This window comes from Notolepis coatsorum (assembly GCF_963971535.1).
Source record: "Notolepis coatsorum genome assembly, chromosome: 20".
Lineage (NCBI taxonomy): Eukaryota > Metazoa > Chordata > Actinopteri > Aulopiformes > Paralepididae > Notolepis > Notolepis coatsorum.
In genome coordinates, this window is record NC_140184.1 from 8,368,288 (window position 1) to 8,424,219 (window position 55,932).

Sequence of the window (55,932 nt, forward strand, 5' to 3'; positions counted from 1 at the left end):
TTGATTGTTCCCACAGTTCAGGGACAAAGAGTTCTTTGTCCTTTGTGAAAATGGATCTTTTGGATTTGTTCATCACAATAAAATGCTGTGGGGAGATTGTAAAAGGGATAGTTCGGATTTAGAAGATTAGTATATTGTCAATGTGCACAAGGCAATTGAAATTTTTCTTTTCACATATCCCTCCTAGTTACACATACACACAGTCCCCCCACACATATGCATTTCATCAGAGAGGGTCGCCCGCAGTGCAACTAGTGCAACTATCTGATGAAAGATATGACACTCATCACTGTGTCCTTTATGAGAATATTGGTTGGTCCTCGCTGATGGAGAGGCGCATCAAACACAGGTATTTTAAGGCCCTTATTGGTAATCTACCTCCTTATACTTATACTACATCATTATTGGACTGGAATTTTGGTACCTATGGAACCCGTTCTAGTGACTGGCTGGTCCTTAACCTATTCCACCTGTGGAATATTTTCTGAAAATCCGCCTAAAATATATACCTAGGTAAATGGAATATTGCTCCACTTCTACAAGGTCCATTTGCATATTCTTGGTATCTAGAGACATCTTTGGACCTCAGGGAATGTATTCACAGTGTCGGAAATATTGTGTCTATTACTAGGCTTGCTTAAATTGTGATGAAACAAAGGAGAATATGAATTATGATTTTTCTTTGCATCTTTGACAGTGAATAACACCATGCTAATAATGACCAAACATTAAAAACTGCCACTGATCTCATTCAGTACCTTCTTGAGATCATGTGTACAAAAAATCTAAGGAAATTAATAAAGGGAGGATGATTAAACAGAAGGTTCTGTAGATACAGTACTGAATTCTCCCATCCGGACCAATGCAATTTGAAATATTATTATAGAATATAGAATAGGAGGCTTATAAATTACCTCATTATAGCCAATTCGCACATTTATGTATATACATATATTATCTTTCAAATGCCTGAGTTCAATTTGGATTTAGTATCACCAGGCGTGCATAATCAACAGATAATGAAATCTACTGTAATCTACTGTACTTTTTTTTCCCCCCACAGTGCAACCGTTTTGAAACTAATTTCAGATCTAATTGTTCCTACATGTTAACAATAGGGAAGAGAAACTTGAAAGCCTTTCAATATTTGTAAAAAACTTTACCTTTTGTGTTATATTATCCCGAATAATAAGAGTTATTAAAGAAATTCATACAGAACTATGAACCTTGAACCCCATAGATCCCTTCAGGAAGTGTAGTTTGGAAAAATTCCAATGCTGATCGACAGCTAGCGATGTCTATTACAAAATGGCCATAAAAAGACTACAATTCCCATGGTTCAAAATTTCCAAAATGGTCGCCCTCTCGGAATAGACTTCACCAAATCGAAAAGTTAAATCTATCGAATGACACTTTTAAGCTATTGCTAAACTAACGTATTTACATTTACATTTACATTTAGTCATTTAGCTGACGCTTTTATCCAAAGCGACTTACAAGTTCTGTACGACAAGTCATCAGGAAGGGCATGCTCTATCAGCTGAGTAACAATGTTCATAAAGTGTTGAGTGCTACAGTGTTAGTTTATTAGGACAAGTGCATGACAGTAAGGTTAGTTAGGGTTAGATTTTTTTTATTATTATTATTATTATTATTATTATTATTATTATTATTATTATTATTATTATTATTATTATTATTATCATTATTATTATTATTATTATTATTATTATTATTATTATTATTATTATTATTATTATTATTATTATTATTATTATTATTATTATTATTATTATTATTGATGATAATATACATTCTACATGCTGTTGTGACATGTTTATGATGTTAATACTTGAATACGTTTGAAAAAATATCGCAACTTTTATACAACACTCTAAATCAAATCAAATCAAATGTATTTATAAGGCCATAAAAAATCATAAAAAATATTGATTTATGACCAGATGTCATTTCGGGACCGGTACTGGATTGTCGGATTGTGTCCGAAATGAACATTCCTCACAAAAGCCAAAAACGTTGCAGGATTCAGAAATAGGTCAAAATAGAGATATTGCATTTTTTTTGTTGTTGAAATGTTCTCTATCTGGGCCCTATTCCCCGTACCAGGTTCAACTAAGTCGATCAAAAGTCCCATTAGCAAAAAAGATTTAAATATCCATTCAATGGGATTGAAGAGATTATATGGGTATGGCCTGGTGAAAGATATGTAGGCATACCTGGCTTAAAGGAATAATTGCACCCAAAAATGTAAATTGAAACTGAGGAAGACAAGAGAGCTGAACTGAGACTGAATAGAGCTGAGAAAGACTGAAGAATGCATTTTATTACTGTTGTTTACTCGTAATGTTGCTGCTTATTTGGTGACATGCTGCAGTAGTTACTTAAAAAAATGCAGGACTTAACTCAGAAGTCTTTATTCGGCATGCAATCACATGCAGTGATGGATGACACACACACATGCACTGTTTTTTTAGGGGGCGATGCGATTGAGCTCTGCGCTTGACCCATCCCGTCGTCCCCAAGCAGGAATCGAACCCTGGACCTTCTTGCTGTGTGTTAACCACTACACCACCGTGCAGCTTTTTTTGTTGTTGTTCTAAGTCTCTAAGATGCTGCTACTGAAATATGCCTCTGTTCAGTGCATTTATTTTTCATTCAGTTCTTGATTACCTGTGCACATTTGTTTATAACATTATTTATTTTGATTTATACAAGTATTTATGATTTTATGTTATATCAGATGATAATGTTACTGTATCCTGATAAATGCTGCTGTTAAGTGCCATACAACTATTTATTTTCCATTCGGTTTATTTAGTTCATTTTTTATTTATAAGTGCAGAGACAGAGTTAAATAAATGTTCATTCAAGTTCATACATTTTGTCTCATTTGTCAAATTAAACTGTTGTATTTTATCAGATGCAAACTGCAAATAAGTAAATATGGCATTATATATCAGAGGTGAGTAAGAAAATGAACTGAATAATGACATCACACAATAGTCTAATGATTAGACTGTTGTGTGATGTCATTACTCATTAGTATTAGACTCTAATCCTAATGAGATATTCCTCTAAATATGACTTCGAAAACGGCCATCATTTCAGAAAAAAAAGAAAATTCCACCGGTGCACGGTTTCGGGGGCCCCCATAGCTCTCAGGTGATAACTCCAACCCTGGCCTACATGGTCTGAACAAACTGGTTAGGTAGGTCATTACTAATCATGGACCAAGTTACTGGAAATGATAACAATGAAATGAAAAACGAAACCACCAAGCAACATTTCGTGCAAAGACATTTGTCTCATGCTCGTCAAAGGTTGAGGCGTCATGGCATGTGTCACAAACAAAGGTCTAATAATAACACAAAATACCTGGACCGGGCTATTGTGAAACCAACCCGTCCAGTGAGTGCTTCTAGCACAGGTCCCGGCAGCAGGGCTGGACTGGGACAAAAAATCTGCCCTGACATTTTTGGCCCAGACCGGCCCACCAAAATCGGTCCCACCAGTACACCATCCGTGCGATCCCCTTAAATATGCGTACCTACTGTACAATCCCCCCAAACTGCTACAAATATGGGTATTAACTAATAAGTGCCATGGACAAGTGTACCAGTGCAAGTGGGCAAGTGTACTCACTCACTCTTGGCTGAATCTTGTTTTGGGTGGTGATGTAAAAACACCTGCATTATAGCAGGCTCAGGACGGGCAAAGTATGTCTCTCTCCTCCACAACCTGACTTGACTAGACATAAGGAGAGAGAGATGGTTACAATTAACTGGTACATTCAGGTCCAGAATTGTTGGAATTCCCTGACAAAGATGTGCAAAAAGCTGTACAATAGTTGTTTATTCAATTAATGCATGTTCCATCATATTTAATTTGATACTAAGTACTCATAGATTTCAAGTATCCAATATCAATGATGAATATTGCATAAGGTTTACACAGTTAATAGATCACCTTTTTGTTATATATTCATGTTGAGAGAGGAGTAATAGTTAGATCTTTGTATGTGATTTATATGGCAATTAAATCAATGGTGTGCTTGTTTGTTTGGGGAGTTTGACTGTTACAGTTAATGTGCCTATCATGTGAAGGTGCATGCTCATTGCTCAATGGACACAGCAGCAGCACGAAAAAGAGTAGGTGGAGAGCTACCACAGATAGTAATAACAGTAAGTAATCCATACCATATATATCATAATAGTTACCACCATACCTGCCTGAAAATAAGTTGAGCAGTTGCAGTTGAGCTACAGGTGTTGTATATTAAACAGCCTTTTCGTTCATCTTTATCAAGGGAACCCTTATCCTAATGATTTTACTCTCATCAGAAGATGTATCTCACCACATGGCAGAATATCATGCATTCAGAGAAGCAGTGAGAAATGGGGAGCTGGGAGAGACTGTACAGTTTTGGATGGAATACATGGACTGCACCTGGCTCGTCCTGTCAATGAATAAGGCAATCAAAATGAATGACTACGAATGATGCAAAGCCATCCTAAACAACATGCCAGACCTCTTCTTCTGCTCAGACCAGCAGAACTATGCTAGATTCCTCACATACTTGCGATACTTTATTGAACCCATTGAGGAAACACATCCAGGATCTGGTAAACTATTGCATGCTGGAGCAATCAGTGTATCCAGATCACATATCCCAGGCAACCGCTGCCACACAGACAAAGCCTTATCAACCCATCATCTGCCGTTCCGTGAAGTCTCTGCCTTGTGTTTGTTGTTTGTTTGTTTATGGCAATCTTACTGGCTGTCACACTGTCTCACCCCGTTGATGCAACCGTAACAGAAGACACGACAGTCTTTCTCAGTAGGATGTTTATTTTCATAAACATAGCATCTTGTACAAAATGAAAAGTCTTTGATGGTCTAATGCAACTCAATCTCAACTGGTCTAGCCTCAGGACCCACATCTTTCCTTAGGCATTAACCCATTCAGTGCCAACCACGAGTATACTCGGGTTAACTCGCCATCACTTCCGTGCCAATCACGAGTATAGTCGGGTTTTAATCGTTATTTCTTTTACTAGCGATATCCATTCATTTTCATCCATCCAACCAGATGTTATCGTTGGGAATGGGTCTGAGCTCGCAAAAGGGCAAATACCGCCGCCTATCGTCTCCCGGATGGTATTGCACATCATTGGATTGGATTGGCTGGGTATGTGCATCAGAAAAAAAATTCCGGTCCGGGTTTCCCTTCTCGGGCATGCAGCTGGATACTATTGCAGCTTGGTCGAGTCAGGGGGGCAGCTTGGATTATGTGTTTTGGACTATAACGTTGGATCAATGGACGCAATCGATATTTGGAATGGCGATCAGGAATTGGATTAATCTTTTTGCATCAGATGTGAGGTAAGGCCTTTATGTTACGAATCTTGGGGTAATCAGATTTTCCTTTTTCCGCCATCGGAGCGTGCATTTATTTTTTATTTTTTATTTTTTATGTTTTATTTTTATTTATTTTTTCCGAGGCCCCCCTTCCCGCCAGGCCCTTTTTCATCACAGACCTAAAATCTAGTTATGCTTACATGCTTATATATTTCACATTAGACACGTTTGTAGAATGTGTCTGACTTGTTCCGGGCTCTGCGGCTCTGCAGATATACTATTGGCGCTCTGCGGCTCTGCAGATACACTATTGGAGCTCTGCGGCTCTGCAGCAGATATACTATTGGTTTCAACGAGGGGAGGGGTTACAGGTAAGGTGAGGCGGCCGGCGTGCGTCTGACTATTTCCACGGGAGCGCGTGCAGCATTGGAGGTTATGCCAAGACGAAGAGGACGGTCGTTTGGCAGATGGACTGAAGATGAAAGTTGTTGCATGTTAGAAAGTTCAGTCAGGCTAGCCATGTCGGCTTAGCTAAAGGCAGGGACAGCTAGTTAGCTTTAGCTACGTTATCGAGTGCTAACGTGTGGTTCAGTCGGGCTAGCCATGTCGGCTAGTAGCTAAAGGCAGGGACAGCTAACTAGCGTTAGCTAACCTAGCTAGCTAGCGTTAGCTACGTTATCGAGTGCTAACTTGTGGCAGATAAACAGGAGAACAGACTCCCAAGTTAATCCCAACGGGGGGGACAATATGGACTGGTGAACTTCGTCAACTCCACGGTTGTCTCCTTCCTCTTGGACGTTTGGTGAGTTTTTAATGCACTCTATTCTATTCCCGCCATGGATCTCTCTCTCTCTCTGTCTCTCTTTCTCTCTCTTGCTCTCTCTCTCTCTGTCTCTCTCTCGCTCTCTCTCTCTCTGTTGCTCTCGCTCTCTCTCTCTCTCTTGCTCTCTCTCTCTCTTGCTCTCTCTCTTGCTCTCTCTCTCTCGCTCTCTCTCTCTCTCTCTCTTGCTCGCTCTCTCTCTCTTGCTCTCTCTCGCTCTCTCTCTCTCTGTTGCTCTCGCTCTCTCTCTCTCTTGCTCTCTCTCTCTCTCGCTCTCTCTCTCTCTCTCTCTCTCTCTCTCTCTCTCTCTCTCTCTCTCTCTCTCTCTCTCTCTCTCTCTCAATTCAATTCAATTCAATTCAATTCAAAAAGCTTTATTGGCATGAAATTTCACAAATGTTGCCAAAGCACAATTATGACATAAACAGCAAACAACATTATACAATACAACAACAATATCAACAGAACAAGATCAAAGAATACAGGAGATGGTGCGGTGAGTAAAACATGGTACATGTATATACAGTATATGTGTCCTACTGGTTGTCCCTTTTCTTGTGACATGAATTGACATATTTTGCAGCTAAAACTGCACATTCTTTCTGTTCCCCCAGGAGGAATGGCAATTTCTGCACTTCTGTCATACTTTGAAATTCTGGGAAAATTATTTCAATTTTTGGAAAGAATTCCTCCCTAATATTTCTATAATTTTCACATTGTGTTAGGAAGTGTAGTTCTGTCTCTATGGCTCCCTCATCACAAAGACAGCACAACCTCTCCTCTCTGGGCAGCCAGGTCTGTCTGTGTCTGCCCTTCTCTATCGCCAAACCATGGTCACTCAGTCTGTACTTTGTCAGAGTCTTTCTTAGATTCTTATCAGTTACTGTGCTGAGGTAGTCTGCCACAGTATACTGTCTGTTTAGGGCCAAATATGTTTCTAATTTGTGTTGTGATTGTGTGAGTTGATTCCAATATGTAATGTATTTATCTTTTTCTTTGGTTATAATTTGGTTAGGTCTAATCTTCTGAGGCTGGCTAGGGTTTGTGATGTCAGAGTGTGAGATGTCAGCCAGTTTCATTATGAGTTGACAAAAGGGACTCCTTTGTAGGTCCAGCTCTTGGCAGGCCAGGGCTTTATGATGATAGCAGGCCGGGTAACTTTTTTTAATATGGCTCCAGAATTTAATTGATCTTTTTTGCATATTTATGAGTAACGGATATTGTCCTAATTCAGCCCTGCATGCAGAGTTTGGGCTTTTCCTTTGTACCCTGAGAATTGTTTTGCAGAACTCTACATGCAGGATCTCAATTGGATTTTTGTCCCATTTTGCCCAATCCGTTACTAATAAAGGGCCCCATACCTCACTGCCGTACAGTGCAATTGATTCTATAACCGCTTTAAATATTTTGAGCCATGTCCTGATTGGAATTTGGATTTGAACTGAACGCTTGATGGCATAGAAAGCCCTTTTTGCCTTCTCCTTGAGTTCCTTTACAGCTGAACAGAAATTTCCAGTGGAGCTGATTTGTAAACCTAGATATGTATAGCTATTTGTTTGTTCTATTTGGGTCGTACCTATTTTGAATTCTGGGTAATTTCTCTGTAACTGGGATCTTTTTTGGAAGGTCATAATTTTGGTTTTCTTCATATTCACAGTCAGGGCCCAGGTCTGACAGTACTGATGAAGAATGTCCAAACTTCGCTGAAGACCTTCTCTAGTAGGAGACAGTATGACCAGGTCATCTGCATAAAAGAAACACTTAATTTCTGTGTCTGTGAGATTGAGACCAGGTGCTGCTGACTGTTCTAATAATAATGCCAGTTCATTTATATAAATATTGAACAGTGTGGGGCTGAGGTTGCAGCCTTGCTTCACCCCTCTGCCTTGTGGGAAGAAGTCTGTGTGTTTATCTCCAATCGCCAATTTGTTATTTTCATATATGGATTTAATAACATCAAAGGACTTCCCCCCTATACCACTTTCTATTAATTTAAAAAGTAAACCCTCATGCCAGACTGAGTCAAACGCTTTCTGGAAATCGACAAAGCATGCATGGATTTTTCCTTTATTTTGATTTACATATTTATCGATTAGTGTGTGTAGGGTGAAAATGTGGTCAGCTGTTCTATAGTTTGGGAGGAATCCAATTTGACTTTTGCTTAAAACATTGTGCTCATTGAGGAAATCTATAATTCTTGAATTTAGGATGCTGCCAAATAATTTCCCCAGATTACTACTAACACAGATGCCTCTATAATTGTTGGGATCATATTTGTCTCTGTTCTTGAAAATGGGTGTGATCATCCCTTCACTCCAGCTTTCAGGGAAATATCCCACACTTAGTACCAAGTTAAATATTTTTAAGATGGCCAATTTGCATTTTCTGTTTGTATGTTTTAACATCTCATTTAATATGCCATCAGTCCCACATGCCTTTTTGTTCTGCAGAGCTTTTAATTTGTCTTCCAATTCTAATTCACTGATTGGGTAGTGGGTTCTGATAATCCTTAATAGCGCTTTCAAGATTTTTTAATTTTTCAGAAATGTGTTATTGGGCTTGATTCTTTGTTGGTTTTCTATAAAGATTTTCGAAGTGGTTTTTCCATGTATCTCCATTTTGAATGGATTGTTCATTTTTATGTTTCTTGGTAAATGAGTTCCATTTTTCCCAGAATTTATTTGACCCCAGAGACTCTTCAATTAATTGTAACTGGTTTTATTGTTCTTTTTTTGTTCTCAGTGTGTTTTTATATTGCTTTAGAGTTTCACAGTAACTAAGACGGAGTTCCTGACTATCTGGATTCCTGTGTTTTTGGCTGGAGATATTTCTTAGTGTCTTCCTAATCGATTTGCAGTCTGAATCAAACCACCTTTCCTTGTTTGTTTTCTTTGGTTGTTCTGTTTTACATTTTAAATTTGATGATGAGGCCAAATTATCAAATATGTGGTTGATGTGTACCAGACACCACTCTACACCTTCATTATTCTGAGGGTAAATCTGGGCCAGGAAGGAGTCTAGAAGAGACTGTGTTGACTCACTGACCATAGCATCCAGTGGTACTGCTCCAGACTGTTTTGAGCCCATCTGTATTTCATCTTTATGTTGTACAGATTACAGGGTTGAGAGCATATATTACCTGTGTCTGCTCTTTTTAGATACAAAGTGATCTGAGAGTGATCTGATAGAGGTGTTTGTTCTTTTACAGTGAAGGCTCTCAAGGAGGTTAGGTCTAAATCTGTTATAGCATAATCAACGGTGCTGCTACCAAGTCTTGAGCAATATGTATACCGTCTCTTGCTCGCTCTCTCTCTCTTGCTCTCTCTCTCTCTCTCTCTCTCGCGCTCTCTCTCTCTTGCTCGCTCTCTCTCTCTTGGAGTCTCTCTCTTGGCCGTCACATTGGTTGTGCGAGGGCATTGCCCTTTGCTACACGTTGGCTGGGTCCCTTCGTTAGGTTTTACCTCATGGACATGACTGGGGGTTCTGTCTCCCAGGCGGTTCTGAGGTCTGGGACCTCCCCTGCGTCCCGCCCTTTGGTGGGTTAGCAGGGGTGTGTGGGTGTGTGCCACGGGGTGATGTCTGGGATTTGGCCTCACACACAGACAGTATATACACACACACACCTAGACACATGCATGCACACACACACACACACACACACACACACACACACACACACACACACACACACACACACACACACACACACACACACACACACACACACACGCACACACACACACACACACACACGCACACACACACACGCACACACACACACACACAGCCTCGGGCAACGCTAATATGTTGACTGTATGCCCAGCCTCGGGCAGTGCTATTATTTAAGAATACGTTGACTGTATGCAAAAAAATAAATAATACACATTTATTAATAAAAAAAAAACGATTAAAAAAAATAATAATATACTTTTTTTTATTTTTTTTTACCTTTAGGGGGGGGGGGGGGGGGGTTCGCGTTTAAATCTTGCACAGGGCCTCGCATTTCTCCCAGACGGCACTGCCGGCAGCAGATGGTCCTGGGCACAGGGAGACAGGGGTTAGAGCAAAGCAGGGAAACAGACAGAGTAGCAAGGTGGGTTACGTCCTCGTACCTAGCAGTGGAGGTTTCTTTATGACAACACGTGAAACACAAATTCACTCATAATTCATAATTATTATTAACCCTTTATCTGCCAGATATTATTCTGATCTTAATCCCCTATCTGCCAGCGCTGTAAATCTATGGGGATGTTCCCCTTCTTTGCAGGGCTATAACTTTTTAAATTGTATTGCTAAATTGACATTACTATGGCCCATTCAACGTCAAGTATCTATCATTTAGGATGTAGCAACGTTCTACTTTTTCATTCACATATTCATACTCAAATACGGTCTAAAGTATAAATACGTTTTTATCGTTTTCTGCAGCATTCTGCAGAACGTGATTTATAACCCTAAATACATATGCTCCCTGTGTAATGTCCCTGCTTATTAGTCCAGTGTGTATTCATATTCATATGTTCGTCTAGTCTTGTATTCCCAGTGTTGTATTATTATTCTTGTGTCCTGTCAGCCCCCAGGTGTTCCTTGTCTATTATAATTAGTACCTGATATTCATGCTGCCCCCTGTCTACGAGTGTCACGCCATTGTTTTGTTGTTCACCCCAGCACCTTTCCGTGCTGTTCTGCCTACCTTGTGTTCCCCTCGTGAAAGCCTTGTATTCCTGTATCATGACAACTGCTAATAACCTTTCACACACATTAAAACGCAGTTTCTAATGATGTCAAATCTCTCCCTCGCTCTGTGCCTGTGCCGTTAGTATCAGCTTGTTGATGTGCTGTGGAATGCAAAACATTCTGCCCGCTGCTCCTGCAGTCTGCTGCTGCAACCCCCCTCTGCCCAGTTTGACTAGAGATAGACACACACATGCAAACCCTGATGCAAACCCTGATGATAATGGTAATGATGATAATGGTATTACTATATATCAGTATATCACTATCTAACAGGGAGACAACAGGTGGTAGAGATAAATACCTAGCCAGAATCTCCCAGTTTATAGATCAGTCCGCGATGAAAATACTTGCTGGAGCACTTATACAGTGTCACTATGACTATGCTTGTGGCTCCTGGTTCAACAGCGCCCCCAAAAGTCAGAAAATAAAACTATACAGACATCACAAAACAAGCTAGTCAGGGTAATACTAAGGCTACCTGCCCGAACCCACCTTGACCCATCACATTTTGAGAGCATGAGATGCTAAAGGTGGAAGACAGAGTCAACCAAATAGGGATGTGCCTAGTTCACTGAATTGTGCACGGGTAGTGCCAGTGTACTTCAATGACTACTTCAACCTTATCAGGGACACCCATGCATATTCAACTAGGTGTAGCTCAACTGACTTCGTGCCAGTCAGATTCAGGAGTTGTATGGAGAAGGAGTCATTTTTATATTCTGCAGCTGTCTTTTTGGAACAGTCTGCCCAGTGACCTGAAAATAGTAAACAGTGCTGTTAGATTCAAGTCCAGCCTAAAGACATGGCTCAAAAGGGACTATAATTAACCTAGATATTCAGCTAAAGGCATCTTTACATGTTTTTATGTGTCTATGTTATGTCTATGTGATGTGTTGTGATGTCATGTGTCTTTATGATGTCTGTATGATGCATGTCTGAACACTTCGTTCCTCTACCCCGCTACAAGGACCACAATGGAAATAAGCTCTGAGCTTTTTTGTGTCTATCCTTGGCAGTATTCCCGACTGTGCTTCTGTCACATGTTATTTTATATATTGTCAAATAAAGTCATTCATTCAAGTCATTCACCAAAGGACAAGTTAAAACATAATATATACAGTATTTAGTAATGAAGAATGAAACACAACGGACACAAAACACTCACAAACCAGCACCTTCATCTTTATTATGCAATCCAGACTAAAACCAAAACTCCAATATGAACAAAAAGTGGAAAAGTGCCTTCAGCTGCTCCGGATTAATGCTAATTAATATCTACTGTAATTGCACTCAATTCAAATGATAGGAATAAAGGTGATATGGATGCTAACAGCATTGTATAGACAGCGTTGTTACAGAAACACATCATTAATCAGATGTTTTAAAGACATTCTGAAGTGACACATCAATCATTAACATTTACTGTGCCTATACAGTAGAATCTTGTTTTGCCAGTTAATAAACATAACATCTGCGATTCCTTTTGTTGATACATACAATTAAAATAGGTTTTACTGTAAATTAGACCAGGTGGAAGATGTATAATTGCAAGTGGCCTGTTTTTATTGAGTCAATAATTGAAAACCTTGTATTTCATGTTCCCAAATAATATCCATTCCAGAGGATTTTGGATAACTAAGGTCCTGTCCATGTATCAATATGCATAGGTTTATCATACACTCATAATCAAGATAAAGGAATACACAGAGAGCACAGTTACCCAACTCACAAAAAATTATCAATTACATGCCTTGAATTCATGAAGATTTGTATTTCTTCTCGCATGTCTCCAGGGTGAACATATAATCCAAAAAACTGTAGAAATACTTGATGAATTGAAGTTAATGGAGATTTGGATTATATTGCACAAATTGTGAGAGTTTCTGAATGGATGTTGTTTTGATATAGATTTGCTGTTGTTAAAGCAAATCTCCATTAACTTCTGTTGAAGTCAGAGGTTCTATGTAGGATTGTTAATAACTGTCTTACTGCATATATAACTGTTTCCACTAGAGGGCGCTCTAGGCGGAGCCACTCAAGACACCACCAGGTGGCGAGTATAAATAGAGATGTCTCCTCCTACTCCACCTCTTTCCCCCCAGCCTCTCAGTGAGAGGAGACCTCATGTACTGCTGCTCATACCATGTAAATGAATAAACCACGCCACTTAAAGGCTAAAGATAGAAACCATGCCTCTTGACCACATTATTGTCGCCCTATAGCCGGATTCTGTCAACAGGTTATGGGCCCAGATCACGCCGGGGCGAAATAATAAGGGTAGCAAGCTTAGCTAAAGTATAGGCTAGGTTAGCGCCGGGAGCACCGCGTGGCTAGACGCTAGGCCAAAAAGAGCTAAAGCTACGCCTACCATCAACCAAGAGGATGGCGACCAAGGGAAGGAGCAAATGGCCCTCATTCAATGGAAAAGCAGAGGACTACGAACTCTGGGAAGAGCGCATGCTATGCTGCATGCACGGTGCGGGACTGAAGGCGACGATCTTGACAGCCCCCACGGGAGACCTGACGGCGGAAGAGCAAGCCCTGGACGACCAGCGTAACGCAGACGTGTACTGTGAGTTAGCGCCACTGCTCGACGACACCAGCTTGGGGCTGATATTCCGCGACACTAAAGACAAAGGCAGAGAAAGCCTGGAGGTGTTGAGAGAGCATTACATCGGGCGAGGAAGACCCCGAGTCGTGGCCCTCTACATAGCACTAACCGCCCTGAAGAAGGGGCACACCGAGACTGTGACCGAATACGTCAACAGAGCGGAGCAGATCACGACGCCATTGAGGAGTGCAGGAGAAGCACCAAGCGATGGGCTAATGATGGCAATGATGATGAGAGGACTACCGGAGCTGTACAAACCGTTCACACTCCTGGTAACACACAGTTCAGCGGACATGACGCTGGGACAGTTCAAGGCCAAGTTAAGAAACTTCGAGGCCTCAGAAGATACCCACCCAGCCGCCGCGGAGGTGGGAGAGAGGGTGCTAAAGGCCCGAGCGACGCCAAGGGAGAGGACCAGGACCACGGCGGAACTGGCGTGTTGTCGATGCGGAGAGAAAGGCCATCGGAGAGGCGACTGCACAAAGACTGTGGGGGGCGCCGGCGTACGGTGACGTTAAAGAACGCTCTCTACGTACCATGGTTCCCACAAGGACTATTCTCTGTAATAGCTGCTACTGCAAGCGGTGCCAAGGTATTCTTCGATAAAGGTAAAAATTTACTGCTACAGGGTAGTCAGTGGGGTACCCCCGACCTTTAAAGAGGTCACATTGTCCCCCGAATCAAGTAAATGGGAGAGAGCAAGGGATGAGGAGATGAGGTCCCTAGAGGACAACCACACCTTTGCTCCTGCCAAGTTACCAGAGGGCAGACAGACAGTGGGAGGGATATGGGTGTATTCAACCAAGTTACCAGAGGCCAGACAGACAGTGGGAGGGAAATGGGTGTATTCAATCCAGGAGGGTTTTGAAGACCACGACATATACAAATGTACGGTTCGTAGCTAATTGCTTAAATACTGAAGGAGGGTGACTAACTGCTTAAATGCTGAAGGAGGGTACTCCATGTTTAAATACTGAAGGAGGGTGACTAATTGTTTAAATACTGAAGGAGAGTGGTTACACTGCTTAAAAGCAGGAGGATGATACTCCAGGTTTAAATATGGGAGGAGTAGAATCCAGGTTTAAATACCTGATTAGAGTCCATGTTTAAATACTGAAATGGATCCTATGTTTAATTCCATGTTTAAGTACAGAGGTGGATGATTTACCATGTTTAAATACAGAAATGGATCCCATGTTTAAATACAAAGGTGGATGATTTACCATGTTCTCAATGATTTAACTATGGGGAAAAGATCCTGAGATGTTTTGACTGAAGTAAGAGATGTATAGAAAAGCTGTGGGTAGCCTCATTAGTCCAACCTGTACTCGCCCTGACCTATGTTTTGTAGTGAGTAAAATTGTCACAGTATTTTGCTGACCCCACAGAGAAGCATTGAACTACGTCCAAAACATGTTTTTCGTTATCCCAGAGGTGCAGCAGACGAACAGCTGTGTTTCAGAAAGGGCAGCAAGGGTTTAGAGCTTAAAGCCCACAGTGATACTATCAGCCTGTGAAGCCGAGTATATGTTTCTAGCTATGACCATGCAAAATGTGTTTATCTAGAACAACTGCTCGAAGTGATGGAGATAAGATTGTGAATATATTGCTTAATATGTAGTAGGTAATTGGAATGTATCCTCTATACCGAATATGGTGTTTTTGAAGATGAGGGGCGTTTTGTCAACATCATTTAAAAATGATGGACACTATGTATATATGAATACTGTTGTTTATGAGGGCAACCAGGGAACCATTGTGATTGCTAGGAATCCAGTGTGCCGACATAGAGGTAAACATGTCGATATAGAAAATATCATCTCATCAGATCTGTCATCAGAGAAGAAAGAATGACACTGATTTATTGTCCAAACGGACGACAGGGTAGCAGACACTATGAGGTAACCTGTTCCAAATTGAAATTGAAGAGATTTGCAAAGGTCATGTTTAATGTGTAAATATTGACTGCCATACTCTATTGATGTTTTGGATTATATTATTTCCTTTGTAAAATGTTTTTCGGAGAAGTTATCCAGTATGCTAATACAACCCTAAGTGGGAGTGTTGAAGTCAGAGGTTCTATGTAGGATTGTTAATAACTGTCTAACTGCATATATAACTGTTTCCACTAGAGGGCGCTCTAGGCGGAGCCACTCAAGACACCACCAGGTGGCGAGTATAAATAGAGATGTCTCCTCCTACTCTACCTCTTTCCCCCCAGCCTCTCAGTGAGAGGAGACCTCATGTACTGCTGCTCATACCATGTGAATGAATAAACCACGCCGCTTAAAGGCTAAAGATAGAAACCATGCCTCTTGACCACATTATTGTCGCCCTATAGCCGGATTCTGTCAACAACTTCAATTCATAGTATTTCTGCAGTTTTCTGGATTCCACGTCAACGATGGAGACATGTGAGAAGAAAATAAAATCTTCATGAATTCAAGGCATCACAGGGTGAATAATTGATTTACAAATTATAATTTGTAAAGTGTTTAATTCCAAAATGAGATATCCACTCCTGGATGGGGGTTATTAGCTACTAGCTAAATTAGCTAAAAAGGATATTTTCTTACAAAATGTAATATTTTTGAATATGCACTGGTGCAAAGATTGCTACAAGCCACCTCCCAATTATGTAATATGAAGGCAAAGATTGCTACAAGCCACCTCCCAATTATGTAATATGAAGGCAATTTCTATTCCTATTTTTCTCTCACGTCTCTCTCTGCCTATATCTCCCTTGTCGTTTTCCGGTGTGCGTCTCTCTCTCTTCTCCGGGGGTACCACCTCACTATCTCTCTCTGCTTTCCCCTCTCTCTCTCTCTCCCTCTCTCTCTCTCTCTCTCTCTCTCTCTCTCTCTCTCTCCTAGCATCATCTGGTGTGTCTCGCCCCTGCTCTTCACTTGGAAAATAAAAAAGGAAAGAGTCTGCCACCTAACATATCTGTATAACCTGTTAGCAAAAAAAAATCATGATGATTTACGTTTAGAAAACCCTTGATAGTAACGATAATAATAATATGTTGTTGAAAAACAAAAGCTTTATTCATTCCAACTCCCGGTCTCCCACCATAACATACACTAAATGTTGTAGAAAACTGTTTGCAAACATGTTTAGTGGGGATAGATGACTTTTCGTCGAGATTTCATCTAACATTGTATTAGTTTGAAGTAGACGGTTAATCCTTTAGTCTTTTAAATGAATGAATGAATGAATTCTTTATTTCGAATGTTTACAAATAAACAAACGAAAAGCATAGGTTTGAAGCCAATTGGCTTATAGTACAACCTACCCCTAATTCAAAAACAAATTCAAAAGCAAAGGCCAAGTCTGCAAAAAAGTTAAAGTTTGCTAAATGAAACAATCAACAAAACCGATCCCGAAAAGAACATTAAGCCAACATAGGAAAATCAATACTTAATCTGCAATACCCGAGTTACATGGTAGAGAAAACAGACAAACAATCATCATTCAATTTGAAACATTCTAATACAACACTATTTAGCAATATCACACTCAAATCACAATTCACAAATGCACTAGGCTGAAACCATCTGATTTATTAGACTGTATAGACGATTCTAGGTTCAATTTGACTATAAGATTCTATTCTTTTTTTACATAGCTAACCCGTAAACCCGTTTGTCTGACGTGGCAGCCTACTTATGTTTTAAATAGCACAGGCGGTACAATTATTCCTTTCGTTTCAGTAATCCATGATGGCTAATCTTGGTTGCAAAACGTGTTTTTATTTTACCCGTACGAATATTACACAATGGCGTGACTAATTATCCTTTCCCGCTCCAGGCTGAAGCTCTTGCTCGCTAAGGTACAACACCAATGCTGGTAAACTGGATAGACAAGCTTTCCTTTTGTGCTGCTATGATGATGCATGCCTGTTTTTCCCCAGTAAAAGTAGCCTGCTTAAGTTGGTAATACGTTAAGTGTGATTGTACGTAAATTAGTGTCTGCATATTCATCACCAAATCATCTGAATGAATGAATAGATTGGGGTGGGGATAGGCGGGCCGTGGTTAGTCCTCACTTCTCCGAGTCCGAAGCCAGGAGAGTGTGGCGGTCATCCGGCTTGTTCTTCCTTGCAAAATAACCAATGACCACGGCCAGCATGATGACCGTCACCATGAACAGGCTGGCTAAGACTATGGTGCTGCTGGTGGTGCCCAGAATGCCCATGGCATTCACAGGCGTCTCGTCTCCGCGTTGCTCAATTTGAGGTCGTTCATTTTCAGGTTGACCATCTCCTCCTGTCTTTGCTGTAGAGGAAGAAAAGGAATTGTATTACAGATGGTTTCAGTGGAATTGTGTTACAATGTTACAATGTTAGAATGGAACAATGGAACAATGGAACAACTTGGACCCAACAGGAAATACAATTGGATCCATTTAGATTGTTTATGGTGTCAAGTTGAAATCATGGGAATTTAATCAATTTAGTAAGCAAGTACGACATCTTGATTAGTGTCAAATATACATTAAGTATCAAGGTTCAACGTAATCCAGCGCACACTGGACGTGTTCAGATCCACTGTCATTTAATTAATGCGGCCAATCCGGGCACTCACAGTTCACTTCTGTAGTGTGGTAGTGAAAGGGTTAACCTTCTGTAGTGTGGGAGTGAAAGGTTAACGTTCTGTAGTGTGGTAGTGAAAGGGTTAACCTTCTGTAGTGTGGTAGCGAAAGGGTTAACCTTCTGTAGTGTGGTAGCGAAAGCGTTACCCATTTGTAGTGTGGTTGTAAATGGTCAATAAAAATGGTTGTGAAAGTGTTAACCCTCTGTAGTGTGGTAGTGAAAGGGTTAACCCTTTGTAGTGACAGTGTGGTAGTGAAAGGTTAACCGTCTGTAGTGTGGTAGTGAAAGGGTTAACCGTCTGTAGTGTGGCAGTGAAAGGGGTTAATCTTGAACGCTGTATTATTTCTGCTTTCGCTCACTATAGCTTGGACGAGTAGCACTGCTGTGCAACAGGGCACTTTTAGAAATGTTTTAGTCCTTTTAGTATTTTCACTGATATAAAAAAAAAAGTCTAGTCTATTTTTTACCAGTGTTCATGAACGAACACAATCAGGGGTGACTGAAAGAGGGGGGAACACTTCTAGTTCTTCTAGTACTCCAGAAGAAAATAACTCCGATTGCACGTCTCACTTCCGTCCGCCTTGCACAGTATATATTACCTGCAACGGCCACGTGGTCTGACCTCTCATCCACTGCCGCTTTGGGATCGCCCCTTTTCACAAAACGCAGCGGACCTTGGGTGATGTAGTGGCTGGCCGTCTCCCTGCCAGTGCCAAGACTTCGCCTGCGTCTGCGGGCTGGAGCGTCCATGCAGCCTTGGGCGCATCTGGAGTTGGGATTGCCAGGCTCACACAGCATCACGGAGCACGTGATGTACACCTGCAGGAGAGGTCGCAGGGGTCAATATCAGACGTGTTGTTTTCAGTTCTCTTGCCTTGGACTGAATCGCCCTCTTCTGCGAGTATGGTGTCAAGGATTTCACACTAGGTCTATTATAATAGGCAGGGCCGGCCCGTGGGTCTGTTGGGCCCTAGGCGATGGAAAGGCCCCACCCCCCCCCCCCCCCCTGCCCCCCCCCAGACCCCCACCCCCCCCCCCCCACCCCCCCCCCCCCCCCCACCCCCCTCGTAGTAAAAAAATTATAATCGCCACATTGATCAACGTCAGAGAGAAACACTGTAACTGGTGAAATTGATCCACCAAACTACATTCAATCCTCTTTGCAGACGCCTCATTTCACTAGTCAGTGTTTCTATCAGACGTTGAGCAAAGAGGGCCCCCACTCGTAGTATTATATATAAAAAAATTATAATAATAATATGTATATATATAAATTATTTTACTATGAGTGCGCCCCCCCCCCCCCCCCCCCTTTCTGGGCCCTAGACCTGTATGGCCTGTAGGAGAGGCCGGCCCTGTCTATAGGTACATAGCTACCTATACGGTACGTAATGTTCTGTTGTTAGTTACTGTAGATACAGTCTGTATTTATCTCACCTGTTCAAAGTTCCCATTGAATTTGAAGGCCTGGACCTCAAACTTGTATGACGTCGGGTCGGATGAATTACTATGAACTACGAGCGTCTCATCCTTCACACACCTTTTAACAAAAGTGAATACATTAGTTACTCACAAGATTACAGTATGTCAAATTAAATCTTGCATAATAGATATAACTGACACTTTGCTGAATACGAGACAGCTTAATTGAGACATGCAATTAAGTGGCAAAAGATTCTTCCATGTCAGCTCGGGGGCATATTGCACGTTAAGCCTAGCGCTCATCCATTTTGGATGAGGTCATAGAAGAGGCTGCTCTGAGGGTTGTCGTTGTTGTAGTTAAGCATAGTGCTTTTTATTTTTATTTAACCTTTATTTAAACCAGGCAGGTCAATTAAGAACAAATTTGTAGGGTAACAGGGAAAGGGGACACATTTTCTTTTAATTAAATCAAATAGAAGGGACAGATGGTACAAGCACACATCAAACAAACAACCAATGAAATGACACACATACATACATGATACATACACATGATACATACACATGATTTCATGATACACATGATACATACATGAAGCAGAACAGTCAAGTTACAGTTAAAAGGCTGGGTGACAGTTGCAGGTGTTATAGAGAGGAGAAGGGGATTCAACATGTGCAACCGTCAGATAGGGACTGTTGCAGTTTCTGCTTAACCCTTTCACTGCCACACAACAGCATGTTAACCCTTTCACTGCCACACTACAGAAGGTTAACCCTTTTCTATCACACTACCGACGGTAACCGACGGTAGTGTGATAGTAAAGGGTTAACCTTCTGTAGTGTGGCAGTGAAAGGGTTAAACACGTGAAATGATGGAAGTGATGAACGTTGAAGGGAGTTTTGGAGTGCTCATCCGTTTTGAATACACACACACACACACACACATGGACACACACAGATGCATGCACACAGATGCATGCACACATGGACACACACATAGACACACACATAGACACATTATACACACATGGACACACACAGATGCATGCACACATGGACACACACATGGACACACACATGGACACACACAGATGCATGCACACAGATGCATGCACACATGGACACACACATAGACACACACATAGACACATTATACACACATGGACACACACAGATGCATGCACACATGGACACACACATGGACACACACATGGACACACACACAGACACAATGCACACACACACGGACACATAAACACATGGACAAACACATGGACACACACATGGACACACACACAGACACAATGCACACACACACGGACACATAAACACATGGACAAACACATGGACACACACATGGACACACACATAGACACAATGCACACATGGACACATACAGACACATACACACACAGACACACACACACATGGACACACACACAGACACATGGACACACACACAGACACATGCACACATGGACACACACACAGACACATGGACACACACACAGACACATGCACACATGGACACACACACAGACACATGGACACACACATGGACACACACAGACACATGGACACACACACACACATGGACACACACATAGACACAGACACATGGACACACACGCAGACACATGGACACACACATGGACACACACATGGACACACACACAGACACATGGACACACACATGGACACAGACACATGGACACACACACAGACACACACATGGACACAGACACATGGACACACACATGGACACACACATGGACACAGACACATGGACACACACACAGACACACACATGGACACACACACATGGACACACACATGGACACACACATGGACAGGGCCGCCTCAGGGGGTGTGCGAGCAGTGCGGTCGCACAGGGCCTCGCGGGAAGGGGGGCCTCGCAAAAAAAAAAAAAAAAAATTTTTTTTTTTTTTTTTTTTTTCCGAGGCCCCCCTTCCCGCGAGGCCCTTTTTCATCACAGACCTAAAATCTAGTTTTGCTTATATGCTTATATATTTCACATTAGACACGTTTGTAGAATGTGTCTGACTTGTTCCTGCCTCTGCGGCTCTGCAGACTGCAGTGTTCCGGTTTCTGCGGCTTTGCTGCTCTACAGATTTTAGGATAGTGTTTCCGGGCTCTTCTCCCGTCCGCCGTAAAACACCAAATAGAAGAAGAAGAAGAAGACACACGAGGTACAGGGATGATCTAATTCAGCGCTATTCAGAGGAGCGAGTGGATGTCTTTTCAAAAGCAGCATGGATCAGAAGAAATTACACCGTGGGCCAAGAAAGTCTCCTTCCAACTTTACCATTGATACTGCGTTATGGTGAGTTCATGCAACCTATTATATTCCCGCCGTGGATCTCTCTCTCTCTCTCTCTCTCTCTCTCTGGAGCCAAACTGGTCGACTAGCTGTAGCCTGTTGTAGTATGGAGTTAGTAGCTAACGGTGTATGGCCTGGTGTCAGCGCCTGTATTGCTTTTCTCATGTTGTAGTTTCAGTGGTAGTGCGTTAGCTAATGGTTAGCGATAGCCGGGTTGAGCTAACTGGCTAACTGATAGCATCAAAGTAACGTGCGCAGCCAGCAGCTAACGTCGTAGCTAGCTGCCGGCTAGCTGCCGGCTGCGCACGTTACTTTGATGCTATCAGTTAGCCTAGGCTAGAGTTAGCTGTTAGCTTGTGCTACGAGTCGACCATTGACATTAGCCGTGAGAATAGCAGGGGGTTCTGGCTTATTTTTGTCCCGCCAGCGAGAGGCCTTTCGTCAACGTGGAGACCTGTGTTGCGGCCTTTCGCCCTGCGTTCCTTGGTGCAGGTAAGATTAATGAAAATGTCATGACATTACCCCACTCTTCCTTCCTTCCCCTCCCGAATGTTTTGTTAATAACGATGTTTTTTTCCAGGCAAAACATATGCTACTTCACAACATTTGGAGATACGACATGTGCTGTGTGTGAATGTCTTGGTCGTTTGTGTAGCTTGGGTAGCGTTGGGCCGTTGGCCAAAGCTGTGTGTGGCCTGGTGTCACAGTACCTGGCTAGCCTATTTAGCTGATGTCGGCCATTGGCTCCTTGCTGCTTTGGTTTCTCTGGTATAGACCCTCTTCTCTTTGGATTTAAGTGTTGATCTTTGTCCTTTTGGATCTCTCATACATGCTCTCTCTCTAACACACATGACAAACACATGTATGCTCTCTCTCTCTCTCTCTCTCTCTCTCTCTCTCTCTCTCTCTCTCTCTCTCTCTCTCTCTCTCTCATACATGCTCTCTCTCTAACACACATGCTCTCTCTCTCTCTCTTTCTAACACACACAGTCTGCCTATGGCGGCCTTTCTCGATGGCTAGGCTGTGCTCGCTGAGTCTGTACATAGTCAAGGATCTTCAGTCACAGTGCTCAGGTATTCTGCCACTGTGTACTCTCTGTTTAGGGCCAAATAGCATTTCAATTTCTTTCCAATGTGTCTCTCTCTCTCTCTCTCTCTCTCTCTCTCTCTCTCTCTCTCTCTCTCTTGGATTTAAGTGTTGATCTTTGTCCTTTTGGATCTCTCATACATGCTCTCTCTCTAACACACATGACAAACACACATGCTCTCTCTCTCTCTCTCTCTCTCTTTCTAACACACACAGTCTGCCTATGGCGGCCTTTCTCGATGGCTAGGCTGTGCTCGCTGAGTCTGTACATAGTCAAGGATCTTCAGTCACAGTGCTCAGGTATTCTGCCACTGTGTACTCTCTGTTTAGGGCCAAATAGCATTTCAATTTATTTCCAATGTGTCTCTCTCTCTCTCTCTGTACACTGTATATTGACTGTAGAACGGGAGCTCTCTCTCTTGCTATATGTTGACTGTATCATGCCCCGCCTCGGGCAGCGCTATTATTTAAGAATATGTTGACTGTATGAAAAAAAAAAAAAAATATTAACCTTTTGGGGGGGGGGGGGGGGGGCTCGCGTTTAAATCTCGCACAGGGCCTCGCATTTCTCCCAGGCGGCCCTGCACATGGACACACACACAGACACATGGCCACACACGCAGACACATGGACACACACATGGACACACACATGGACACATGGACACATGGTTTGGGAGTGTTGGACTTGCTCACCCGTGTTGAATGAGGTCATAGGAGAGGCTGCCCTGGGGGTTGTCGTCGGGCGTGGCTTTGCACGACTCCACGAACAGGGTCACCGCCGGCAGGGCCGTCTCGGCCTGGATGCCCATGTAGATGGTGTCCAGCAGGTGCACCTCCACCGGGTACGCAGCGGGCTCCACCTTCTGGGTGAAGTTGGTGTCCAGGAAGATGTCAAAAGCGTAGCCGAAACTGCCGAAGCTGGACTCCGTGAAGATGTAGTCCGACTTGTGGAGCTGGTAGTGGGTGGAGATGCTGACGGTCTTGGGGAACATGCAGGAGAAGCCGATGCTGACCCTGGACGTGCGGGTGATGACGGAGTGGCCCAGCTCGGAGGAGTGGATCTCGTTCTTGAAGACGATGAAGTCACCGCGGTCCTACACGGAACGAGGGGAGAGAGGCGGCAGGGAACAATTCAGTGAAAAGTAGGGATGTCCGATATTATCAGCCTACCGATATTGGCATTAAAATGGAATATCTGAAATTATCGGTATTGGTTTAAAAAAAATCAATTATTATTATTTTTTTTTATTTTTACATTTATTTAACCTTTATTTACCCAGGCAAGCAAGTAAGAACAAATTCTTATTTTATTTATTGTGAAAAGTATGCATAATGTTGTGTTTTTGGGGGGGTATCGGAAATTAAGAGTTGGACAATATCGGTATATCGGATATCGGTAAAAAAGCCAATATCGAACATCCCTAGTGAAAAGAGGTCTTTCCTTCTTTGCCTTGCTACCCCACACCCAAGTCTAAAAACATTTTACAAACATTAGGTAAGCAGTATTCCTGGCTCTGTTATTTTATTATTCAAAGTTCATTCACCAAGGGCAATAATTCAGAACAGTGAAAGGGTTAACATCCTGTAGTGTGGTAGTGAAAGGTTAACCTTCTGTAGTGTGGTAGTGAAAGGGTTAACAGTCTGTAATGTGGTAGTGAAATGGTTAACCATCTGTAGTGTGGTAGTGAAAGGTTAACCATCTGTAGTGTGGTAGTGAAAGGTTAACCATCTGTAGTGTGGTAGTGAAAGGTTAACCTTCGGTAGTGTGGTAGTGAAAGGGTTAACCATCTGTAGTGTGGTAGTGAAAGATTAACCTTCTTTAGTGTGGTAGTGAAAGGGTTAACCTTCTGTAGTGTGGTAAAGGTTAACCGTCTATAGTGTGGTAGTGAAAGGTTAACCTTCTGTAGTGTGGTAGTGACGGGAGTGCCCCCGCCACTTCACAATCATAATTACATCATCATCATAACATACACAGTACCTCCAGTGTCGTGCCGCAGGTGCTGAGTGACATGACCCCGTAGATGTGTGTGTCGTTTGACTCTAGCGAACAGGATGGGTCTGACAGCTGAAGAAATCTCTTGTCGAGGCCCGGCATGGACGCTTTCTCCAGGAGCACACTCATGCGGCTGGCTGAGCACGTCACAATGACCTTACCTGGACAGAGTGGACCAATCACACTGAATATCGACTAGAGAAAACGTGCTTAACGGCTCAATCAGATTGCAACTCTTGTTTGCTGTGATTTACAGAATGGAAACCCTGCTCGGAGTCAGCATTGCCTGCGGCTTGGGCCGATCGTCATACTAACTCGCTTGGCTGAGTTAGCGGGAGGGAAGTCGAGGGTGGTAATCTGGCGTTGTGGACAGCGACGCCTACAGGTCAGGTCTGGGCGCCTGCTCAGCGAAAGGCAGGAAGTGGTGAAGGCAGCGTGACCTCCCACGCGTTACGCTTCACCAATGAGAGTCCTCGCTGCCAGGTGATAAGAGACATGTGTCGGAGGAAGCATGTGGTAGACTTCAGGGTTCCCTTGTACCGACCAGTAGGAGGAACATGCGCACAACAACCAGGTAGGGGAGGGGGGGAATTGGCATAACGACTAAATTGGGATGGGGAGAAAAATAGAAAATCAGGCAGAGAAAAAGAGGATAAAAAAATGGAAACCCTGCTGACTTTTATTGATCCGTGGTCGAGTAACAACAGTCGCGAAAAAGACTTCTAGGAAAGTATGATGATCATGATAAACCGGAGGCGTTGCAATGAATGTGGTATTACCGTGTTTTGTGTTGTTAAACGGCAATTGGAAATTGGAGGTTTTAAAATGAATATGGTTTTAAGTACAGGTTTGAAAGAGCTTGTTTCGTGAATTATGATTATAGACATTAATTATAAATGAAATAATTTGCCCAAAAGGAAACCCCCTCCCTTTAACGTGACTGTGCTTTTAACATCCCAAATGACAATCTGAAGTATGATTCCCATAGGTCGTCAATAGCAGATTATCATAGTATAAAGTTACATAAAGATGATCAGTGATTTTGTCTAACCTTTAAGTGGAGCCGCATTGGTCACCGCTACGAGGATGCATCTCATCTCTGATTGGCTGAATGGAACAGAAGGAATAGGGCGTCATGAGATGAAAACACACAACATATACTATGTGGACACAACTATATAAATGCAGCCATTACTGCTCCTGCGGCTAACATGCTCCATGTGCCAGCACTGAAAATGTAGCACTACAGTACATTACTCCCATGTCAAGACTATGATTAATGGAGCAAACCCTCCACACACAAACACACACAGACACACACACAGACTCATACAGACATGCACACATGGACACACACACAGATGCAGGCACACACGGACACATGCACACATGCACACATGGACACACTCATGGACACACACACATACACACATGGACACACACACATACACACATGGACACACATGGACACATACATACATGGACACACACACATAAACACATACACACATGGACACATGCACACATGGACACACACACAGATGCAGGCACACACGGACACATACACAGACACATACTGTACACTACACACATGGACACACACGGACACATACACACATGCACACATGGACACACATGGACACACACACATACACACATGGACACACATGGACACATACATACATGGACACACACACATAGACACATACACACATGGACACATACACACATGGACACACACACAGACACATACACACATGGACACACACACAGACACATACTGTACACTACACACATGGACACACACAGACACGTACACACATGGACACAGACACATACTGTACACACATGGACACACACATGGACACGTACACACACATACACTCATGGACACACACAGACACATACACACATGGACACACACACAGAGACACATACTGTACACACATGGACACACACAGACACATACACACATGGACACACACACAGACACATACACACATGGACACACACACAGACACATACACACATGGACACACATATGGACACACACACAGACACATACATGAACACACACACATGGACACACACAGACATGGACAAACACACACACAGACACATACACACATGGACACACACACACATGGACACACACACACAGACACACACACACAGACACACACACATGGACACACACACATAGACACATACACACATGGACACACATGGACACACACACACATGGACACACACGTGGACACACACAGACACACACACACGTGGACACATACACGCATGGACACACGCACACATGAACACACACAGACACATACACACATGGACACACACATAGACACACACATGGACACATACACACATGGACACACACATGCACACACACATACACACATGGACACACACATGGACACATACACACATGGACACACACACACACATGGACACACACACACATGGACACACACATGGACACACATACACACATGGACACACACACACATGGACACACACAGACACATACACACATGGACACACACACACATGGACACACACAGACACATACATACATGGACACATACACACACACACATGAACACACACATGGACACACACATGGACACACACAGACACATACACACATGGACACATACACACACACACACACACACACACACACACACACACACACACACACACATGGACACATACACACATGGACACACACATGGACACATGAACACATACACACATGTGGACACATACACACACACAGACACACACACATGGACACACACATGGACACATACACACATGGACACACACACATGGACACACACACATGGACACACACATGGACACACACACATGGACACACACACATGGACACACACACACATGGACACACACACACACCTCTGATTGGTCTCTGCTGTGAAGCAGATGGGGGTGTGGCGGTGCAGGTCTCTGGCTGGTGGGTAATAGATCAATGTGACTTCAGCTTTTCCAAGTTCCTTGTCCACGAACACTTTGGTCATGTTGCTGGGACCGCTGACCTGGAAGTTATTTATACTTCAAGAAAACAGAAAGACCGGGAAGGAAGAAACATGACCAAAGTAACAATTCAGATTATTTGGATTGCAAGATAACATTCTACAATCGCATTCCTTGTTTTCATGAACCATGAACCTCATGAACAAAACCCAATTTTCTGCCGTCGACTAAAAACACACTTCTTCAATCAATATCTGAAATGAAGAAAAAAACAACGATCATGCACTTTACCCCTAAATAATCTTCCTCACCGATATTACTACCTACTATGCTAATATGTCTCTACTATGCACTCAACACTGTCTGCAGCACCCAAGTTTCAGCACTGTTTGACGAACATTGTTACTCAGTTGAAAGAGTTGTACCCTTCCTGCTGACCTGTTGTACAAAACTTGTAAGTCGCTTTGGTTAAAAGCGTCAACTAAATTATTAAATGTAAAATGTAAATGTGGTACAAGATGCATTTTAGGAAAATGACAAATAAAAAAATAATCAATCAATCAAGTACCTAGCGTGGGCAGCCTGGGCTTCAATCAGAAGGTGGAACGCTTGGCCCACGACAGCGTGCTGTAGCTCCCCATGGGAGGGCGTCCGAGACAGGAACTGGGGCGTCACATGACCGAGCGCACAGCTTGGAACTGGAGGAAGGACTGAAACACACAGACAGGTTACTACTGGGAACCATAGATACTGTATATAAACACTAGATGGCTCAAGGCGGAGTCTCCCACGTAGGCGGAGGTAACCATGCAAGGTGCCTAACCTGCTGATCGGGAGCAGTTAGGGGTTAAGTGTCTTGCTCAAGGACACTTCGACACGCTGTCCAGGAGGAGAGCGGGAATCGAACCAGGAACCTTCCGGTTACCAGACGACCGCTCTAACTCCTGAGCCACTGTCGCCCCTCAGTTCTTCAGGAAGACAGAATTGTTCCAAGATAATCGTGTCGTTCTGAATTAAACGGAGGTGGAATCTGTTATGTCATCAAACAACGACCTCATAGATGACAACATGGTACAGTAGTGCACTTTGTTTACAGTTCTTGTCTGATGTGTGGACTGGATTTCAGCAGGGGTGTAAAGTACTTGAGTAATTGTACTTCGTTATAATACTTAAGTACTGTTTTGGGGGATTTGTACTTTGTACTTTACTTGAGTATTATTAGGTTTGTAGACTTGTACTTTTACTCACAATTACATTTCAGAGGAAGAAAACATACTTTTTACTCCTTACATTTAAAATGCAGACCTACAAAGTACAAATCTCGCAGGTCCAATCATTTTAATTAGTATATTTGTTTCTCTGGCCGAACTAATGTTAACGGTATTAATCCTGCGGCCACACTATATTTAAAAACTAGTGCTGTCAATCGATTAAAATATTGAATCTGATTAATCGCATGATGGTCCATAGTTAACTCGCGATTAATCGCAAATTAATCGCATTTTCTTTTTCTTTTCTAAATCTTAAATCCTTAAACGGATCTTTTTCAAGTTTTAATACTCTCTTATCAACATGAGAGTCAACAAATGCTTGCTTTATGCAGCCATTTAACACAAAAGGATGACCCTCATGTATTGCAAATTTGCATCAAATTCAAAACAGAACACAAAATAACTTAAAAGAAAATAATAATTTAAAACAATGAATAAAGTGTGCATGAAATAATAGGGGAAAGAAAACCTTAGGAACTTGTTACATTCACCCACACAAGGGCTGAGGACTCACACCCCCCCCCCTCTCTCTATCTCACACACATCATGGTCACAGACACACACAGACCCAAATGATTACAATACTCGTTGGCACTTTGTATAGAAACGTCTGTATAGTAACGGTTGTTTGTGTCTCTTACTCTCCAGGGTGAACTTCGTTGAAACGCGGCCGAAAGGGGATGTGTTGTTACCAGTGGACACGTTGTAGGCCTCTAAGACTGAGGACGACCCATCTGCAAAGGTCAGGGTGACGTCTTCCGTGGGGAAGTCCTCCAACAGCAGTTCAAATACATGGACACCAATAGGCAGAAGGCCATCGGCATGCAGCGTGCACGTATTCTAATAGAATGAATAAAGCACGTAATGAAGTATTAAATGAAGATAAGCAACTCTGTAACAATGATTCACTGTTTATTCTAGTAGATTGTCTCATCTAGACCTCTATGTCAAATTGAAAAGTATATGTATTTATTGTGTCTGACTGGTTGTGATCTAATAATTGAATGGGGACATGTTATGCGAAATAGTCTCAGAAAAAAATGACAGATGCTTGGTGCCGTTTGGCAATTAACAAGCCTAAACAAGCTGTTCAGAATTGCTTCCCCTCGATGATGTCACAATGGGAACACAAGCAATGGATTAGCTTGGATGAATCAGTAAGCACTGTTCTTCGGAGTCAGGAACACTGCGTACTTAATGTACAGCCCAGACAGGGACGGGAATGTTTATTTAAAAATACGTATGAGAAAAAATGAACAGTGTAAACAATATCATTAACTCTGAATATAAAAATATGAGAAAAGCAAACAAGACGCGGTCTCGGACTGGTGGGGGCCTCTGATTCGAGGTCTTGGTGAGTCGGAGTGTTAAAGAGGCATGATGCTCTGGCTCGCTGGGGCGCCGGATTTGGGGTCCTCACGGGGTAGGGACCTTGGTTGTCGATACTGGAGATGACTGGTGCTCAAGTAATCTCGCCTTATGGTACATACATGTGGGTATATGCATGTATATATGTATATATATGTATGTGTGTATGTATATGTATATATATATATATTCTTATTAATTTATATATTTAATTTATACATGACTATTTTATTTTTCATTATTCTGATTTAACTGATGGTCTTGTCATTGTCGTTATTATTATTATTATTATTATTATTACTGTTATTGTCCTGTGATGTCTTGTTTATTAGTATTGTTATTGTATTGTCTTGTTTCATGTTGAAAAGGGAAAATAAAGAAACTGTGAAGAAAAAAAAAAAGACAGGGACGGGAATAATTAATAAGAAATTGTGTTTGTTGCTACGCCCACCAGAAAAAGGCATGTTCAATACAAGGGAATAAAGTGATGCTCGAAAATAAATAATTGAAATGATTAGATAAAAAAAATTAAAATTAAACTGTTCCATGGATTCAAGGAAGTCATGTAAATGTGTCATAATATAACCCCTCTATATGCCTACTTGTACACCTGCATATAACCCATAGCCCTGTATGACAGCATGTACAATAATTAAGCATTACATCACACGCAGGAGTGGTTTGTGACCAATAAACCATGCCTAGGGGTGGTTGTTAGGCCCGAGGCGCAGCCGAGGGTCGTTAGACCCCCCTAGGCATGGTTTATTGGTCACAAATCACGACTGCACGTGGTGTAAAGCTTTTATACAACTGCCAGATTCATCCAACCTTATTTCTATACAATAAACACACATTAATCGAAGATTTATTGAAAAAACCATCCGCCAGAAAAAGTAGTTCCCACAACTCCATGTGGAAGCAGCTTGAAGTGCATCCAACCAAACTAACACATCCAACTGTGTATTATTGGAATGATTGAGAGAAGTTGCCTCATGTGGAAGCAGCTTGAAGTGCATCCAACCAACTAACACATCCAACTGTGTATTATTGGAATGATTGATTGAAAATTTTATTACCAGATGCAGAATATAAAGTAGGTAAAACAAATTAAAACGTTTTCTTTGCCCTATAGGAAAAAAACGTTTTCTTCGCCCTATTTTTTTATTTATTTCTTTTAGCCTAAACTTAACCAGTTGGAAACCAGGGGTACAGTAATAAAATTAGCAATCAACCAATCAATCAATTCAATAGACCATGCTCACTTAAAACAGCGCTGCTTCTCTCTCAGTCTGACTCCCCCGCTGTTGCAGACAGGAGTGTGTGTGTGTGTGTGTGTGTGTGTGTGTGTGTGTGTGTGTGTGTGTGTGTGTGTGTGCGTGTGTGTGTGTGTGTGTGTCACAGTGTGTGTGTGTGTGTGTGTGTGTGTGTGTGTGTATGTGTGTGTGTGTGTGTGTGTGTGTATGTGTGTGTGTGTGTTTGTGGGTACGCCAGCGTCGGACAGTGAGAGTGAACGCTGCAGTGCAGTCAGTGGGGAGGAAGTAGAAATTTAAATCTATCAATTAATCAATCAAACAATCCGCGATTTTTCTTTTGTTCTAGATTGACTCAAGACCCATCAATTACATCATCCAACATTGTTTAAAGGGCTAACACATTCCCCTTGACAGAATCGCTTTATATTTAGTCGTTATGACGCTATCAACATATCCATTTGTTAAAGATTATTGTCCGCCATCTTGTTTTTTCCGACGGAGTGATCCGGCGGAGTGATGTGATTCAGTTGTGGGCGGGTCCTGGGACCAGGAGCGTGGATTGTGAAGGATACATACGTGTAAATGGACTGTTTCAGCCAATCAGAATCGAGAAATTTGCATGCCGTTGTATAATGCTGTTTATACAACGGCATGCAAATTTCTCTATTCTGATTGGCTGAAACAGTCCATTTACACATATTTATTGGGAACAATCCACGGTCCTGGGCCCAGGACCCGCCCACAACCGAATCACATATCACTCCGCCGGCTCACTCCGGGAGAAAACAAGATGGCGGACAATAATCTTTAACATATGGATATGTTGATAGCATCATAACGACTAAATATGAAGCGATTCTGTCAAGGCGAATGTCTTAGTCCTTTAAACAATGTTGGATGATGTAATTGATGGGTCATGAGTCATTCTGAACAAAAGAAAAATCGCGGATTGATTGATTGATTATTTGCAATTTTATTTTAAATTTCTACTTCCTTCCCACTGACTGCAGCATTCACTCTCACACTGTCCGACGCTGGCGTACCCACAACACACACACACACACACACACACACACACACACACACACACACACACACACACACACACACACACACACACACACACACACACTCCTGTCTGCAACAGCGGGGGAGTCAGACTGAGAGAGAAGCAGCGCTGTTTTAAGTGAGCATGGTCTATTGAATTGATTGATTGGTTGATTGCTAATTTTATTACTGTACGCCTGGTTTCCAACTGGTTAAGTTTAGGCTAAAAAAAAAAAAAAAAAAAATAGGGCGAAGAAAACTTTTTTTTTCTTATAGGGCAAAGAAAACTTTTTAATTTGTTTTACCTACTTTCTATAGAAGCATCTAAGAATGAAGTTCTATAGAAAGTAGGTCTGCATCCCCTTAACAATTGTGTGTATTGAGCCGTACTGTATTGTACCCATTCTGCATCTGGTAATACAATTTTCAATCAATCAATCATTCCAATAACCACTAACTTCATAATTAAAAACTAAAGAAAAGTTGGATGTGTTAGTTGGTTGGATGTCTTAGTTGAAAGGCAGTTGGATGTGTTAGTTGGTTCGATGTCTTAGTTGAAAGGCAGTTGGATGTGTTAGTTGGTTGGATGCCTTAGTTGAAAGGCAGTTGGATGTGTTAGTTTGCCAATAACACACAGTTGGATGTGTTAGTTGGTTGGATGCACTTCAAGCTGCTTCCACATGGAGGCAACTTCTCTCAATCATTCCAATAATACACAGTTGGATGTGTTAGTTGGTTGGATGCACGTCAAGCTGCTTCCACATGGAGGCAACTTGTCTTTTTTGTAGTTGTGGGAACTACTTTTTCTGGTGGATGGTTTTTTCAATAAATCTTCGATTAATGTGTGTTTATTGTATAGCAATAAGGTTGGATGAATGTGGCAGTTGTATAAAAGCATTACACCACTTGCAGTCGTGATTTGTGAACAATAAACCATGCCTAGGGGGGTCTAACGACCACCCCTAGGCATGGTTTATTGTTCACAAACCACTCCTGCGCGTGATGTAATGCTTAAATATACCATATATACTGTATATACTATATATATACCATATATATATATTTATTCTCACTACATATATACCTATCCACACCTGTCTGTACTTACCTGCAAATAGTCCTTTACTATATCTATATCTGTACACTCTTACTAGTTACACTGCTGGCCAGTATACCATACCATCTTTACACCTGTATCACTGTACATATTAATACTACAACTCTGTACATACATCTGATTAGCACTACACTCAGTTGTACTAACTTGTATATTTTTTTACCCAGTTTAATCACCTGTACATTGTATATTGCTGTTGCACTTGCTACATTTAGCTACATCCAAACGTATTTTCGTTGTACTGTACTTGTGCTGTATAATGACAATACATTTGAATCTAATCTAATCTAATCTAATATGGTCTCTTTAATATCTAAAGGCATTACCTCGTCCAGAGTAGTGTTGAGTAGGGTAGGAGTACTATAAGTATTAGCAGAGGGTTCAGTACGACATCTCACATGATCACCGTCCGGATCATAGGCCAAAAGAGGAAGAGTTGAAAAACAGTTCTGAGGCGACCTACAGTACAGATCAAGAACACACAAGGTGCTGGCTTACAAATAGCAAATAGAGACAATACTATTGGTTAGTTACAGTGTTGTTGGTTTTTTTCCACCTCCAACATATTTCTTTCTTAACCATTTCTTAACAGAAGGTTAACCTTTCACTACCACACTACGGACGATTAACCCTTTGTAGTGTGGTAGTGAAAGGGTTAACCGTCTGTAGTGTGGTAGTGAAAGGGTTAACCCTTTGTAGTGTGGTAGTGAAAGGGTTAACCGTCTGTAGTGTGGTAGTTAAAGGGTTCATCCTTTGTAGTGTGGTAGTGCAAGTGTTAACCTCTGTAGTGTGGTAGTGAAAGGGTTAACCCATTGTAGTGTGGTAGTGAACGGGTTAACCCTGTGTAGTGTGGTAGTGAATGTGTTAACCCTTTGTAGTGTGGTAGTGAAAGGGTTAACCCTTTGTAGTGTGGTAGTGAATGTGTTAACCCTTTGTAGTGTGGTAGTGAAAGGGTTAACCCTTTGTAGTGTGTTATTGAAAGGGTTAACCCTTTGTAGTGTGGTAGTGAAAGGGTTAACCCTTTGTACTTGGTTGTGAAAGGGTTAACCGTCTGTAGTGTGGTAGTGAAAGGGTTAACCCTGTGTAGTGTGGTAGTGAATATGTTAACCCTTTGTAGTGTGGTAGTGAAAGGGTTAACCCATTTTAGTGTGGTAGTGAAAGGGTTAACCCTGTGTAGTGTGGTAGTGAATGTGTTAACCCTTTGTAGTGTGGTAGTGAAAGGGTTAACCCTTTGTAGTGTGGTAGTGAATGTGTTAACCCTTTGTAATGTGGTAGTGAAAGGGTTAACCCTTTGTAGTGTGGTATTGAAAGGGTTAACCCTTTGTAGTGTGGTAGTGAAAGGGTTAACCCTTTGTAGTTGGTAGTGAAAGGGTTAACCGTCTCTAGTGTGGTAGTGAAAGGGTTAACCCTGTGTAGTGTGGTAGTGAATGTGTTAACCCTTTGTAGTGTGGTAGTGAAAGGGTTAACCATTTGTAGTGTGGTAGTGAAAGGGTTAACCCTTTGTAGTGTGTTATTGAAAGGGTTAACCCTTTGTAGTGTGGTAGTGAAAGGGTTAACCCTTTGTACTTGGTTGTGAAAGGGTTAACCGTCTGTAGTGTGGTAGTGAAAGGGTTAACCCTGTGTAGTGTGGTAGTGAATATGTTAACCCTTTGTAGTGTGGTAGTGAAAGGGTTAACCCATTTTAGTGTGGTAGTGAAAGGGTTAACCCTGTGTAGTGTGGTAGTGAATGTGTTAACCCTTTGTAGTGTGGTAGTGAAAGGGTTAACCCTTTGTAGTGTGGTAGTGAATGTGTTAACCCTTTGTAATGTGGTAGTGAAAGGGTTAACCCTTTGTAGTGTGGTATTGAAAGGGTTAACCCTTTGTAGTGTGGTAGTGAAAGGGTTAACCCTTTGTAGTTGGTAGTGAAAGGGTTAACCGTCTCTAGTGTGGTAGTGAAAGGGTTAACCCTGTGTAGTGTGGTAGTGAATGTGTTAACCCTTTGTAGTGTGGTAGTGAAAGGGTTAACCATTTGTAGTGTGGTAGTGAAAGGGTTAACCCTTTGTAGTTGGTAGTGAAAGGGTTAACCATCTCTAGTGTGGTAGTGAAAGGGTTAACCCTGTGTAGTGTGGTAGTGAAAGGGTTAACCCTTTGTAGTGTGGTAGTGAAAGGGTTAACCCTTTGTAGTGTGGTAGTGAAAGGGTTAACCATTTGTAGTTGGTAGTGAAAGGGTTAACCGTCTGTAGCGTGGTAGTGAAAGGGTTAACCCTTTGTAGTGTGGTAGTGAAAGGGTTAACCGTATGTATTGTCCCAGTGAAAGGGTTAACCCTTTGGTAGTGTGGTAGTGAAAGCGTTCAAATAAAGAGATTTGTACCGTAAGGTATCCATGTTCGCTGTGATCGGAGGCTGGTTGAAGGTGTGTGTGTCAGATCGTGTTCCGAAGTTAAGCAGCATATCAATTGCATAGTCTTTCTTTCCATTGAGGTTTGTCGTGAAGCAACAGCCACTGTCCCTAAAATAAAGGGCACAGAACACATTATTAATGGAATACATAATTAGTAATACATTAGGAAAGAGTTATTAGGAAATTATTTAAAAAAAAAAATATTGCACCCCATGTTGATATAACAATGTCAGTGCATGATGCTTTGCGTTATATGGTTGCATGGACGATGTTACATGGGTGCCGTGGTGGATGTCAGCTCCCGCTCCCCTCTATATTTACCCCAATCTATCCCTATTTCTCATTTCTTGATTTAACCTCTTAATATTCCTGCAGAACTCTGGGGTACAGAACACTGGGGTAGAGAATACTGAGGTGCAGCACTCTGGGGTACAGAACACTGGGGTACAGAACACTGAGGTGAAGAACACTGAGGTGCAGAACACTGGGGTAGAAAATACTGAGGTGCAGCACTCTGGGGTACAGAACACTGGGGTACAGAACACTGAGGTGAAGAACACTGAGGTGCAGAACACTGGGGTAGAAAATACTGAGGTGCAGCACTCTGGGGTACAGAACACTGGGGTACAGAACACTGAGGTGAAGAACACTGAGGTGCAGAACACTGGGGTAGAGAACACTGAGGTGCAGAACACTGAGGTGCAGAACACTGGGGTAGAAAATACTGAGGTGCAGCACTCTGGGGTACAGAACACTGAGGTGCAGAACACTGAGGTGAAGAACACTGGGGTAGAGAACACTGAGGTGAAGAACACTGGGGTAGAGAATACTGAGGTACAGAACACTGGGGTACAGAACACTGAGGTGCAGAACACTGAGGTGAAGAACACTGGGGTAGAGAACACTGGGGTACAGAACACTGAGGTGCAGAACACTGAGGTGAAGAACACTGGGGTAGAGAACACTGAGGTGCAGAACACTGGGGTAGAGAATACTGAGGTGCAGCCAGGGCCGTATTAACGACCGGGCCGTTTGGGCTCTAGTGACGAGGGGCCTCCAACATTTTTTTTTTCTTTTTTTTTTTTCTTTTTAATTTTTACATTTTTTTAATTTTGGAGATCGATGTCATAATGTGACACTGAAATGAAAAAATATAATTTTTATTTTATAAATGTTCCACAAATAAGGGAAGGACTCAAATATACCTGAATAGTTCAGGGTTTTATTTCAAAGTCGGTCTACAGACACCAGTATTTTGACTCCTCTTCTGTGTTTTATTTAAAAATAGGTCTACACATAGAGCTGCCGCGATTACCGCATTACCGCGGTATCGCTGTTACATCACGGCCACCGCAGAGTAGGCAGAATACCGCGTCACTGCTGTTTTTTATAATAATAATAATAAATTACCCTCATCTCGTTGGGCTTGCGGCTCTGCAGATATACCCTACTCCTCTATCGAGGTTCCAAGCGACCCTATTGGGTACCAGAAAAGTCACGTGAAACATTGCAGACCACTGATTGGTCAGAAGAGAGACGCGTCACACGTTGTAGCGTCATGCAGTGTGTTACCACCAATCGGCAAGCGTGTATTAGTTTTTTACGTCCTGAATGTCAGCTCATCACAACACGGCTAATAACGTTAGCTTTAACTCTCCGCCGGAGTGGACTACCATCGCTCCTCAGGAGTACTAAACGAGACATAATGATTTTACTGTCTGCAACGAATGTTATAATAAAAGCCCTTCGTTCTATACACTTGTCTGATTGAAAACTTTATTAACAGACCGCAGAATGGGACAACTCAGCACGCTCTGAGCAAAGAAAGGAACTGAGATATGAATAGAGTATTGCTTGCCTTGCTATGGTCCGGTAAATACGCTGATGTTATTGAACGTATAACTATATAATGTTAATGCCACAAAACGAATGCCTTTATTATAAAGTAGTAACTTTATAGTAATAATAAGAAGAAAGGGTCGGGGGGGTTAGGGGTAACCACCCCTGCCCGCGACACCGAGTGAACTGCGCACGACCAGAGGGGAAACTTCTAATCCGTGTTTCACTTTCAATAACTAATGCGTGCTTGACGAATCCCAAACAATATTCATGCTGCAAAGTCATCCTCTAAAGATAGACATTTAGACTAGAGGCAGGCTATATGCTATAAAGAGTAGACTACTACTAAAAAAAAAAATGCATTCAAACTTTTTTTTTTTTTTTTTTGTGCGTGCGGTAATAACCGCGGCGGTAGGAAATATTTTGCAAATTTGTGCGGTAAGGAAAACATCAATACCGCGGCAGCTCTATCTACACAGCCAGTCTTTTTTCTCCTCTTCATAAGAGTTTGAGGTTTTCCTTTGTTATAACAGGTAAAAACAGCAATAAAAAGTCAAAACTTTTTTTTTGTTGCTTTATAATTCCATTAATGCAATAAGTATAAAGTATAATAAATCGCAAATTACTTTGGGTATGCAATTGTCAGGTGTTTTATGCTAAATGTGGGGTATGCTTGGGGATATATAAAATGTTATACACTGTGTTATCTTCATTTTAAGGGTAAATAGGTCCCTGAGCATTTTATTTTGTGGGACGGGGGAAAAGTGGCTCTTTTGATAGTAAAGGTTGCTGACCCCTGGCCTAGACGTATAGGGAGGGCTGGAAATCTATAGTGCTCCCTCTGTCCTGTGGAGGGCGGCAATACGCCTAGACGCGTAGTCCGCCGGAAATATACAAGAAGAAGAAGAAGAAGACTAGACGTAGAGTCTGCTGTCAACCCGCATCTCCACATCCAAGCTCCGACACGAATGAGGCAGATTGGGATCATGACAGACAGCCATAGGCGGCGGGTATATATAAGGCTAGGGGGGGCTATGCCTTACCCAAATCGTTATGCTGGGAATCTTGAAATGTATATAATATGTGCGCAGGCTGCTGGCTATTGTGTGTGTCTTGTGCTGCAGCCGGCTGGCCGAGGTGTCAACGACGAAGGTGTCAGTCGGCTAGTGGCAGCGTTTAACATTCCAGGTACAGGCAGTAACCAATCACGTGTCAGGTTAAATAATGTAGCCAATCACATCATGCATAATGATCATCCTGATCCGGCAGGAAAGCAAACATCTGCGTTCTGAATCTCCGCCCGCCAATCGCTTTGTAGCGAAACACCAGCGCACTATTTTGAGTCAAATTTCACAAAGCAAAATGGATATACGGTATTTTTCCAAGGAATATAAACAAAGTAATACAGAAGCTGCACCGGGCTGCCCCTGGGCATAACTACGGATCACCTGAGGGCGGCTGTATGTTGCTTTATCTTGGCAAACAATGGCTTGCTCTGAGAGGACATGATGAGAGTCAGAGTTCATCAAATCGTGGAAACTTTTTAGAGCTACTGTATGTACATTGTTTTCAAAGCATGATGAGATCTAAATTACGAAAGACGTTCCCTTCATTGCTGTCAGCACTGCAACTTGTGATTCAAGTCGTGAATGGTCTTTCTCAACAATGAGGCACATCACATCCAAAAGAACAACAATGCGCCAGTCTGCTTCACATTGAAAGTGATCTCACAGACAAAGTTAAAGCAGAAAAGATCATTGATGCCAAGAAAGACGAAACGTCGCATTTTGCTGCATTAAGGTAAGACAATGGTTAATCTATTATTGGATGCCTTCATTTGAACACTTAATTTGCACTGTGTATTGACAAAAAAGGAAACATTTTGCGCGCTCCGCGGTATATAGCCTACCCTAATGTCCGGTTCACGCGCCACCTATGCAGACAGCAGAGACCCGCCGGTGCTGATAGCGGATATCCTCGAGCTCCCCCTAGTGACTAGGGGCCTCCACTACACACTAGTAAAAAAAATAAAATAAATACGAAAAAAAAATATATATAATCAGATCCAGCGTTTACTTTCACAGCATCTATAGTGACTACTAGTATCATCTCATCTCTATCTATTTTTATTAAAATGTTTGTATTGCAAATTAAAATATGATTGATTGTTTGATAATGAGGGGGTGAGAGACGTTGAGTCGACGTGACACTGACGTCCAGGTCCAGGGGTCACTGTCAGGTCAGGTCAGGTGACCACTGACCGCGAGAATTGCACTTGCAAGTTGATCAAGTAGGCTAAGACTCGAGTAGTACTGTATCATTAGAGACTCAAAAAACATGGATAAAAAAGTTAAACGGTGGGAAAGCGGAGCTGCTAAGTTCAAATCTAAACAGGAAAGGGACAGAAAGAGCGCGTTACTTCGGCAAAGCATACCGACTATCTCAACTTTAGACAGAGAAGAGGCAGCGGCAGCCTCTAGTTCAGCCGGCCCACCAGTGGCTGCCACCTGTTCGTATACGCCCGCCGCATCTCCACAGCCCAGCCCCAACACCAACACGAATGAGGCAGACTGCGATGATGACAGCCCGCCGCCGGTGGTGCTTGAACATGAAAACCAGGATTGGTTGAACAATGTTACGGATCCAGCTTTATGGGAAGACACGAGCAGCGATAGGATCAAATCTGTGCTTATTGAGAGAGGTGCGTGCAGCATATCTTGTTATAATAATATGTCACAAATGTAACAGTACTATATACCTGTATGTCATGTATGTCCCTATGCCATAAATGTCATGATGATGTCATAATATATGTTGTGTGTCAGTAGGGCGGCGTGGCTCAGGGGTAGAGCGGGTCGTCCAATGATCGAAGGGTTGGTGGTTCGAATCCCGCTCAAGCCCATGTCCATCCCACTGCCGTTGTGTCCTTGGGCAAGACACTTAACCTACTTGCCTCGTATGAATGTGTATGCATGTGAATGAATGTTGGTGGTGGTCGGAGGGGCCGTAGGCGTTGATTATTCGCCACGCTTCCGTGAGTCTGCCTCAAGGCAGCTCTGGCTGCAATTGTAGCTTACCACCACCGGTATGACTGTGTATGAACGAATAATGGACTCTGTAAGCGCTCTGGGGTCTCTGGGGTGTCACGAAGAGCGCTATATAAATCCAATCCATTATTATTATTATTATCAGTCATAAATTTAAATCCGCCCTAAAAACATGGCTCAACAGCAACTCAAATTGGTCTTAATATGGTTTTTATCTCTTTTATCATAACTTGCTTTTATTTCTCTTTATCATGAGTTGCTTTTAAGGGTTTGCGGATTTTCTTTTAACATTAGTTGACTGTATGAGTTGTCAGGTTAGGTGTTATTGTACACATTTTTAGGATGTGTCCTGTCTACATGTCAATTTGTGTTTTTGTGCCTTTTATGTTCCATGTATGGACCACAATGGAAACAAGCCTTGGCTTTATTGTGTTTTATCCATTTTTGACCAGCATGTTGACACTGTTATTGTTTGTCTTTCAAATGTTTGTCCTACGATTGTGTCAAAATAAAGTATTCAATCAATTCAATCAATCAACTATGAATTGAAAATGGTGGACCCTGATGTAAACAAGACAAACGTCTTTCTCTGGTCTGCATCCCCTTAACAATTGTGTGTATTGATTTGAGCAGTACTGTATTGTACCCATTCTGCAATCTGTTAAATAAAGTTTTCATTCATTCATTCAGGTGCAGCAGTTTTCCAAAACCACAGATCCAACTACCCAGCCGCTGCCAGCGATAGGACCATTGGAGGCGAAAATCGCTACTTTAACAATGATACAGTTTACAGTGTTAACTCTTACTGTATCTATACTATACAGTACCTCCTTCTTTTAAAGTGTTTCTAAATATTCTATTTCTCTTTTAAAGTGACATTTTGTTTAGAGTGATTTTAATTTTTATTATAGCCACCAAGTCACAAACTGCACTGTTGCAGAACTGTTCTCTCTTTGTTTCTTTGTTGTTGAAATATTAAAGTTATCAAAAATGACAATTTTCTGGTTGTGTTTTCCTGCATTTAACCTTTTCAAACAAAGCCATCATGAACTTTGGCAGACAGGGGATATAATTAATTTTCCTCAACTATACTTTCTCTCTCTCGATGGATAGCTGTGTTAAAAACGCATCAGTAGCAGGATTACTGCCATTTGAATGACTGTAGTTTGCCTGGTATGTAGCCTTGGTTGGTGGCTGCCCCACCAATGTTTTACATATAAAAACGCCACTGTGCGTGCGTGCACGTGTATGTGTGTGTGGGGGCCTCCACAAGAGTCTGGCCCAGAGGCCTCTGAATTCTTAATCTGGCCTTGGGTGCAGCACTCTGGGGTACAGAAGGGCTCGCGTTGGGGAAAGCCTGATCCCTGCAGCCATAGCCGTCTTAAACTAAATGCCTCGTTGAACAGAGTATAGTGATGTGAAAAGGAATGTCCCTGTGGCGGCGATAAGGTCTAAGTCTAACACTGAGTGAGGATGCCACAAATACCGCGGATGCCACAGTCAGTGATTCTATATAATGACCGTGAAACAAGCAGTGCTGTATTAAAAACCTGCTTGGGAAGCCAGACATCTACTGGTCAGTCAAAGGTGAGTGACCCTCCCATGACCACGGGAGATACCATGCTCACTAGGTAGCCTCAGGCAGAGCTACTCTGCTGCCCCGACAGAGACCCAGAGCTAGGTCACAGGCACCACTGTAACACACAAGGATTCAAACCCTGGTTGCGGAGAGGAAGACGAGGAAGAAGCTGGACACTATCCTGGAGAACCCCTCCCATCCTCTCTACATGGAGCTAGCAAAGATGAGGAACACGTTCAGCCACAGATGTTCACAGATGTTCATAGATGTTCATAGAGTATACTGTACATAAATATCCCACCTGTCCAGTGATCCGTTGCAGTTCAGACAAGGGGATAAATAAAGAGCCATCTTATTTTACATTAGCAAAGGACTCCTGGCCATGGCAGGTATGTAGCTTGCTAGGCTTCAGGCAGAGCTACTCTACTCATTTCTAGGGACCACACTGATATAATGCGTTGATTTAAGGGGAGACCACCCACCTAGATAGGGGGAAAAAATAATAAAGGATGAAATAATTTGCAAACATTCTTAATTGTTTAGAATAGTCAAAAAAATTTAATAAAAATGATTAAAATTGTTTTGGTCGCATAATTGTATTACCCATAAAGGGGCGTGGTCTATTCAAAATGGCCCCTTTTTGCATGTTACCCCAAACAAAATTTAGAAAAAAGTGATGATATATAGATATTTTCTCATGGTTTTTCATGTTACTACCAATACCGAACTTTTTGCTAGAGGATTCTTTTATATGCCACCCGAACAGGAATTTATGTCCTTTTATGACCCCCTAGTCATAAAAAAATATATTTTTTGCATCAATTGTTTTATAAAATGTTCTAAAAATCTGGATGAGTGATATATCAAAAAAAGTTGTGGTATATGGATAGGAGGAAACGTGGCCAGTTTGGTGTGTGGAGGTACTAGATAATTTGAGATTTTTTGTTTTATGTGTAATACAAACTCATAAAATCTCGTTTTTAGAAAAACGCCTTTAAAGTTTTGTATTGTCTGTAAATCAGGCTATGTATGACATATCAACAAACCCTTTGGCACAAAGAAGCAGGATATAGATATGAATAAAGGTGGAACGTTTGGTGTGTGTAGATGCTAGGGAAATGGTACATGTCTACCCTTTGGAAAAACACCTTCAAAGTTCTGTATTGTGAAATGCCATACATTTGTATTTGAAACCGCTATTTACAAACACAACACCCAATCAAACCATTAGTAATAGACAACCTAAACACATGCCTGATAACTGAATACCATAATAACATAATAATAATAATGATGTAGTAGTAGTAACAGTTTAGTAACAAACAACACAACCGATTACTGTACCCCCTAATAGGCAAAGAAATATTTGAATAGATATCACTATGAAACTTTCCCAGTTTGTTATGTACATATAAACTAAGAAAAAATATATTGCAAGTGAGGCACATAATTGTTAATAAAAACATAATTTTATGTTTTTTGTATTTTTAGAAGTTGTCTCTCGTAGCTCTCGCAGTGCTGTAACCCTAAGGGTCCAGGTATCCCCAACTGAGAAACACTCATCTGAAACAACGGTGAGTTTCTATGTCGCAAAGTTAAATGATTGCGGCTTAATTCCCACCAGATACCAGGGGCCATAGAGAAGATTCCTCAGGACCCAGAGATAGATAGAGATAGGCACATAGAGAGGGTGGGTTCCTCTGACTTACGTTATAGAGAGGTTTTTGAGCTGGGTGAGGGTCATTGGGAAGTGTTGTTCTTCTACCTCGCACAGGGCTTGCGAGGTACAGTTGTTACGCTCTCTGCCATTGAAGTTCACCTACGGGGCAGGGTTGGAACCAGTTCACTTTCAATTCAAATCAGTTCAAAATGTAAATGGTGCATTTATATAGCAGCTTTTATCCAAAGCACTTTACAATTTGTTCCTCACATTTTACCCATTCACTTACACATTCACACACCGACCATGCAAGGTGCCGACCTGCTCATCGGGAGCAGTTAGGGGTTAAGTGTTTTGCTCAAGGACACTAGGTTGTCAGTAGGTTGGAAAGTATGGCCTTTTCCTGCCAACGGTTTGTCAGTATGTTTGAATCTGAAATAAAATTATCCACTTCCTGAATTCATTCAGTTGAAAGTGAGTCGAACCCCGCTACTAGGTCTGGTGAGATACATTTTTATGATGATTTGATATTATGGCTGTGGAGTTTGCAATACAATTTGTGTCCTCAGCAAGATACTGAATAGCCTACTACTGAATAGTACTTTCAGAAGCAGATGCAGATGTCTACATTAGTCAGGTGCTTTATGTCTGCCATGATGATGTAATGCCATAGTGTTTTGCCATACCCAGTATTAAAATGTCAATACTGTCTTGGATAGGAATAACAATCGACAGCCGACTAAGAACTGGCTTTTTTTTTTTCTAGATTAGATTAGATTCAAATGTATTGTCAATATACAGCACAAGGTCATCATCAAACCAGGGTGCAAATGTAACAGTAAAGTGCAACAGCAATCAATATAAAATGTACAGGTGATTCTGTTGCTTTCTTTACAACTATTGTAATATTATACGATTTGTAAGGAACTTTACAGCTCTAGATCACTGTAGTTAGGATTTGCGGATGTTTAAACATTTCCTATCATCCTGAGACTCATGGACAGGGGTGCGTTGGTCATGGGACGGGGTTGCATGCCGAGCAACCGGCTCTGTGAGCAGAAGCACGCGTGCGCACATGCACGGATGTGCACGCGTGTGCACACAGGAATGCGCTGCACTCGACTGATGCGCCAACTCGCCAAGTACCCACCTGGCTACTTTGCATAACAATAGCTCAGGTCGTCAGGTCTGTTCAAATACGTCCTCAGATACATTCACACAAAACTTGTGAATGAAATGTGTTACATTCCATTCCTAGAGGCAATTAGGTATTGTCTTTAGTCTGTGCGCACGCGAGGGAACATTTATGCGCATGCGTGGGAGCGTGCATGCACATGGCGACATAAAACACAGTGCAACCAGCTTTGAAATCACCAATGCACCCCTGCTCATGGATACACTAATCCTCACACATCTACTGGATGTCACAGAGGTAGGGTAAAGGAAGTTATAGGATATCTATGGATCTGTTATATTGTCAGTGACAGGGGCGGACCTAGCACATTTGGCGCCCTAGGCGAGATTCACCACTTTTTTTATAAATTTTTTTTGTTTAATTTTTTTTTATGGCTTTTGCCTCTTCATAGTTCTCTAACGTTAGTCTTTCTTTCCTCAACGCTCAATTCTATAAACACTTGACCGATACCCATCAATGCACAGCGCTCTAGCATGTTCTGACTGTGAACACCTAAAGCTGAGGCTCAGACCGACCGACCGTTTTAGATTTTTGGCTCATTTTCCCTTATGTTAGAATTTTTTTTATGTAAAAATAATGGTTGCAGATATAGAGGGGGGTGCCAAAACTGCACAGAGAAAAAAAAAATTTAAAAAAAAATTAAAAAAAAAGTTTAATTTTTTTTTTTTCGGCGCCCCCCTCTGGGTGGCGCTCTAGGCGACCGCCTATATCGCCTGTAGGAAGGTCCGCCCCTGGTCAGTGACATGCTCAAGGACCCTTTGACAGGAACGGAGCTGTCACAAGAAAGGAATGCCTGACCTTCTGTTCACAGAATTGTCTGTCTATCCACCATGTCACATTAGCCTAGTAGGCTGATGCTTGTTGAAGTATATAGGATTAACCAGGTTTTAGATATTTATTCAAACAGCATTAACTTAGTTGTTGAGTATTCAAGTAAAATCATGACATGCCTATCAAGTTCATTATTTTTATTTTCAACTTCAGCTCTGCCTAAATAATTAATTAATAATAATAATAATAATAATAATAATAATAATAATAATAATAATAATAATAATAATAATAATAATAATAATAATAATAATAATAATAATAATAATAATAATATTATTAATAATAATAATAATAATAATAATAATAATAATAATAATAATAATAATAATAATAATAATAATAATAATAATAATAATAATAATAATAATAAACGTTATTTATATAGCACCTTTCATACAGGAATTGCAGCTCAAAGTGCTTCATGGCAGTAAAAAAGACATAGGCATAAAATGTGCACACGATTGGCAGATCAAGATCAATGCATAAAGCGCAGACATCGAATTATGCATAAAATAAGCATAACATTTGCATAAAATAGACAGCAGCAAAACTAAAAAACTAAAAGTCTAAATAAGGCATAGAACATTAAATCATATACATTTTCATATTAGGATCTAACATCTTAATAGGCCTCGTTGTTTATGGTTTGATTGTCACTGATACACATAAAACAGACGAATAAAATCATGAAATTGGCAGATATACACATAAAATAGACTTTGCCTCACTGTTCTGTTTTATGACAGTGCTATAATGAGAACAAACTACCTACCTCAATTTGTTCACCAATCATCCGCACATAATCGAAGGTAAAGCTAATTCCACGAAACTGGCCAAATTGAGGAGTATTGAGTAATGAGGAAAACCCAAGCGGCAAGAGCAGGAGGAGAAGTAGTGCACCTGCTTCCATGGTGTTCCTGGGCATCTCTGTGTTCAGCAGCTTGCTCTGTAAACGCCTTATATGCTGATTTATGGAGGCGGCAACACCTGAGGTGACCTAACAGGCATAACCAGATCGGTGGATGAACACAAAAAGAATGTGAAATGCGTTCTTTTGACAAACGTAATGAGTGTATAAGAACAACAGGTAAGTATAGGGCAAATAAGATAGTATAATGCTATGTTGTACAATTATACAATGTGCCATGAATACTTACAAAGAATTGTGTGAGGCGCCAGAAAAGAGGCAAATGGGGATAGTCTTTATAACCAGTTTTGTCACACCAATCCTCTCTAGGGGAAGATCCAACAGATTTCATGTTATTATGAAATATTTAAAATGAATTGATTTAATTACGAGATTTCGAGATTTCCGCAATCATTTTGAGACATATAAGGGTTGAGATTGCTGATTAGTATGGAGACTGTGCTGCTTAAAGTGAGATGTTGGAGATTCTACTAGACATTTGACACAGTGGATCACACCATTTAACACAGCGGATACAGTGGATCACACAATTTAACTGTAGCACTGTATATATCTGTCATTTGTAATTTTTGTGTATTTTTTAAACTGTGAGAAATAGTCAGTTCATCCTCCTCCTCTCGAAGAAGAAGAAGAAATCGAAGAAGTCTTTATGTGTCAGGCAGCGACACACACATGTAAGATGGGCGACACACAGGAACATGCCTTGGGTCAGCGATGAAATGTGGGCGGTGCCCGGAGACAAACCAAGTGCTCCGAGTCCTGTTCGTCTTCGTCAGGGATGCAACAGTGTTAGTGATCTGTTCTGCATTTTCCATTGGGTTTATCTCTTTTTTGGGGGGGGGGACCCTTGCGAGCACGGGGAGAACTTGGTCCCCAAGCGGGAATTGAACCCAGTACCTGCTAGTTGTGAGGCGACAGTGTTAACCACTACACCACCGTGCTGCCACTCATGCCAATATACAAGATATCAAAACTGTCATCTAAATTAGTCATATTTGGCAAACTAGGTGGAATTGTTGCACTTTAGTTATCCAAGCTATTATCTCACCTACATAGTCTATAAAACATATACATAGTTGTATATAGTAGTATAGTATAGTAGTATAGTATAGTAGTATAGTATAGTAGTATAGTATAGTATAGTAGTACTAAAACAAGCCAGAGTCACGCCCCTCATAAAAAAACCAACCCTGAACCCCACCATCATAGCCAACTATCGCCCTGTCTCTCTTCTCTCCTTCCTTTCTAAAACACTTGAACGTGCTGTATCCAACCAACTTACTGCTTATCTCTTACAGAATGACCTCCTAGACCCCAATCAGTCTGGCTTCCGGACTGGCCACTCCACAGAAACGGCCCTCATTGCGGTCACAGAGGCACTTCACTTAGCAAAAGCGAAAGGCCTCTCCTCTGTCCTGATTCTCCTAGATCTATCTGCAGCCTTCGACACAGTCAACCATCAGATCCTCCTCACGGCCCTCGCAGGAATGGGAGTGGCTGGATCTGCGCTGACATGGCTGACATCATACCTCAATGACCGCTCCTACCAAGTGTCATGGAGAGGGACTCTGTCGGCCACCCGCCCCCTCCGGACGGGTGTCCCCCAGGGCTCGGTCCTAGGACCCCTTCTCTTCTCCCTCTACACTAAATCACTGGGTAACATTATCACGTCTCATGGCTTCTCATATCATTGTTATGCCGATGATACTCAACTCTTCCTCTCCTTCCCTCCCTCAGATATCCACGTCTCTGAGCGGATCTCGGCCTGTCTGTCCGACATCTCCGCCTGGATGACGACCAACCACCTCAAACTGAACCTAAGCAAAACAGAATTGCTCCACCTGCCGGCCAAATCCTCCACCCTGACCGACCTCTCCATCACAGTCGAGAATGCAGCTGTGACCGCGTCGCCGACCGCCAAGAACCTTGGTGTTGTCCTCGACGACCAGTTGAACTTCTCTGCTCACATCGCAGCGACAACCAGAACCTGCAGATTCCTCCTGAGCAACGTCAGAAGGATACGCCCCTTCCTGACAAAAGAAGCCACCCAACTCCTCGTCCAATCAACAGTCATCTCCCGCCTCGACTACTGCAACGCACTGCTAGCTGGCCTCCCGGCCACTGCCACCAAGCCTCTTCAACTCATTCAAAATGCAGCGGCCCGCCTGATCTCAAACCTACCGAAGTCGGCCCATGTCACCCCACTTCTTAGGGACCTGCACTGGCTCCCCATTGCTGCACGTATCCGCTTCAAGGCCCTCGACCTAGCATACCGTGCGGCAAAGGGAACCGCTCCCGCCTACCTCCGGTCAATGGTCTCTAACTACACACCCTCAAGACCCCTACGCTCTGCATCTTCTGGCCGCCTCAGATCTACTCCTATCCAAGCTCCCGGAGGGTCATCAAAGAGAAGCCGCCTATTCTCAGTCCTTGCCCCACAATGGTGGAATGAACTACCCATCCCAGTTAGGACAGCCGAATCCCGTCCAATCTTTCGCCGTCGACTAAAGACGCACTTCTTCAACCATTATCTGAATTAAAAAAATAATAATAATAATCTAACCCTAACTAACCGTACTGTCATGCACTTGTCCTAATAAACTAACCTACACTGGCACAGTGGTGTAGTGGTTAACACTGTCGCCTCACAGCAAGAAGGTCCAGGGTTCGAATCCCGCTTGGGGACCAGGTTTCCATGATGCCAGTTACCCAGGTGGGGTATCTCCCAGGCCTTTCTGTGTGGAGTTTGCATGTTCTCCCCGTGCTCGCAAGGGTTTCCCCCCCCCGATAAGATAAACCCAATGGAAAAACATGCACAACAACAAGATCGCTAACGCTGTGGCGTCCTTGACGAAGACGGACAGGAGCACTTGGATTGGTCCCCTGGCGCGGCTCACGTGGCGCCTGTCTGCTCCCGGCTGCCCTTGGGGGGGAAGGACGACGGGATGGGTTAATCGCAGATACGCATTGTATGCATGGTTCGCATGTGTGCCAAATGGTGACCTCGGAGCAGGTCCTAAATTATTATTATTATTATTATTATTATTACACTGTAGCACTCAACACTTTGATGAACATTGTTGCTCAGCTGATAGAGTTGTGCCCTTCCTAATGGCTTGTCGTACAGAACATGTAAGTCGCTTTGGATAAAAGCGTCAGCTAAATGACTAAATGTAAATGTAAATGTTAAACCCAGATTCGGCTCAAACAAGGGACTAAACACGTTTCGCAATTATGCCACATCAATGTGGAACGCCCTACCCAAAGCTGTAAAGGAATGTGAATCACTACCCACTTTCAAAAACACTCTCAAAGAACACCTACGGGAGACTGCAATTCGAAACTGGCCCCTACAAATGTCCTAACGCAGTTGTACAGTAAATGACCAAGTATGGCTTTGTCAGTATTCCAATGTACAGTGTACAGTGTCCCCCCCCCACCTCCAATGTACAGCCCCCCCCCCCACCCACCCAACCCCACCCCACCTACCCAACCTCCTCCAATGTACAGTTTCTACGTCAAATGTATATACACTCTTTTTCTGAACACTTTTTGTATCTCAAACAGTACTGTATTTGCAAATCTGGTATGTCATAAATGTATAGATGTAGCAGTACTGTCTATCCGTATGTCGTGTGTGTCATATTATGATGAATTGAAAATGGGGGACCCTGATGTAAACAAGACAAAAGTCTTTCTCTGGTCTGCATCCCCTTAACAATTGTATGTATTGAGCTGTACTGTACTGTACCCATTCTGCAATCTGTTAATAAACTTTTCAATCAATCAATTCAATCAATCAAGGTTCAACACTGCAGGCCATACAGAAGGCGGTATGAAGCTGTACCATGGGACCGGTGGTGCTCATGTCCAGTATGAGGTAGATGGTCACTGGAATGTCTATATCGATACATTTATTTGATCGGTGAAGAATGAGGCAGTTCGACTTTACTTTTACTTTATTGACCGCCTGGACAATTATTCTCAACAGAAAGTTACCACTGGGTTAGAATAAAAACAACAACAAACCCTAACACTCACTTTGTATGGCAAGTTAACTACTACTGAATTCACACACTAGCTCCCCTAAGTAACTAGCTAGTTCTCTTCATTAACATAGTTATAGTAACTGTCAAGACTGAGTTATAGTGCAGTTATACCACATACATACCACCGACATACCACAAAGCGCGTTGGGCAGTCCTTTGTGCCGGTGGCAATCAGGCTCCACAACCAGGCAGGGCCAGGACGGGCCAACTGGAGGAGCTGGGTTGTGGACTGTTCACCACTTTTAGCTCTATTTATTCCTATTCTAGCTATTTTTATCCCTGTGTACTTGTCCATCTTGTTTTTAACACATACTAATAAGTGTATGTTATGTATTAACTGTTTTTAAACTGCTGTTTTTAAATTGCTGTTATGCTGTTATGCTGTAAAGGACATTTGAATCTCCCCTCAGGGATAAATAAAGGTTTTCAATTAAATTATCACAGCCATCCTAGCTCCGAAGTCCCAGTTCCCTTGCTCTACCCTATACAGCGGCCCGCACGCACACTAAACTAGCACGCAAAAACAAGCCCTCAGAGAGGGCTTAATGCAGTCTGAGCTGTAACCCTGAGCTTTCTTTGAAGTTGCAAAGATTGACTTTTACCAATGATGCATTACTAAGTACGCTTTTATTGCTTCTCGGTCTCAGAAAACCAACTCAAGTAAGATGTCATTCTTTTCAGAATTTCATTGGCTACACAAACGGTCAATCATTTTCAGCATCAGTGGTTATTTGTCCGGTCATTGAGAGGCGAAACCAGAGGTGGTCACTTTTTCAAAACTGATGCTCGTTGGCTGTTTGGTCTTATAACCACAGATTGGAAGCACGTCAAGCGGTGGGTCAATCAAAGGGCGGCCTGTCAGAATGTTAAGTGGTTAATCCAGTAGCGTAATTTCAGTAAAAGGCAAGGTATGGCGAGGAGGGGGAGGGGGGTGAAGGTCAAATCAGTTGTGCAATAGTCACTTTTGGTGAGTTGTTTCTATACAATTCAGTTATATGACATTTAGGTATGACACAGGACTACACAAGCATTTTTAGTATAGAAATGTTGTCAAGTTAGACCGCGCTCTCAAGTTCTGACACTGGGTGCTGTAATCCCATAAAGTTGAGTATATCAAAAAGCAGGGTAGCCGGACCAGCACTCTCAGGTTCAATGTTTTTAATGGCAGCCTGAATAGGAAACAGACATGTTTCGGACTATGTCCTTCTTCAGTGATATGGCTAGCAATGGAATTACATTCAAGATGGTAGTTAAATACACCTGACAGGTTAAATAAGAACAACATTCTATTTGTTCACTTGCTTTAATAGGTGAAATGACAATAATCAAACAAGTCATGAGCCGGGGGAAACGTGTGTCTGTTTACATCATAGCAGTAGTCTAACTACTTCCCTTTCCGGTGCGTGCACCAATATGTAACCGGAGTGTAATATTCCCTATCTCCTCCCGAGTCTTTAACACGACTACAATAAAGGCTAAAATAAAACCATCCTAGAATAGTAACACTGCAACAGCAAACAGTAAACAGCAGAGTCAAGTGCACCAGTTGCGAACCAACAAGTATAGCATACAACATGAGCACTACCCACATAAGGTCAGTCCATAGAAAAGTCACTGTGCCAGGCGGGCACGCAGGTCGCCCTGGCAGACCGGCGTAATCCCGACGCGACAACGTCCGGCGGTGGAGACAGAGCCACCGGGGCCACGGGGGCCGGCAGCGGGTCCCGAGCCGGTGTCACCGGTGGGGCAGAGGCGGGCCGTGTCCAGCGCTGAGGAGAGCTTGCCGACGGCGGTGCAGGTGGCAGGCCGGACCGAGGCCCCGTCACGGGCAACCCAGAGCTGTGTGTGAGGCCAGGCAGCCGAGGAATGACGACGGGCACTGGCGCGGCGACGCGGACTAGCAGATCATCATAGATCTATCGGGGCGGAAGCCGGTCACCATGAACCGGGCAGAACTTGCGCAGGAATCTCCTGTTCCGAAGCGTGACCCTGCCGGAGCCGTCAATCTTGACCACATACTGATCGTGCTGACGCACCTCCACGACGCAGCCCGTCCTGTCCCACTTGTTGGGGTGGAGCCATGTCTGGTTCTGCACACGGACCAAGTCCCCCACTACGAGCGGAGGGAGGCATTTAGTGTGCTCTGCCCAGGTGCTCGCTGTGCGGATGTGGCGTTTGCGGAGGGCCTCCTCCCTCGCTGTCAGCGTCTCGCGCCAAGTCTCATGCGGCCTGTACTTTCCGGGGGCAATCGGGATGAAATCACGTATCGGGCGGCCGAACACGCACATGGCCGGGGAAATCTTCGTGTCTGGGTCAGGCGTATTGCGGTATTGCAGAATCGCCCTCTGCACAGCATCGGTGTCGAGGTCGCCCTTCGGGCCAGTGTTGTCGGTGATCAGCCGTTTCATGGTCTTCACCCCAATCTCCGCACGGCAGTTACTGTGGGGGAACGCCACTGATGAAAGGCGGTGGTGGACGCCCCATCTTCGCAGGAAAGACCTGGTCTCGGCAGAGGTGAACTCAGGCCCCCCGTCTGACGAGAGCTCTTCAGGCGTCCCGTATGTCGCAAAGGCGCGACGTAAGTGGCATATGAGGTCTGGAGCGCCGCCTGATGTCCTTGAGACAATCGGCCAGTTAGAGTAACTGTCCACCGTCACGAGGTAGTGTACCCCCCTGTGCATGAAAAAGTCAGAACACACCGCCTGGAATGGGTAAACGGCGGGGATGGGCGGGGTCGGTGGGGCCCCAGGTTGCGAGGGCGCCATCCGGTGGCACTGCTTGCAGCTGTTCCGAGCGGCACTGATGTCGGCTGACATGCCCGGCCAGAACACAGAGGATTCCGCGCGAGCCGTCATCATCGAGACGCCCTGGTGTGCAGCATGGAGGGCGCTCAGTACCTCACCTCGTAGTGAAGGCGGTATGATCACCCTGTCCTTGAACAGGACCACCCCGTCAGTGGATGTGATGTCCTCACGGTACTGGTGGAAGCCGCGAATGGCCTCCGGCATCCCGACCCTTGACTCAGGAAAGCCATCAGCCACCATCTCCTCCAACGCGCGCATATCGCCGTCGCTGCTAGTGGCATCCCTGACACAATCCCATGTCACAGACCGTAATGACTCCAGCCCCGCGGCGCACCACGTCAGGTCACCATCCTCAATGTCGCTGTCGTCCTCCGGCTCAGCTCGGTGCAGGAGAGACAGCACGTCGGTGTGCATGCTGGGCGAGAGGTGGGTCACCTCGGCGGCGCTGTCGTCTGGAAGGTTCATGAGTGACGACCGCGAGGTGCCGACCGGCCTGCGGGACATGGCATCTGCCGCCTTGTTCTTCATGCCCGGGACATGGACGATGCGGAAGCGATACCGCAGGGTCTTCTCCTTGAGGTTCCTGAGGCGGGGGTTGGGTATGTCGTCAAGTGCTCTGTCCGCAAGGAGTTTCAGTAGCGGCTTGTGATCGACTGCCACAATCAAGTTCTCGCAGCCCAGTACGAAGTAGCGTGCCTTGTCTAGGGCGTCTGCAACCGCGAGGGCCTCGCCCTCCACAGGCGCGTATCTGGACTCCGCTGCGTGCGTGAACCTACTGCCGACTAGGGTGATCTTCCACCCGTCGGTGCAGCAGAAAGGTCTAACTGGTGTGCACAGGCAGTGCTTCTGAAACAACCAAAATCCGATGCCTTCCTTCGACCAGTCTGTGGCAAGGCATGTCGGCCTTGTCGAAGATGCGGACACTGCGCTCGATCTCCTGGACAATCATGTCCTTCGACTCGCAGAATATCTCCTCCAACTCTGGGGACCACTCGAAGCGCGCTCCGCTCTGCAGGAGTGTCTGGAATGGCAGCATACGTTTGGCCATACTGAAGGCGTAGGCCACTTGGTTGACAAGCCCAAACCATGATCTGACGTCAGTGATGTTGCGTGGACGTGGAAAGTCGTGGATTGCCTCCAGTTAGCGGCCGCACGGTCGTACACTGTCCATGGTGATCGTGAAGCCTGCAAAGTCTACCGTGGACGCGGCGAAGACGAACTTCTCCGGGTTGAGGATGATTCCGTTCCTGCCGCAAACATCCAGTCATTCTATCGCCTGGAAGTAACTCTCCTCGATCGCGTCAGCCCACAGCAGTGTGTCATCCACGCATTTGGTTTTGTTACCAATGTCCGCAACCACCTCGTCGTACCGTCGTGAGTAACCATCCCCCGATGCCATGTACCCCTGCGGGGCAGAGAGGTATCGGTAGCGCCCCCACGGAGTGATGAACGTTGTCTTGTGGCGGTCATCTCTGTGCAGTGGGACGCTGTGATAGCCGCTCCACGCGTCGAACATGGTTTTCCGTTTCCCGCTTGGCACGCGTCTCGCTTGGTGGAATGGGGACT

At 43.1% G+C, this 55,932-nt stretch overlaps 1 protein-coding gene across 2 annotated transcripts; it reads right to left on the reverse strand.

Moving 5' to 3' along the window:
• Nucleotides 1-12,102: 12,102 nt before the first annotated feature.
• Nucleotides 12,103-47,501, reverse strand: LOC311247161 (uncharacterized protein). Of its 2 annotated transcripts, XR_014620829.1 has the most exons (14): nucleotides 47,358-47,501; nucleotides 44,606-44,715; nucleotides 36,402-36,539; nucleotides 34,378-34,510; nucleotides 29,908-30,106; nucleotides 28,564-28,705; nucleotides 27,918-28,073; nucleotides 26,038-26,093; nucleotides 24,972-25,147; nucleotides 23,687-24,087; nucleotides 19,579-19,681; nucleotides 18,741-18,960; nucleotides 16,218-17,824; nucleotides 12,103-16,174 (listed from the first exon to the last, which is right to left on the reverse strand). XR_014620829.1 is itself a non-coding variant. In XM_084337489.1 (13 exons), exons 1-13 carry the CDS (start codon nucleotides 47,493-47,495, stop codon nucleotides 17,592-17,594), a joined length of 2,205 nt encoding a protein of 734 aa, XP_084193615.1. In that variant the 5' UTR covers nucleotides 47,496-47,501; the 3' UTR covers nucleotides 12,103-17,591. The 2 variants fall into 2 exon arrangements, 1 of the variants encoding a protein (XP_084193615.1); XM_084337489.1 differs by having other exon boundaries at nucleotides 12,103-17,824.
• Between the last annotated feature and the right edge of the window lie 8,431 nt (nucleotides 47,502-55,932).

Bases quoted from the DNA above. Each gene is read 5' to 3' on its own strand.
- LOC311247161 (XM_084337489.1), bottom strand. From the start codon at position 47,495: ATGGAAGCAGGTGCACTACTTCTCCTCCTGCTCTTGCCGCTTGGGTTT. The intron at 26,094-27,917 runs GTGTGTGTGTGT...TGTTCCATTCAG, and splicing joins ACAGCAGAGACCAATCAGAG to CCAATCAGAGATGAGATGCA. The intron at 17,825-18,740 runs GTAATATATACT...CTTCCTCTACAG, and splicing joins AGACCACGTGGCCGTTGCAG to CAAAGACAGGAGGAGATGGT.